The sequence below is a fragment of the Mytilus galloprovincialis genome, chromosome 2, assembly GCF_965363235.1.
Source record: "Mytilus galloprovincialis chromosome 2, xbMytGall1.hap1.1, whole genome shotgun sequence".
NCBI lineage: Eukaryota > Metazoa > Mollusca > Bivalvia > Mytilida > Mytilidae > Mytilus > Mytilus galloprovincialis.
Window position 1 is genome coordinate 5512746 of NC_134839.1, and position 72089 is coordinate 5584834.

Consider the following 72089-nt stretch of genomic DNA (forward strand, 5'->3'; position numbering starts at 1 on the left):
ATTGAAAATGACTTGAAGTTAAATACTTTGTATCTTTTTTTAAATCAAACTTATTGCTTTACTTAATTTACAAGTTACTAAGAACTCATAGTATACCAAGAAAAAAAATGGGGTTAACACAAAAAGACAAATTAAAAGTTGCCCTACGATAACATAACTACCAAAAAAGTAAAATCATAAGATAATTCAAAAAGGAAAGTCTCTGATCAAATGGCACAATCAAAAGCTCAAACACATTAAACGAATTGTTAACAGCTGTCATGTTCCTGACTCGGTACAGGCATTTTCTCATGTAGAAAATGATGGATTGAACCTGGTTTTATAGCCAGCTAAAACTCTCACTTGTATGACATTATATTGACAGCGATTCGTGACCAAAACAAACAAACACAATAGGTAAAACTGTCAAAATAGGGGTAGAGCAGTCAACATTCAAAGTGTCGCGCCTTTGACGTCACACAGGAAGATATAAAACAATTTTGTCGTTCAAAGTATGACGGGATAGATAAGTATAGAGTCACGTCAAATGAATATAAAATAAACCAGTAAAAATAATATTAATAAGATTATTGTATCGTTCAAAGTATGACGGGATACATATAAGTACAGAGTCACGTCTAATGGCAATTGTATATGATAAGCTTTTGTAATCGTGCCGAGTAATGGTGGGTTGCGAATATATTCAAAGCAGACAACCAGATAAGTTACTTTGATAATATCAAATTCTTAATCGACAGAAATATAGAAACGTCAATTATTGACGAGACCCTTAAATCGGGAGAACGTTTATTAATTGTGCACGCCTTTGCCCCTATTTAATATCTAAAAGACGTATAAACACATTCAAGGGATTCGGTTAGCAATTCAGTAATATATTTCGCCCGTCCTTTATTAATTATCATAAAATATGTTCATACAAGTGAAAGTTTTACATGTAGCTAGCTAGCATAAAGAAATGTCTATTCTAAGTAATGATTTTGACAGTTGTTTTCCATTCGTTTGATTTATTAGGTCGAATGTATGTGAGCTGTTGTAGGATGATTTTTTGTAAAATATTTCATGTCTGGAGAATTTCAGAAAAGGTATCAAAAGTCATAATTTTTGAGACAGGCTAATTATTTTAAGCCCTCTCCTTCTTTTCCAAAGTCCGTTATTTTTTTCTGTTAAATACCAGGATTTTGGCGTTTCTGTATACTATGAACATAAGTACATGTATATCATAAATAAAGTGTATTTGCTATTAACTATCAATTCCATAGTTTCTTTTCCACGACGATCGTTGATATATTTCATAGAGAGTTTCTATATATTATAGGAGTACAAATATAGTATAAAAACAGATTAATGCGGAAATATTTGCCCTGTCCCCGAGTAATAATTATAATGAAAATTATATTTAAAAGTTTGAAATCGGAAGTATTGTCTATGGCTTCAAAGTCGGTCTGATGTCTGAAACAATATCCGGACTCCTTTTTTTTTTTTTTCTTTTTTCTCCCAAAATAATCCCAACTGAATTATCATCAGAATGGATAACAAATGCAACTATACATGGTACCTTTAGGACATAAAGGCATGATACTTAGGTTAGTGCGGAAGAAAGAGAAGCATCACACAAAAAGAGGTCTTCTCGTTTAATAGTATAGATGAAAGAAACAAGTGATCTTTAAACGAAGCGAGAAGGGGAGCGAGAGCCGCGACAGGGTAAGAGTTTCAATCTTATTTAAAATATGCATCATCCGCTATAGTCCGACTGATTGGTGAAATAATTGTGGGTTTGATAATAAAAGCATCAAATTTGGCATGGTAGTAGGTATGGGTATTCTAAACAATATTAGCTATGGACCCACCATGAAATTTCAAAATGGCGGCTTTTTTCAAGATGGCTGCCATCAAATATCAAAATTAACACATTTGACTAATCCTATGTTACTATATGTTTCCTTTGGGTGCAAAATAGTTTAAAAGTAGGAAACATAATTGTAATCATGAACAAATAAGATGTATTTTGTCATTTGAGGTATTGGTAGTCTTGTAGTTGTATATTTTGAGATATAAACTTTTATCGCTATTTTATTAAATTTTCCTTTGATCTTGCTGACTAGAAACTAAGGACTAACATGCCTGTTGTCATGAAATTAACAACGTCGTCATAGGTCAGATAGCGATAAACAGATTATCATTGGTCATCTCAACTCGATTGCTTTTCTCACTTTCGCCGTACGGGCTCAAGCGAGAAAACCATTCTCGTTGTAATTATCAATGATTATCTATAAGTAGTGTTAGCAATGTCAAAACAGTGTAAAATTGAAGACCCTGATTTATTATAAACATCTTCTTTATCTGCTGACTTTGATTGTAAATAATGTATTTTGTGCTAAAACAGACTAAAGAAAATTTACAGCGTACTGCCAATAGCAAAAAATCTGACATAAAAGAAGGAACAGTATACAAAACACTCGAAACGATTTTAGAACATTGTCAGCTAATTGAATGGTTCCCGATTTTAATTAGATAAGAATATTTAACTGACGAAATTAAAATTGTTTGGCTGTAAACTTGCAGCTGCACAATGCAAAGTGGCACAATATACGTAGAAATAAATTTTCAAAACAGAATTAAAGATTGAAAGGCATCAAAAACAGAAGAGAAAAGGAGAGAGTGGTGACCAGGTTGGAAGTATAATTAAACATCACGACAACACGGCAACAATGACAATGACTAAAGATTGTTTTTTTTCTGTAATGATTCATCATGAGATCTACACAAAGCAGCTACGTTTTGAAATAGGCAAACATGTACGAAAATTTGCACTCGACTTGCAAAATTAAGATACAGTAATGTTGGCAAAACTAAGCACAAGAGACATGATTTCCCCAAGAAGCAATTTATAATGTCAAGTTCCTGACCAATTTATATAATAGAGCTAGACCACTAAAGGAAATTAGTGATAACAGTTCAGACAACCGTATCCACGGTAATGTACTTGCGGAGCTGGTTGTGAATATAGAAGAATCATGCATATACTCTGATGTCATTTCTGTTTTCAAATAAGCAGACTTAACAAAGGAAGTATTCCTATCTAGAAGAGTGCATTTGACAGATCTAAACAAAACGAGTTCTTGCAGCTATCCCAGACTTGCAGGCCCTAAACAAGGAAGAGACGTGCTTCCCATATTCTGCTATGATGTTGGTGCTGCAATTAAACAGGCATCTAAAAGAAACTACGATGATGAGGCAATAATATTCTTTTAATATTAGTAGTCTAAAGCTGCACAGATAGTGTGAAGCACAAACGACACTGACTATGTCACAGCTTCTCCAGTTTAATTCCTCTATTCGCAGACGGAAAAATGCATCGAAAGTATTCCATTCAACCGAACGAGAACCACCTATATCAATATATTTACGCCTTCTGCTGCATACTGAAACTAGGAAACATGGTTTTATTGATAAAATGTACTGTTTAAGTTTATCATTATCCTATGACAGAATTAGGCTTTATCTACAGCACTTGGCAACTCCATCTGTGAGGCATTCGATAATGAAAATGTGGTGGTTACCCCAACACTTCGGAGTAATGTGTTTACAACTGCAGCCATGGATAATATTGACCATAACCCGAGTTCGACAACCGCTGATAAATCATTGCATGACACTGCCATTTAACTTTTTCAGCAACATCGTGGAAGTAATACATTTGAAGACTATTTCAATGACATTTTACTGCCTTACATACATGATCAGTTATGTTTTGTAAGTCGACTTGAGGTAATTGGGGATGAATACTTCTCGTATTGTTTTGTCTTCTGTACTATTATTTGTCTGTTTGTCTCTTCATTTTTAGCCATGGCGTTGTCAGTTTATATTCCATCTACAAGCTTGACTGTCCCTCTGGTATCTTTCGTCCCTCTTTTGAAAGCTTCAACAAGATATAAAAGAGCCTGAGGTAAAGGTGTGTCCTTCCAGATGCAAGAGTACCAGGAAACTGGGAGGCAGTTCTAAGGGTCAATGTCAATAAAATGAAGCTGTTCACATACTTAGCTGACCAATTGGTTACTTCAGCAAGAGGGTATGATGAACAGAATCAGATGATAACTACGAAAGGAACTGATGTAATATGCAACTATACCAAATCATATAAGTGAATTTTCACCTTGCAAACACGATGGAGCAGATACACGGAAGATTTTGCATGTGTAAGATGCTGTAGAAGAAGCATTACAACGAGTCATATTGCGGACTGTTGATACGGCTGTCCTTGTTATTGCAATTTCTATTTTCCATGATATTGAGGTGAATCAGTTTTGGATTGCTTTTGAAGTTTCAGATGTTTAGCTGTTTATGACATTACCAAAAGTCTTCCACCTTTAAGGTCACGGGACTTTTAGTCTTTCACTCCTTTACAGGTTGTGATCAAGTATCATCATTTGCCTCCAAGGGAAAGAAACTTGCATGGGATACATGGCTATTTTTGGGGGAGATTACACCTGTGTTTGCAACATAATATAGAACAGCATCACCTAATGTTATTTTAAATTCTATGCTATAGATAGAGCAATATGTTATACTGATGTATGATAATCAAGTGAATTAGGTACGAAGGTGAAAGATGCACGAAATGATCTATTCACTAGGAAAGAAAAGGCAATAGATAGCATTTCTTCATCACTATCCGCTTTACTAGAACACACAAAACGAGCTGTTTAGAGGTCAAGCTTTTGCTTGGGGAAATGTATATAACCAAGCAGGTTCACCGAGTGAATTGGGATGACAGAAAGGCAAAATGCAGATGTTGGTGCCCTATTGGACATACTTGCAACAAGCTTCAGTCTGTTGTAATTAGCTGATAGAGTGGGGCTGTACAATTTATTATGGATTACGTGGATGTTGTAAATGTGTGAAGGCCACACTGTTATGTATCATTACTTTGTAAATGTGGTGGGGAATGTAACAGAGACAAGATGACCAATCAATAAGTGATATAATTTGACAACTAAAGAAGTGTAAACACTTTTGAGTAGAAATGTGTTTGAAGTAAAATTTGATAGAAAATAAAAGTTGAAATTTTAAGCAAAGTTTTTGTTTTGTCCATTTCACTTGTTTTGGCGGCCATTTTTAAAATGTCCGTCATTGTGAAAATTATTGAAAAGTTCAAAATTTTGATAGAACTTATCAGAAATGATTCTTTCTGTTGTATTTACATTAAAAAGATTTAGATTCAAATTCTTTTGCTTTTTTTTTTACAAATTAGTGAAATTTATAGCACTTGTCCGCCATCTTGAAAAATTCCGCCATTTTGAATTTTTCAGAGTGGGTCCATAGCCTGAATTGACCACAATATACTTGTTTACCCTTGTGCAAAATTACATGCTTTTATCATCAAACCCACAATTCTTTAGAAAATATGCACGAATCAGCAGGACTACTATGCAAATACGTGCTCTTTAAACATGTTCATGATTCATCATTTAAATTGCATTTAATAGCAAGATACCTAGACTATTTAAAAGTTTTAGCATAACTGAATAGAATACACATTTATTTAAATCTACTTTTAATGACATAATAGAATATTAACTGGCCGTCATAGACAATGTCATTCAACTTTTGGTGTTTTTCACTTGTTCGATTGATTGATAGAGTTCGATTTTGTCAGTTTTAATGGATATCTCTTTTTTAATTTGCCTTACATATAAAAAGGAAGATGTGGTATGATTGCCAATGAGACAACTATCCACAAAAGACCAAATGACACAGACTATAGGTCACCGTACGGCCTTCAACAATGAGCAAAGCCCATACCGCATAGTCAGCTATAAAAGGCCCCTATAAGACAATGTAAAACAATTCAAACGAGAAAACTAACGGCCTTATTTATGTAAAAAAAAAGATGAACGAAAAACAAATATGTAACACATAAACAAACGACAACTACTGAATTACAGGCTCCTGACTTGGGACAGGCACATACATAAATAATGTGGCGGGATTAAACATGTTAGCGGGATCCCAACCCTCCCCTTAACCTGGGACAGTGGTATAACAGTACAACATAAGAACGAACTATAAAAATCCGTTGAAAAAGGCTTAACTCATCAGATGGACAAACAATACAAGTGGACGTGGCCAGGTACTTATACATCCCGACACAAAAAGAAACAACGAACAGACCCGAGAGTACTCGCAGTTATCTGACAGGTAGTTCAAAGCCACTAACAACTAATAAAAAAATCATGCATCTAAGACTAAAATATCAATCCGTACACATCCAACATCCGATGGATTTAGTGTAAAGACGTCATAAACAGCCAAAGAAAAACATGACTTTGTGCAATGCCAAGTTACAGGTATCGACAGATTGTAGATCCATGTATATGTTTATGTATATAACATACTAGTAATATTTAGTTGGCTTTTAATTTACTGATAACAAGATCAATATTTATACTAATAAAAACAATATTCAATGATTTTATTACAGTAATGAATATGTAACCTTTTAGAATAAGTCTATTCAAAGGAGCGACAAGTTTACATAGATCATTTCTAAATTTCCGGGCACAGTTAACAACATTTCCGTAAAAATGAGGATGTGCTATCCCGTTTGAAGTAAGTTTTCTACAGGTACAACCAAACTTCAAAACCTAATCTTTATATCTAAGGAAAAATTTAGTTAAGGTTTTAAGCAATTTATGGTAACGATATCCATGGTTAAATAATTTACCAGTAATACATAGGTTGCATTCGTTAAAATCTAAAACGTCACAACAGACACGGGCATAGCGAACAAGTTATGAAATATAATCACAGTAAGATGGTGCCAATGGAACATCACCATCTAAAAATGGAAAATTAACACTAGGGAACGAAAAATCGTCTCTTTTGTCGTAAGTTTTAGTGTGGAGTTTCCCGTTGAAAACCGAAATATCTAAATCCAGGAAAGGACAGTTATTACCGAATAAATTTGATTTATTTAAGGTAAATTCCTTAGGGTAAATTTCAGCAGTATTTTGAGAAAATTCTTGATTATTTAACGAAATCAAGATGACGGTAAGTGTTGAATTTATCAATTAAATGCAATTTCGACGGGTCTTTACTGAGTTTAGTCATAAACTGTGAGTTCAGTATTTCATTACTCTTTTTTTGTTTTGTATAATTCACCGTCGAGCTAAATATATAACTGTGATCGGATGAAGTTACTGTTATGGTCCTAGATATTTTCTCTGAAATCTTATTCCATGTACGCCTAATGTAGACTTCGTGTGGATTCTAAACTTCGAAGTAAAATAAAGAGATCTAGAAGTCGAACAGTGGTGTAACAGTACAACATAAGAACAAAAACAACCAATATTGGTTCTAAGGGATTTACTCAGCTGATCTATACAAATAAAAAAAACATTTCACTAAAAACAACCCGGACGTGGCAGGGTATTTATATATCCCTTTGCGAACGTAAAGAATTTGTTTTTTCAGAACTTTTTTTAACTTTGGATCTTCAATGCTCTTCAACTTTGTACTTGTTTGGCTTATTAATATTTTGATATGAGCGTCACTGATGAGTCTTATGGAGACGAAACGCGCGTCTGGCGTACTAAATTATAATCCTGGTACCTTTGATAACTATTTACACCACTGGGTCAATGCCACTGCTGGAGGACGTTTCGTCCCCGAGGGTATCACCAGCCCAGTAGTCAACACTTCGGTGTTGACATGAATATCAATAATGTGGTCATTTTTATAAATTTCCTGTTTACAAAACTTTGAATTCTTCGAAAAACTAAAAGTTTTCTTATCCCAGGCATAGATAACCTTAGCCGTATTTGGCACATTTTTTTTTAACTTTGGATCCTCGATGCTCTTCAACTTTGTACTTGTTTGGCTTTATAAATATTTTGATATGGCTGTCACTGGTGAGTCTTATGTAGACGAAACGCGCGTCTGGTGTACTAAATAATAATCTTGGTACCTTTGATAACTATATTCAGTAAAGTCATATTTAGAACAATTTTGTATAAATTTACTATCGACATCTTAAAAATGATAATCAATAAAATGGCTAATAGTCATCATAAAGCATTTGTCTTCAATTATGTAAGCAACTAAATTAATACTTAAAATATTTCTGATTTGTTTTCTAGTTTGAACTATAGATTTCCCTCATGGAATCAACGCTTTCGACAATAAAATTGAAGAGGCGCACGTTTTTTTTTTTAAATGATAGATTACATTTCCCATGAATATGTTTTGAAATTATAATATTGAAGACCAGACAAATGTTTCCCTTCCGGAAAAGTCTATATAAAGGTTTGTTTAATTTTTTAAGTGTATCTTTTCGCAATGTTCAAGTTTTGTTTCAGTATACAATTGTCTTGCTTCTGCTTTAATCATGTTTATATTGCTTTCAGCGGCGAAATGAATATATATATTTTTAGTTCAAACAATTATAATATACATTTTCGTTATTCATCATGATCAAAATCAATGAATATAAAATCAATTTTTTTGACAGATATTCTTTTAAACTAATCTTAACATATTGAATTTTGCGTAGAAAACATTGGCATTCTTTTTATCTCAAAAAGGTCTGTCAATATTACTTTCATTCAGTACCTGCAATGCATAATATAGAAAAGCTGTAACTAAAGAATCGGACCGTTTTCCTTAACATTGTTCTATTGTATTTAAGTTATTACAAAGTCAGGGTTCATTTTTATATGAAACTTTTATAAACTAGTCATCAGTTTTGAGATTGACACACAATTTACCAGTTACCACCATGTGTGAAATAGTCCTTATATGTGAATGGAGGACTAGTATTGTATGCACACTGATAGTTGAACCAAGTTACCCTGAAAAAAGAAAACATGATCTAATAGAAAAAAATGTATTACACTGTGAAAAGTAATACGACGGTTATCTGCCCCTGAAATACATTTGTGCGTAAATTTATGACCATTTAGTGAATTTGATCCAGAATAACTTTACTTTCAGTGCCTTTCTCATTTATTGTTTTTTTATTGGAAGCACTCCGACGTACTTTCATTGGCTTTATCCTTTTTTTTTTTACTTTTAACACACCATCACAGCGCCAAAGAGATTGTTTCTAAAATTGGACTTGTCACCGTTTTTGTTATTGATAAGATACGATTGATAGGATTGAAGGATTGTTTCTGTTTTGGTTTTATGTTGTGTGGAGTATGCATTTGTGTTCATTATTCATGTGTTCCAGCGGTTTGCCTTTTTGTAATCTTCATACTTTAGCAAAAATATTAGTTCTTAAATATGTATTTCAAAACGTCATCATGGGGTGATGTACACCAGACTAGTATTTAGAAGTGAAGTTCTTTTAAAACCAAATGAAGGTTGTTACAAGAGAAGTAGCTTCTTTTTTTGGTAATCGAAAAAAAATATGCACAGAAAGAACTATCGGTAACAAAGTAAAACATTACCAATTTTTTTTCCAAGTTTAAACAAGGGTTACATTATTTGATCATATTTAAAACCTCTGATCGAACTTATATAATACAGTTTATACATGTTATATATATTAGAGAGCATAAGGAACTGAAGAAAGCCATGACTTATTTATTATTTATCACAGTCATGACAAACTAGAGTTATCCTTCTTTTTCTAACTGTAACAACGTAAATACAAACCCGCCATCAGGAGACCAAGATGTAGTGATGAACTTCCCTTTATCAACTCTAAAAATCTTTCCTCGTGGAACCATGTCAGTATAATCAAGTCGGCAATCCTTGAGGGAGTACTGTATACCTAAAGAGAGTTAAGTGGGGTGTAACATAACAAGCGATGCGGTACTTGACTTTCTCGACATAATTAAATTGTAACTGTATCCCTTTTTTAAATCATTTTATCATTATCTACAATAGGTTACACACTTTGAACTCATCATTCCGTAGTTACATTTAACCATAAAAGTGCTTCCAGCTACACAAAGTTCTAAAACTTCATTTTAATTTATTTTGCAGCGTGTGGTGTAATATTTTCATAACGTTTTGTTTATCCAATAAAACGAACATGTTTTGATAAAATTGAAAATGGAAATGGGGAATGTGTCAAAGAGACAACAACCCGACCATAGAAAAGACAACAGCAGAAGGTCACCAACAGGTTTTAATGTAGCGAGAATTTCCCGCACCTGGAGGAGTCCTTCAGGTGACCCCTTAACAAATATATACTATTTCAGTGATAATGAAAGCTATACGAAACTCCAAATTGTACACAAGAAACTAAAATACTGTAAGCCACCCGAGAGCATCCTGTCCTATACTCGGTAGTTTAGTTTAATAACACTTACATACAGTATGTGACTCATGTAGCAACTCTATATTTGTATTAAACTTCCTAGATTACTTGTCAGGTATGGTGTTCGGAATGTTTAATATGTATGTATTGAGCAATCCCTTGTATTCGAGTGTTACTGAGCTAATTTTGTTCCGAACGGCTTTCCATAGTTTTTATGTTTGAACGAGCATCCTCCAACATCTATTGTTTTCATCAGTGTAAATTCATGTGCTTTTTGTATGTGTCTAAGTTCAATAAAGTAAAGATATCTTTCCAATGTTAACAGTTTTTATTTGTTCACTGTTAAAAGTATGTAACATTATAACATCCTAAAACTATATAAATAAACAGTTGCGTTCCAGTGTACTGAATCATAAATCTTTAAATACATATTTGTGGTGTCCGACGTGGTAGGAGATAGCTTACTGTACAAAAGACGGCTAATTAAATATTATTAAACTTCATTATGTTATCCCTTATTCTCACCTAAAGGTTATTTTTGCTTTATTTGTTTTCCAAGGTTTGAACTTGCCGCCAGCTAAACTTTGGGCTATCTGCCATTGCTGAGTGCTCGCGCGTTTATATACTAAATTGTAATTTTCACGTGACATACTAATCCAATGGAAACTTGTCCTTTCCGGGAAGCCGGAACTATAAAAATTTCAGATAATGAAAAACATAATATACATATCATCTTAAGTTGTCCGAACATTGTCCTTATACATAAAATATCAAAACAAAGCTATAGCATCTAAAATATCGATACAGAAGCTTGAAATAAACAATCGGACACCACTGCGCGCGCATTGATTTAGCAGACGATCTGCGTTAGTACATAATTAGTAAATAACATATAACATAGTTCATTTCAACCATCTAAATATTTACAATATATTTGTGTACGGCAGGGTAAACTTATAAAATATCTTATCTCTGGTATTAAAAATACGATATTAGATCAATTGTCCAGGGGACCATGTTTCTGTCCCCACAAAATGGCAGACGACAAAGTCTACGTAAATAAACAATTGCAGTTGAAGTATTTTCCTATGTATATCAGGCATATTAGACGTTTAAATATGAATATTTGGTTACAAGAAATGATCCTTAATACGGGAATTACATGATATGTAACATGAAGAAGGTAAGCCATGAGAAATTAAAGACATTCCCTGCCGTAATACTTGTACAACAAAAAATGTAAACAAATGAAAATTCATTTCACTTCCAGTGTTTTACACATTAAAAATTTGATTAACTTGATTATTACCACCCTAGTACCAACACATGTACACACCTAACTTGTAAAACTATGTTTTAGCTAATGAAATGCCTCCCCCTGTAATTTATTGGCAAACAAAAAAATGTAACTTTGGCCTGTGAAATCCATAAAAATATAGTAAATTAATGCCATATCTTTGATTAAAAAAAAATGTTTTACTTGCTCGTGCGAGCCAAGTTACTATGCGTAAGAACACAACCGTTATGTTTAAAAGAATAATATTTCTGTTTCTGAATTTATTATATCATAACAAGTATTTCCAATGCCTTGCAATACAAACAATACAAGACTAACAAAGGCCAGAGGCACCTGACTTGGGACGGGCGCAAAAATGCGACGGGGTTAAACATGTTTATGAGATCTCAACCCTCCCTCTATACCTCTAGACAATGTAGAAAAGTAAACGCATACCAATAAGCACATTAAAATTCAGTTCAAGATAAGTCCGAGTCTAATTTCAGCAAATGTAACCAAAGAAAATAAACAAAATAATAGTTTGCTTGATAGTAGAAAGAAATTCAGTCTCGAACAAAAATTTATTGTGGTATTTTCAATGCCGAATATCAAAGAAATACTTAACAATAAGTTTAGTATTTTTGACTGATGTGTCTCAAAATAAATTATCTAAGAAATTAGTTATGTGGAAAACGCAATAAAATGTGTTCAGATATTTCAATCAATGTGCATTTACAAACAGGAGCTGTTGGTAATATTTTTTTGTAAAGTGTTCACTCAGACCACTGCTGTAAGTTGTGATTTTAGCGTATTAAGGACAATCTTAGTTTTCTTAAAAAAAATAGTGATATATAATAATGAAGGTATAATTTATGTTATGATCTCGTTCCTAAAATGTACAATAGACGGAAGAAAACAATTATGATAATAATTCATTCGTGCAGGTAAAGGAGGAAAGTCTCCTACCTTATGTGTCCCATGCATATGAGATTGGCCACAGTTGGTATGATAGACAGACTGGAGATCTATAATTATCAATCTAATGAGACAAATTAAGTTTATGATTGTTTTTGCATTACCCTGAGAGTAATCCACTCGGTCTTGTTTTAGAAGAATATGTAGATTAGTTAAATAAACACCTCCAGTAACTTTACGTGCTGACAACAATTTAAAAAAGTTCGGTTGAAACGGGTCTGGGTATCTTAACACTAAATAGTAACGTGGTTTAATCGTGAAATGTTCGCCTTTTTAATGAAAGTGTTTAAAAAGTAAAATCGCAAAAATACTGAACTCCGAGGAAAATTCAAAACGGAAAGTCCCTAGTCAAATGGAAAAATCAAATGCTGTAACGCATCAAACGAATGGATAATAACTGTCATATTCCTGACTTGGTACAGGCATGTTCTTAAGTATAATGGATAAAACCAGGTTTTAAAGATAGCTAAACCTCTTACGTGTATGACAGTCGTATACAGTTCCATTTAATTGACAACGATGTGTGAACAAAACAAACAGACAAAAGGTTTAAGACTATTTGATTTATAATTCACTTTACTAAAAATGATGTTTGATTTATTCAGTCTGATATAAAGAAAATATGACAGACATATATTTGTCTTCTTCAAAGATTGGTTTATTGTTTCAACATCTGCTCTTTCTGACCCACAATTTTTATTTGAGTGATCCCATGCCATTCATATACAGTGTATATACTTACCTGGTTCTCTACAACATTTCATTATTCGTTTCAAACCTAGTAGGAACCATCCACTAAAATAACCATGTTTAGGACACTGGAAAAAACTGCCCACCGGTGAAGCTTTCAAAACAAATGTAAAAAATAAATGCATAACGTTCTGAGCCACAAAGTTAAAAAGACATGTTGAAAAATTAGGAATCTATATATTTACCTAAATTTGAAATCCAAGATGCACTTGATTCATTATATGCTCGTACATTTGTAACATTTCAAAATCGTATTTGCTTTAAGAAAAATCGACGTTTATCAAATTGTAAACACAATATACATAACCAGGATATCTTATATATATATTAATTAGCACTATCATTACTTTGCAAATAGTTAAAGACTGGTGAACAAAGACATTTTCTTTCATTTAATCTTTATTTCAATAATTAAAGTTTCGGATTTTCTGTCTGCACCTTACTATACATTTAAGTTTTCAAGTTGAAATCCTCAATTCATAATGACGGTATTCGTCTAAATCAAATACTTACGAAAGGTTTTGCACTTAACATTTTTACCAGACCCAGGTCCAGGTTTACATGTGAATCGATCTTGATCTGGGAAAAGTTGATCTGGGACAAGGCCATCTGGACACATTTGTATCTTCTTATAAGGTCTTGTCAGGACTCGTATAGTTCCATTTGCACTTTCGACAAAAAGTATTGCCAAAAGTACAAATAATAAACCTTTATTGGCAAAAGAAAGTATCAGTTTTCAAAAACTACGTATTGCGAAAACTTACAAGTTCAGACAAGATTGGCTCATTCTACTGACGAGGCGTCAATAAGTTAGGACCGTGCTATTGCAAGTACATGCTAGAAGTATTCTACCTCTCCAATGTTTGAAGTCAGACATGCTAAATGTTTTTAGTAATAACCATTATAAATTATTTAACACATTGAGTGATTTAATTTCAACCGAAATGTTGAATCTTCGAGGTTTTTGAGTGAAACATACATCATCTTCGTTGATATACACGTATCTAGTATCAAACTGAAATAGTACCAACATATGTACAACATGAGATGTTCTTACGAAAACTGGTGTATACTATTAGTTATCTTGGTGTAATCAGGGGTGTACAGAATTTTACACCGTTGTTGAAAATTCATACACCCTGAGGCGCAGCCGAATGGGTGTATGAATTTTCAACAACGGTGTAAAATTCCGTACACTCCTGATTACACCAAGATAACGAATTTATTTCTTATGAACATTTCCTTAACTCATTTTGAAACCAGGATGTAAAATTGAAAAAATGGTAATGAAAAATTTACAGTGTAACTTTTTTTTCAATGTCTATGTTGCTGCGCATTGTAAAATACTTTTTACTTAATTTTGGGACAAAAATCAGAAAAATTTTGTGTTCTTTGAGTTTTCCGGAAAAAATTTTTTTTTAAATATTTTTTATTTAAAATTTTTTGAATTTTTTTTTTTTTTTTTTTTAATTTTTAACATTTTATTTTGATTATTATTATTATTTATTTTTTTATTTTTTAAAAATTTTTTTTCTTGGCAAAAAAAAATAAAAAATTCTGAAATTTTTGGCAAAATTTTATTAATCCCGGGGTGAACCAGGGTGGGGTGTTATTTACACCGGGGTAATTAACCAATCAGATTGCAGTATTTTTGCTGCATAAGAAATAAAACTAATTATGTTTTTACGTTTTGACCGTACCTGATGGTATTTGCCATAGACAAGGAAATAGGTATACCATTTTTTTTTATATAAATTTAATTTTTATCCCACTACATGTGCTATATTGTAAATTTTACGGACGCCATCACGAGTAGGTTGACCATAATGGAAATACCGTTTCACGGATGATATCGGATATGTTCTTTTTGTCGTTACTACAATTCCCTTTCCTTTTCAAGAATGTGAACAACTGAATTAGACTATTTACCGGATTTGTAATAACATAAGCAACACGACGGGTGCCACATGTGGGACAGGATCTGCTCACCTTGAGAAACACCTGAGATCACCCCAAGTTTTTGGTGGGGTTCGTGATGCTTAGTCTTTAGTTTTCTTTGTTGTGTTTTTTGTACTATTATTTTTAGCCATGGCGTGATCAGTTTATTTTCAATCTATAAGTTTGACTATCCCTCTGGATGTTTGTATGCATACATAGACAAAATATAATCATTAGTTAAGAATACATAATTACAATTGCGTGTGAGCATCATCAAAGACTACAAATAAACTTACTTCAAACGAGTACTAGTTAAAATAGTTTTCTATAAATTTTCTCTGACATTATTCTACTGAATGTCTATGCACAATGCTATATTGTAATATAAAGAATAAAGAGGACAAACATTTATGAGTGTGTAAAGGTGTTTAATGCGTATATATACTTGATATTCAACATATCTTTTTTAAATGCATAAAAGAGAAAATAAAATACAAAAACTATTAAACAAAATTGAAGTCTTAGCAACCCTACCAAAACTTGGTGTGATCTTAGGTGTGTTTTGAAAACGTAGTCATATCCTGCTCAAGAAGTGTGGCACACGTTAGTAATGAAAAAGTAGATTTCATAACAAAAGTGAAATAATATAAACAAAATAGGGACAAATCAAGAAATTCCGGAAAAAAGTAAGAACTAAAAAAAAAACGATACAAGATGCAGTAAGTCAACAAGCTTACACACTATCCTACTATTTATACTTAATTTATAAACAACTAGTTTTTGTCTATTTTTCAAAATATTTTATACAACAGTTGACAATCTTACCTTTCATTTTGAAGAGGATAACTTATCTAGGAATATTTGAATAATGTTTTTGTTTTAATGTATCACATGTATATGTTATGATGTAGTGTATGTCATCATCCTTCAACAAGTCGTAAAGAGGTACTTTGCAGTGAACAAATCATAAAAAGATAATGTAATATGGACATATCCATCACCTGATATGTTGTTGGCTCTAGATAAATATATTGTTCTTATTGTGCAGAAGACCGTATTATTTATAACGGTTTACTTTTACAAATTGTGACTTTATATATAGAATTGTCTCGTTGGCACTCATGTCATATGTTCTTATATCTAGATTACTAGATTAAAAATATGGTTTTGCGTCACAAATGTGGTATCTATAACTTTATACTGTTTAACATATTACGTGCTTTCATGTCCAGAAAATCAATCCCAAATGTAATACAATTTGCACTTAAACGCTCGTTATGGCACTACTTTCCATAAACCTTTTTTTCGCAGTACTTTGAGAAAGGATTGTGCTATGTATCCGTGTATTATGTATTCGTAATAAACTATCACAGGTACCGAGACCAAACCACGGAAGCAAGACGTGCTCCGCGTCCACAAAAAAAAACTAATCAACGATGCTCAAATAAGGAAAATAATCCAAGCATAGCAAGAAGTTAAAGAGCACAGAAGACTTGAAATTCCGACAGGTCCTTCTAAACACAAACAAAGCAATCGTTTACTGAGAAAAAGCACAAACTACTGAATTCTCAACTTTTGTTTACTGGTTGCACCAAAAATCGGTTGACATCTGTGTTGTTACATTTTAATGTTGTGTCGTTGTTCTCCTCAGATATTTAATGCATTTCCCTCAGTTTTAGTTTGTTACCCCGATTTTGTTTTTTGTCCATAGATTTATGAGTTTTGAACAGCGGTATACTACTGTTGCCTGTATTGATTTTTATATTTGCTAATGTTTTGTCTATTTGCCCTTTTGTGTTTCTTTGATTCATAATGACGTGGTTTTTATTTATTTTTATTTTATAAGCATTTAGACAAGTTGCAAGAAGGACAAGGGAAATCTTAATTTAGATTATGCAGAGAATATGCCTAAAATATTAGATTATAGACTATTTTCTGTTGATACTTTCAACGACAAAATTATTTTACACCACTTGTATAACGTCAAACGCACAATTCTACGTTGGAGTTAATGTTAACCTAACCATGTGTCTGTCAGTGTAAGGATTCGGTCCAAGTACTTTAAATCTTTCAATCCTTTATTGGTTGATTTTCAATAGACAGATACAATCGTATAATAAACAAAGCAATGGATTAGGTTGTTTTAAAGAGGCAATGTCAGAGAGCACCAGGCAGGACTTATCAAATAAAAAAAATAAATTTGGTCAAACATATATCTTACTCTTTCAGTATAACATACTGACTGGGAATATATAATTTTTTTAAAATTTTTTTGTGAATTTGACATTTTTTTTAATGAAATGCAATGCAATATAATCGCTCAAACTGCGAATTTTCATTGAAATGTATAGGGAAAAGGCCAGTTTCTATCTTTTTTTTTTTGTTTTCAAAAAAATGCTAAAATACCATGAATACGGAAAATTCAGAAAATTCAGAAAACCCAGTTTCTAACTGTTTTCAATTATTCATTACCAGAGAAAAACAACACTTATGACTAAGCTACCTATATGGAAGTCTAGTACTATTTTGGTGTGAAAACTAATGAACATAAAATTTTTGGTATCTTTTTTTATTTTTTTGCAAAAATAAGGTAAAAAAATGGTAAAATAAGGAAAATTGAGAAAAGCCTGTTTTTAACTGTTTTCAGTTATCCATCACCAGAGGAAAACAACACTTATGACTTAATTACTGATATGGAAGTCTAGTACTATGCTGGTTTAAAAAATTATGAAAATACAATTTTTGGTATCTTCTTTCCTTTTTTTCAAACAATTTAGTAAACAAAAGCAAAAAATAGAGAAAATTGTAAAATTGAGAAAATTATGCCTTGGCAAACCAAAATGGTATTACATGGATTAAGTTGCAAAATACCATAAACTTTTGCATCTTTATTGTATATATCATGTTTAAGTGATATTTTTTTATGAAAAAAAATAAAGAAAAAAAGTTGTCGTATACTCGCCACTTTGTTCATTTGGCTGCCATAGCAACCATAAAATGGACACTATACATTTCCTGTTGGCCTTTATTGTAAAATTTTCACCATGAAAGTACTTAGTTGAAAGATGCAAGAAAATTCTTATTGAATTGGCATGTAGATCATAAGTCAATGCCACAGATACCTACAATACATTTTTTGCTGTATTTTGACCTTTGACCTCAAAGTAAAAAGATGATTTTTGTTTACACTTTTGTGTCTGGAGCATGATCTGTTTGCCCTGTGACAATATCTTTTGATATTTGGCACATATGCACAGCACCTCAAGACAATGTGTTGTGTTCCATGGACCAGCATCCCCAAATTTATCCCAACCTTCCTTTTGGGGTATTGAACCTTCTTACTAAATTTCATAGAAATCCATTCATTTAAACTAACGTTATTGTTCGGAAACCAATGTGTCTTCAGACAACAACGATGACGACATCATACCTTTATACGGTCCCAAAAATTGTTTGCGGACTTATAAAAACTGATTAGATCCTCATTTCTTAACCTAATATATTCTTGACTCCCAACTGGCATGACCATCATGACCATAGATCTTGTCCATTTAAGTTAATTTTTTGGGGGGAAGGGGGGATTTCGAATCATTTTTCCAAGGTCAACTTTAGTTAGAGGACGGACACCACATGAATACATTAGTACATGCACGTATATACTTGATAGTGACAAAATCGACAAATAAGCATACTTTTGGTTTTTGCAAAATCAAATATGATATGCAGAGTGGTTTAGTTCTTTATCGAAGACTGTACCTATTACTAAATACTTTACATTGTATGGTCTCTTAATGGAGAGTTGTCTCATTACAATCATACTACATCTTTTGATTTTTATTTTGTTCCATAGCAGTTTCTTCAAAACCTTTGGAAATAGAAGCACTGTTTATCTTCATCACTTGATTTGTATAAAAGTCAGAATATGAAAGAGAATTATTCCCATAATCACAATGATTATGGTGTAAAGAGAACTGTGATAGGTACATGAAGCCGTAAAAATGGCAATCACATCTGATGATCAAATCTTCTTTGTTAATAAGACGGATAACTTGGCCTGATTAAATGTGACATTACCTTATCTATAGTGGTAAAATAACAATAAGTGTATCCTGTTTATTCAATCAATAAATTTTGATCAAAATTCAAATGCATGTACTGCACAAAACAAAAAATAACATTGATACTTATATTAAAGTTTAATTTGTTTTTGATGCACATATTTCTAAATAGCACAGAAAAAATTAACACAATTATTTTGAAAAATACAACTTTTGATTTTTTTTCCTTTTAACAGATTTGTTTTAATATATATAAATTGATCCCATTTCTGTTACTCTGTAATAATTTGGAATTTATTTTATCAACACATATACATCTTCTTTTAATTCATATAAACCCTTGCTTAACATAAAGGACATATATAAATATTTGCCTATAAACACATCAAACATGATAAATATATCTAAATAGTTTCAGAAAAATTTGAAATATTCTTTCAGGCACCCAGTAATATTTTAAAAGATAAAGATTCATAACCAATAAGTTGATAGTCTTAAAATTGTCCTCTATTAAAATTGTCATTTTCAACATTGAGGTCTCTCAATTACTGAAGTTACTGCCGAAATATTACCAAAAGTCAAACATATGCATAAAAAACTTAAAAGGTATTCAAATGTTCTGTTGGTCACTTTGATGGTCCCAAACTGGTTACATTTTCATGTGTGTTCTTTTAGCTCAGTCACCTGAAAAAAATTAAAGGAATAGTCAAGCTATACATTTATACATCAGTTTTTTGCTTGCAAATGTTTTAAATTAATTATTTTAAATAAGATGAACTTGAATATGTTATATACATGTATTCAAGTACACATATTTAAAGTTTAATATATTTTTTTAGAGGATTTTACATTCAGGACTTCATATACATTTGTAGTGGGAGATTAAAACCCTTCTTGCATATCTGGAGTACATGGTCTCATTAATTTTTGTGTGTGTGTTATCTGTGTTTTAATATTTTCTTAAATTAAGCTGACACTGGTCATCTTATAATGTTTAACAGTTCAATTGTTATGTATTCTTATTCTGATTTGCATTATGTATGTACTGATGTAATGTCTAGTTTTTTATATACTGGATTTGATATAATGAGCTATTTTAAAAAAAATCAGTTTTGTACTAAATGTTAAAAGTTTGAAATCCTTGTATCATGTATAACATATGTCTAGATTTAGTTTCTAAGGACAGCCGTCCCAAAAGATCCCATCTAAATATATAGTTGATTAAGAATCTAAGATTTGATATACAAGTTTTATTTTTTTAAATAAATATATATGCAATAACCATATGTCATAAGGTCATGTAAAATATAGGTACATTGTACATGTTGTATATGTAGCAAACGAAATTACAGAAAATTTAAATTTGACTCTCATAATTTAAAAAGCAACAATTTGCTGCTGCTTTTTAACAAATTAAGCTTACTGTTTACATGTATATCTGACATAAACATATATGACTATCATGATAACTGTAGGATTGTCATTACTTCTATAAATTCTGACTTTGACGGAAAGTTGTATCATTGACACTCATACCACATCCTTATACATGTATCTACATGTATATATACAAATGTATTTATTTGTAGTTGCTTACATGTACATGTACATTCATTTTGGTACATGTACACACATTATGTACATGTACATATTACTGATAAGGATTATAAATAAGGTGATGTCCAGACATGTATGGTCTGTTGTGTATATGGAGGATAGTTGTGCATGTGATTTTCTCATTGGCAATCATCATGATCATATCACATCTTCTTTTTTGTATCTTTTGAGTCTGATAGTTTTTATTTTTTTCTTATTTTATATTATTATCCTATTCAAATAATGTTTGAACATGATGAATAAAATTGTATAAAAATTCCATTCCACACAGATCATACTTTTGCAAATAATAATTTCACATTGTAACTAAAAATATGGGGGAAAGGGGGGATTTATTGAAATTATTGAACAGGCCTCATGATTGTCAGTTGGGAAAACATTGTAATTGGTAAATGACTTCTAGTTTTCAAAATAAAGCAGCACCAAACAACAATGTGTCTAGAAAATTCACCCAATAATTTGATTTTAATTCCATTTAAAAGACATTTTGAAAAATATGTTTAGTAAAATTCATTTAATCTTCTGATTAATACTTTGATCTGGGACTTTTTTTATACTAGAATATTAGTCCCCACTTTGATTGATGCCTTTTTGTATCAATTTATCCCAGAAGTAATTTCAAACTTCCATAATTTAAACTATTACCTGTTCCAACTGGTATAACTGGAAATTTTTTATACACTATAACTATCATCTGCTTCAAAGTGATCCGCCTTTCCAGTTTTTAAGATGCCCAAAATTATGGCATTTAGATTTTTCTTTGCCTTTGGTGTCCATGATATACCATGTATTGTTTTAAGGTGGGAGCAAACTGTTATTATTTCCAGCTGAATCATTAAAATTTACTCACGGATGGCTTTAAATTCCTCATATTCCACATTTCCATCAAATAATACAATAATTTCAGTCTTATAAATAATCCTCATTCCCGTAAAGAATACACCTTATCGCTATTTGTCCGCCATTACTGGATATCACACATGTTCCCGTAAAATTTCGACGTCACAATACAAAATATATGACGCCACAATGGAAAAGTGATTGTTGTATGCGTCAAAATGTTCAATTATGTATAAAAATATACAACAGAAGTTCATTTTACCATCAAAACATTACCAGCAGATATTCTTTTACAACCTTTATCGGTTTTTAAATTGAAGAGCATCACTTTTGGTATGTCTAAACACCAAAAAGTCGAAAATAACTGCTGTTTCCGAACAATTTACTGCATTAGAACATTTACATAGCAACAGATACCAGAGATGTTATTATCATTTCCTGTTGTATTCATGGTCATCTTTTAGAATATATATCACTGTTATAGTGTAGGCTGTTTTTGTTGAGAAATTAATACCCGTATTTCCCTATATAAGCAGTCAAATTTACTGTAAAATCAAATTCATTTTTTATACATAATAACCCAATATGACTTTTGAAAATGTCATTTCCCAACAAAACAAGGTGCATACAATACAAAAACATATTTATCCAAAAAAGGTTGTTGAACAAAATTTCTAAGTTCTACCTGGTTTTCTCAGCTGGCATTGGTGCAAGCCTTTTTGTGTTTGTTTTAATAATGATTAAGATAACGATAATAGATGTTCAACTTTTTGCTTTTTACTGGATAGAAAGTCTTTTATCTATTATAGTTGAAAGTTTTAAAAGCAGTTGATTTAGAACAATGACCAAATCAATTATAAACTATGTGTGTACAGAGACTCGCCACAGACAACACGTCCTAGATAAAGTCGTGGTTATGAATGTTTTCTAGTTTTTAAGAGAAGTTGTATTTTAAACAAATGTAATTTTATCCGTACCCAATATACCCCTATCACTAATTTTGATAACGACTAGACATTGATTTTTAAACTTGTGCAAATTCATTTGATGAAAAAGTACAATTACTAAAATAACTACAAAATTCATACGGAAAGTCCCTTATCAGATGGCAAAATCAAATGATAAAAAACATCAAACGAAAGGACAACAACTGTCATATTCCTGAATTTATTCCTTCGTCATTGTCTGTTATTAGGTAGGTAACGATAATAGAAGTTCAACTTTAATCTTTAGTTAAAAACGAACCTTGTTTGTGTAAAATGAGACTGATCACAGAGTTTATACTAACATGAGTATCACAAAAAGTGCCACATGTAAAGCAGGATTTGCCTTCCCTTCCGTACCCCCTTTTTCCTTCTTTTTTCAGCCATTGTGTTGTTAACTCATATTTGACCTGTGAGTTTGAATATCCCTTTGGTATCTTTTCCTTCTCTTTTAACTATTTTAGTTAGGTTTCTGTCCCCATTATATTCTTACAGTTTAGATGTTACATATTCAAACATTGTTTCTTTGTATTTGGATAGAGGAAATAATTTTCAGAAATGAAGACATTATTAGATCTTCATACTAAGTAAGTCAACATTATCTTTGTTGAATATTCCTCATCTGAATTTGATATGTCATAATAGCAATGACCAGCAAGCCAGTTGCCCTGAACTGGTAAGTATTCTTATGAATCAGATGATTAAAAAAAGAAGATTAATTTTCAATTGGTATTATGCTGTGTGCAGAATATATTTGTATGTATATGCAAGTTTTGTTTTTATTGTTCATGTCTAATATATTTTATAAACTCAGCAAACGCGTTATAGTGTAGATTTGCATTTTAATTGTTAGTTTTTGTATTCTTCATACTGGAAAAATATGTGATCTCTGAATATGTTTTTTTGTCAGAGCATGCATCATCATGGGTGACGTACATTAGACTAGTATTTTGGGGTGAAGCTTTTTTTAAAACCGACAAGTCCTCATACATTTTTATGCCAGAGGTACCCTAATCAATTGGTAAACGCGCGTTGTATAAGTTTGAAGTACGTCGAAATTCAACGTTTTACACTCGGTGAACGCTATAATTCTAGGAAAGTGTTATGCAGCATACAAATTTTCATCCTCCTCAAGCATCTGTCAAGCCTATATTTGTACGCTACACACACATGCGCGTTTAAATCGCTACAAATAGGTTTGAGACACGTTCAGGGCACGTTATATAAGCTTCAAGTTCGTTTGACTTTAACGTAAACGTATGGGAGTGTATTTGTAACAAACACCCCATTCCTAAACGTCCCAGACACGCCGAAAGCACGGATTATCGTCCAAAATACGACCGGGACGCTACTCAAATACGTTCAAGTGACTCTTTTTCTTCGTAACGGGCATTCCATCCACGTTTGACAAACGCCAGACATAGGCCACCACACGTTACTTGAACGCCCGATAAACGCTTAGGTACGCTACTTGTACGCCCATTACACGCTTAAAAGCTCGTCGTGCACACGATACAGATATGATTGACAGGTTGAATGCATCCAAAATTACTAGCATATTGGCAGCGTACATGAATTTTTACCACGCCCGGCGTACGTCGGAGCTATACGCTGATGTGTGACGTCGTTATCAGATCAAATAAGTTAAAAAAAAACCAAACAAGTACAAAGTTGAAGAACATTGAATACCTGAAATTCCAAAAAGTTGTTTTAAAACAGTAAAATTACATTCTTCTTTTTAACTATGGTTACATTATTTGCTCATATTTCATATTTCATATTGCACTATCCTTCTTACGCTACGATCATTCAGTGTATACGTGTAATTTATATTAAAGATTACAAGGAACTGATCAAAGTCATGTATTATTAAGTATCTTAACACAGTCTTGTAAAACTAGAGTTATCACTCTTTTCCCTATCTTTAGCAGATATATATGATATTTTGAAGAACTATAGTTACTAGTTTAAAACAAACCCTCCATTAGTAGACCAAGATGTGGTGATGAATTTCCCTTTATCAACTGAAAGAATCTGTCCTTTTGGAACCATATTATTATAATCAAGTTTGCAATTTAGGGAGTACTGTAAACCTAAGGAGAGATAAGTTGAATATCAATTTAATGTAAAGAACTGGCATGTTTAGACATAAAAATCGATGCGGTACTTAACTTTCACTACAGGATACCAGAGGAACATTCAAACTCATAAATCATAAATGAAAAAGACAAATAGAATATAATAATACAGAAGACACAACATAAAATACTAAAGACTGAGCAACACGAATCCCAACAAATCTAGGGGTGATCTCCGGTGCTCCGGATTAGTAAGCAGATCCTGCTCCACATGTGGTTTCCGTCGTATTGCTCATGTTATTACAAACCCGATAAATAGTCATATTCATGAAAAGGGAAGGAGATTGTAGTTACGACGTAAGAAATATATCCGGTATCATCTGTGAAACGGTTATTCCACAACGGTTAATCAACTCGTGATGACGTCCGTAAAATTTACGAAAAGATGACTTCAACTTCTACATTTGGAACTCTTGGGTAAATGACTTCCTTGTGAGCAGCAATCCTCTATCTAAATGATCAATAGAGTTTTAGCCCGTTCCAGTCTAAACAGAATACAGTAACTATTCATACTGTTGTCATCCAGACTGAATTGACAAATATGTTTGTATAATTTGTAGTTTCATGATTATATCTGTGTGTTACCTTGTATTTGTTAGTGTATACAATAGTATATTGTGAAAATATTAACATTAACATTACCCCATGACAGTTTTATTAGGTTAAAACAATTGATTGTCGCTTTTATAAATTAATCTCCTATATGATGTAATAACAGGTGAATGACGCCGAAAAGCAAGTTTTTTTTACGACTGAATTATCAGTACTTACAACTGCACTAAAGTGCTCCCTTACACACAGGCAATATAGATATGAATATACGACAATTTAACAAGTGTTCAGATGTTTCAATCTATCTATAGATGTTCATTTAGACCACTGTTCTCAGTTCTAATCCTTGTTTATTAGAAATAATTTTAGTTATCTTCTAACACAACTCAAAAATATTTGAGGAAGAATTTCTAATATGTTTTGGAAACTCGTTCCAAAGACAGTCCGTAGAAGGAAAAAACTGTTATGATAATGAATTGTTCGTGCAGGTATGGAGGGGGCCGAATTCCTGCATTACGTATCACATACATTTTCATAGTAGTACATTATCCTCGCGTAGAACATTTAAGTCTCGTCAACAATGGTAGCATGATTTCAGAAAGGATGTAGTGAGTGCAGAACAGTTACCAAAGATACCAAAGATATAATGTCGTACGCCAGACGCGCATTTCGTCTACATAAGACTCAATAGTGACGCTCATATCAACATATTTTTAAAGCCAAACAAGTACAAAGTTGAAGAGCATTGAGGATCCAAAATCCATATTTTGTAAAGTAAAGTAAAGTCAGCTAAACGTTTTGATTACGTTGTGTTGTAAAGGGAATATTAAGCTTCTCAATGATAAAAATTGGTGTTTGTCAAACTGCTATATAACCAGTGTAATTTTTCGGACAAAACGGTTGGTTCAAAATTTTTGATTTTTTTATATTTTTGTTAAAGGGTCAAAGTAAGTACTTTGACAAAATTTAATCAAGATTAAACGAGCTAAATTAATTTTAGTGCAAGTGTTGGGTACCAACTTAAAAAGAAAATATCCTTTTATACTCCTCCATCGAACGTTTTATATCAAATGCAATACAAACAAATAGTTCCTTTTCCCTTTTAAAAGATATCAGTTACTATCATCTTCGCTAGCTAAGGGCTACGATCCACTCCCGCTTTTTCTCCACAGAGAGCGGGAGTGGATCGTAACCCTTGGCTAGCGAAGATGGTTACTATAGGCTTTTTTTAAAACCTTAAAAAATTATACATGAGAAATCTTCATTTTGATTTCAATAAGCAATGCGTTGGTTCTGATATGGTTCTGTATGATTAAAACTCTACATTTTGAACATAAATTTTCAGTGGATAACATATTAAACCATAATAATTTAATTTTGGATGTAACGCGTCTTCTGATTGGCTGACGTTATTTTGTTATTAGCCCATAGACATAATTTAGTCATGTGACCGTGACGTCATCAACGTTTTTTTCATGGTTTTCTACGGTTTAACATGGAATTTAGATTTAAATTATAAGAAATGACTGTAATATGTTTTCTGTCTATTCGAAATAACATAAAAAAAAATGTGGTGCACACTGTTAAATAACCCGCTACGCGCGTTATTCAGTGTGCACCAAATTTTTTATGTTATTTCTTCATAGACAGAAAAATATTACAGTCATTCCTTAAATAATAAAACTAACAATGGTAATGGGGAAAGTGTCAAAGAGATAACAACCCGACCAAAGAGCAGAAATCAGCACACGGCCACCAATGAGTCTTCAACACAGCAAAAAAAAACCTTTGTTTGGTGGAGTCAGTGTTGCTAAGTGTTTAGTTTTCTATGTTGAATTTTGGATACTGTACATGCAGTTTGTCTTTTGATCGTTATGCACTTTTTGTTATGGCATTGTCAGTTTGTTTTTTAAGAATCTTTCGCCTCTCTTTTGCATTTACCTAGGCCTCAAGCTGGAAAAGTTGGTCTTAGACTATTTCTGCTGCTCTATTTGAGTCACGTTGTATTGTTTTATATCTTTTTTTTACATTCAATTTGTCTTTTCAACTTAAATATCAAAAATATCTGATGATGATTGTGCCTATAAACGCATCACGCACACACAAATTAGTATCACTTAATGTTTTATCAAATTCTTTATGACGTTTGTAAACGTAAGGGTCATCGACAATTGCTTACAAAAACATGAACAATATAACCGATTATCAGGTTTTCTAAACAAAGATGTTTATTTGACCAAACCGGGTTATGCAATGTGAAATCTATGACCAAACCGGGTGGTAAACATTGACGAAACCGACCAGTTCCATTTTGACATGACCCATTTCTTTCGTTCCATACTCAGAAAAACAAGTATTGAGAAGTTCATAAAAACAAGTTTTGCAATCTCCGTGTCAGTATCTATCTTCCCGTACCTTTCATTCCGTACAATGTGAACAATTTAACAAGAAATTCAACAATTTCGAGGCAAGGTTCACTCAATTCGTCATTTTGACATGCATTTTTACTTATTTCTTCGTTAATATAGAACGGTTGTAGAAAATATTACATATCACAATAGAAAATAGTTGTATATGTATATATATTCTTCGATATCATAAAAAAAAAATTAAAAAATTATGGAGAAATCTAGCTTTCTTCTGTCTATTTATGTTCCGTCATTGTGCCGGATGTTAGATACCATCGAGTCCGAACAAATTTTGCCGGAGTGGTTTAGACACAGTTGGTAAGTTAAACTCTGAATACAGATACAATTTTAAGAATTGCCGATAGAAAAATGCATGCCTTTCAAGTATATATAAGATTAGTTTATAATATATAAATATTAATATATGATTTGCAAGAATTCGATTCCTATTAAACAAACATTGTTCAATACCGAAAATGCGTACCTTTATAGGGCGTTTTTCAATAAAAACGTACTTTCTTGTCCCGGCCACTTTAAAAAAAAATGTGTTTGATCTTTGCAAATATTTTTTTGTGCAGTCAGTACATTGAATTAGATATAACATTTTCAAGCAAAGAAACAGTTTATTTTTTAGAGGGATTGATAAGATATTGATTCCTGAATGGTCCAAAACAACCAAAATGGCATGTCCCTAGACCGCCTGTTCAATATTCATACTCTCAAATATCGTAAAAAAATGTAGAAATAAATATTAATTTTACTTAATATAAGTTCTTTAATAATTCAAAAGTATGTTTAGAGCCAACATATTTTAATAAACAGCTTTTAACATAGGATTTTTTATTTTAGAAGGTGTGTCCCTAACACAATGTCCACTACGAAACGAAGTCATTAAAACTTGCTTATAAACAGTTTTATAAAATCAATGTAATTTTTTGTTTGCAAGAGATATAAACATTAGGGTCTTACAAAAGAAGTGATGCTTTTATAACGGCAATTAAACTGTTGGTAAGAAAAATTGAGCACATGAAATGGACCAGAGTGATACCGTATTTTTGTAAATGTCCACTACGAAACGGGTCAAATCTCCTTCAGTAACTGGTTTTAAAATTATGAAAAAAATATCAGTGTACAGCTTAATAACGCTTTGATGAATACAGTCAGTCTTGTTACTATTGCAATATTGGGGTTGTGAGAAAAAAATAAAACATGTGAATACGTCCCCTACGAAACGGTCTCCTACGAAACAAGTTTGGGAGAAAAACGTTTCGTAGTGGACACTACCACTACCATGCAGTCTTTTTTTACTCTTTTTTCAATTATATTCGTGCAAAGCAAATAACAAAGGTTAGTTTCATGTAATTTTTATTATGTTTTTATTAACATAGAATAGGGTTGATGTCAACTACGAAACTTTTTGTCCACTACGAAACGGTTTTGTCAACTACGAAACGCATCAAAATGTCCACTACGTAACATGAGTTGTACCTTCATATGTGAAGTACTGTCTAATCTTTATCGATAGAAAATGGTTCTCCAATTCAGAAAAAAATGAGATTTTTCTAGTATATAAAGTAAACAAACTGGAATGTCTATAGGAAACATTTAAAATTGCAAAAATAATTATGTGTGTTTAGAAGCAGTTTCGTAGGGGACAAAAGTCCCCTACGAAACAGTACACAAATTATGAAAATAATATAATTTAAAAGAGTATTTAAGATTGCACTTTTTGTTTACAAACAGGTCTATAATAGAGGTATTCAAAATAAATCTTGAAAATAAATTTTAGACTAGTTGATTTTCCATTTTTTTTAGGTCTGAAAGGAACGCTTTTTTTTAAAAACGCCCATTATCTAAAGAAATAAAATTGTTAAAAACTAAACAATCGAACAGGGTCCCCTTCTCTAGGTTTGTTTTTTTTTCGTACACATTATTTCAGGATGAGCTCTCACTCCAAAAGGTGGTGATCATTTCTTTGTGAGCAAAAGATGTTATTTTTGTCATTATAAAAACAAGACATGACTGCTTTGCAAGTACTATAAGTGACGTCCAACTTAGTGTAATCACACGTGTTGTATTGAAATAATTATAACTTAGATTGATTGATCACAAATGCATTCAGGGCACATCCTTAATATTTGGTAATATTCAGCAACATTTATATTATACCCCAGACCCCGTCACACTAGGCCAAGATCGCACCACGATCTCTAAAAAATAATGCTTTTGATGATCGTAGTGCAATCGTGAAAATCGCAGTATCAGTATATAGTTAAGCAGAACATTAGGGACAACATAAAAAAAATCAATGAAGGATAAAAACAACTTAATTAAATTAGTTCGGGGGTGGGTGGTAAAAAATGCTGCAAGTTATGTTTAATTGACATCGATTTTATATATATCCTTATTGGTCAATCAATTTTTCCCAAATTAAGTTGAGAGGGGGAGGGGTGGAGGGGGGAGTGAAAAAACTATATGAATTAAGTTTTTTTTATCCTACATTGAACTTTTGATGTCTAGTGAAATCACAGGCACTTGTCTCAGAAAAAAAATCCTATATATCTTTAGTATAAGACAAGTAACGGATACAAAACGGACACAGAACGGACGACTATTGTAAAAAAACGGACGCTTACCGGACACTTCATTCGTTGAACGTCCATTCAAAGTTTTGAACATGCTCAAATTTTTCCATCGTACAAAACGGACGTCGACTGATAAAGCGGACAGTCCGAAACTGAACGAAATGAAACAGATATCGACCGACGACTAACGGATAACAACATGCGGCTTACGGACATGAACGAATTAAAAAAAAAAGTTATCGGTTCGGCGTCCATTTGCGCTATCTGGTAAGGTGTGACCGGAGTTTTAAGCACCAGTCACAACTTATTGGAAAGCGCAAACGGACGCCAAACGGATAACTTTTTTCAATCCGTTCATGCCCGTTAGACATCCCTTAGTTTTCGTTTCATGTCCGTACAGCATCCGTTTTATCCATCAATGTCCCTTCTGTCCGGTGGAAAATTTTGAGCATGTTCAAAACTTTGAATTAAGGGACGTTCAACGGATGAAGTCTCCGTTGTAGATACGGTAGGCGTCCATTTTTTACGGTATGTGTCCGTTCCGTTTCCGTTTTTAATCCGTATCTTCATCAACGGACTCCCAACGGATATCAATTTTGTCAACGAAAACCCTTTTATTTTATCCGTTAGTCGTCCGTTCGTGCTATCCTGTATGGTGTGATCACAGCTGAAGTGAGAAGTAAACACTTCTAGGCTTAGATTTAGAATAATGTGTTCTTAAAAAGGGACAAATATTAACTGCGGGACAATACCTTGTGTATACTATAAATATATATATAAAAGAAGCTATGGTATGATTGCCAATGAGACAACTCTCCACAAGCGAACAAAATGACACAGAAATTAACAACTATAGGTCACCGTACGGCTTCAACCATGAGCAAACCCAATACTGCATTTTCAGCTATAAAAGGCCCTAAAATGACAATGTAAAACAATTGTAGCGAGAAAACTTACTGCTTTATTTATTAAAAAAATGAATAAAAACAAATATATAACACATAAACAAACGATAACCACTGAAATACATGGTCCTAACTTAGGCCAGGCACATAAATACATAATGTGGCGGGTTTAAACATGTTATAGCGGGATCCCAACCCTCCCTTAACCTGGGACAATGGAATAACAGTACAACATAAGAACGAATCATAAAAGTCAGTTGAAAAGGCTTAACTCATCAGAAGTACACAAATACAAGTGGACGTGTATATCAATTTCATTTCAAAAGCACACACGGCGTGTCAATCTAGTACAAAGGAGGGTTTGTATTCATGCAACATTTTCATGTACTTGTCTTGAATATGCATGTAGTTAGACAACGGGCGTTAATGACTCATTCAAACATCAATTATACTACAATCTTTGCAGTTTTACTCCTGTTCATGTTGATTATAAACATAGAAAAAAACAAAATAACTGACCCACGGACATTTACTTTGGTGAAATTGCTACCCGTTGATATATAATTTGACAATGAAAAAGAGACCCATTCCTGTGACCCCTCTATGTATTCTTTGTAAAGAAGGAACCCCATACCACGATATGAGGCTGTCAGAATAAAGGTCTAGTGTTGAACATGTTGAAGATTCACAGTTAAGCACTGATTATGTAAATATAGCGCAGGCGGGATGGAAATTGTCTCGTGCTAACGATTTTTAAAACCAAGTTCTGTAGATAAAGTGTAGTGTTGATGTTAACACCAGCACTGCAAATGTAAAATATAGCGATATAGATATCGAAAAGCTACCTATTGAGATGTCAAGATAAGCGATGTAGGAATAAATTTTAGCTTTTGGAGATGTCAATTACACCATTATTGACTTTATAGCTTCTATGCAAAACTGCATCTCAAACGCTACATTATTAATCTCCAGCGGTAGAACTTTAATACTTTAAAAAAACACACAGTCGTTTACTATTTAGACTTTATTACAACCAAAGGTCTTTTTAGAAGCTGCTGTCATAACTACAGACAAGATTTAATTGACAGTTGGAATGTTTTGACGGTTGTATATGTAATTGATACTAAGCTATAGTTGAAAGTTTCATTCACCAGAAGATCTCAACATTGTTCCAGAATATCTCAACCGATACCAGAAAATCTCAACATGAAATACTTTATAGCATATTTCGCTTAATGCAATTATATAAGTAAAGAAAAAGAACAAACTGTAATTTTATGTTTATAAGGTTTTAGAAAAATACTAATTCACTGATATATACGTTAGTTTATCAATGATATCGCTGTCATTTTGTCAATAGCTGACTGCACTGGCCACATTTACCTGCTGGAGAAAAGTCATTCCGATGTCCTTTTAAATCATATTGGTCCATGTTATACACGAGAGAAACCCTAATTCAATTATCTATGGCATGACATTCTCCTATTTTACTAAAAAAACGCATTGTTTTTCAGTAAATTGGCGAAAAGTCGACCTACCCTATGTTTATTTTGTATAATTTGAACCAGAAAATCTCAACAGGAAGTGCCAGAATACTTTTTTCCGTTTCAACCATTTGGTTGAGATTAGATGGTTTACCAGGCGTGTTGAATGTGTATGATTGTGTAACAAAAACAACCGTGTCAATTTCAGCATGCATGTTTAATGAATGTCGAGTCTGAAGCGTAGGACAACTCGTACGCTCCTGTTTCAAATTGGACAATGTTTTGTTATTTGTTTTTACTGTTGAAATTAGTTGTTATGTTAAAATAGATAATCAACCACTTTGATCGATGTATTATTGTTGACCATTCGAGATTCTTTTTTTTTTGGCGAACCCGTCTTCAGCTGAATGTGTGATTACTGAATCATATAACTACACGAGCCTCAAGGGATTTCAAATCGAAAATAAATGCAAAACATGTGTTTTTGTGTCTTTCAAAACACAAATAATATACAGAATTAATTGCAGGATAAAGACAATAACTGTTTAGTGTCTTTAAATATCAGCTGTATTTGTACTCGGCTCGAAACAGGTGTAATAGCTCGCTAAAAGCTCGCAAACACCTTGCTTCCTAGCCTCGTACAAATACAGCTGACATTTAAAGACACTAAACAGTTATTGTATATATATATTAAAACAAGGATATGTGATACGATTGACAATATCGTTTTGTTATTTAACCATTTAACTGGTTTTGTGTGGATTAGTTGGGTTTTTGTTTTTGCGTAAACTTCAAAAATGCTTTTCATACAAATTATATATATATCATCCAACGAAATCAACCAATACACAACAAATAAAGGAATTTTACGATAAGATCAACATACTCCTTTTCAAACGTTGTGAAATTTATTTCCTTCGCCAGATAAATTTCATTAAGTATTGTAAAATTGTCATCTTTCATTTCCTAAAAATCAAATTAAAGGAGGGGAGCATCATTGCAATACAGATATCTTGATACATTTTTTCTTATTTTAGAAATACACTATGAACATTTTACATCTCAAGTTGACTTTCTTCGTATTGACCTTCATATCTATAGTAAGTATACACCTTGTTATTTGCACTTTATTCAAATGTATGTGTTGTTCTTGGGCGCATTAATTCCAGATTTCTTTTACAATTAAAAGTTTAAATAATAACAACAAAGATTAAGACCAATAAAAAATAAAAATAAAACAATTGTTGACTCTTTTCTCTTTATACTGTTAATTTTTCCAAAATTTAAAATAAAGACTTTAGATCATAAATTAAAGGTAACCTTTTTAATATTTTTCCCTTTTGAAGTGCTCCCTTTTCAGTTGGTAATATCTGTACTTGATGGTAGTCTGTTTTAGATACTGGTTGTTAAAATTGCACGACAAGACATGTATAGAAACAGAAATTGATTTCAAGGTTGTTTCTTTATATGCTAAATCTAAATATGTGTTCATATTTTGTTAATTTTTGGCCCAAATTCTACGATACATGTAGTTCTATTCGGGTTCAAAATTAAACTGTGATTGATCTCAATCAAAAATTAGATGTACAGTGTCGTTAAATATGGTAAATTTTAGCGTGCATTTGGTCCATTTTCAAATTGGTCCACATTGAGGTCCTATATGGCCGCAGTTAAACTTTAATTGTTTGTTTTCGTTTTTGTTCTTTGATATATATGCTGAGTCAAACCATGTATTTAGACATTGAATAGGACCATAATTTGTGAATTTCCAATCTAAAATTTTAAAATTCTTAGACAACATTCTATTTTATTCTGTGTCAGAAACCAGTGCTATGCCCAATATTTAATCACGATCCTAGTTAAGAGCTGTGTTACACAATATATTGAAATTGTAAGTAGATCTATGATTAAAATAACATATAGAATCATTTGCAAGTTGTACATAATTTTGCCAATTGCAGTTGAAATCTATATTAACGAAATAATTATCAGTTCAGTTTTGGAAATATATAAGTATTATTGTATTGCTTATGGGAAGATCCAATTCGTCTTTTTTGTCTGTTTTTAAAATTGAATAGTGAATAAAAAAGAGCACACGAATCACTTAAAAATATTTGACACACAACTCTAATTCCCAACTCCCGATAATATTAACGCTGTACATGCAATGTGCTGCTGAAACGGGTTTTTGTGTTCTGTAGCAAAGTTTAGGAGGAAAATAAAATAATGTAACTTTAATTTGATAGTATATTATTATATAGTGTAAAAAGAAATTATTAATCTCAAAGTGAAACTCTCACTTATAAGTGGAAGGCGATTGTTGAAACTATAAAAAAAAACACTTATAGGAGTTTATCAAAATCCTCTTCGTTTCCCTGATCAAGGATCTCTATCAGACATTTAGGGGGCGGGGATCGGTATCAAAAGAACATGTATTATAATTATTATAATGTTCTCCCCAGGCCGTTTTAGCACAGCGCTGTTCAGCGCTATCGTAATTTACCGCGGTGGTATTGGGCAGACCGCTGCGCTATCCAATCAAAACTCAGCGCTATTGTTTTTGAATTTTCAAACTTCCGGTATTATTTTGTACACATTCGGATCACGTGATCGACTGGTTGAATTATCTGAGAGATCGTTAATTCACCCAACGTAGTCAATTATCGGTGGGGCCAGTTCAATAAATCAACAAAATGGCGCCATTTGCAAAACTTTTACTGCCAAATAAACCTTTCCTTCCTCGAGTTTTTCGCTTTAAAAAGATGAAGAAACTTCATGAAAGGAATGAACAGTGCTATGTCTCTTGTGCTAAAAAATTCATTTCTAAATTATATATTAAGGGAAGTCGTACCCCTTCTCTGACAACGTTGTCTCGTCTATTCATTGGACCATCTACGATTATTTCATTATTTATTTACGTTTACAACCGAACTGTTGAACCTGTATTGCTTTCAGGAAGAATCCCTGATATCATGGGATTAGTTACAAGCCCGTATTTTACGATTACTTGTCCATCCATCGATCTTTTCCAAATGGATATAGAGAATAAAACGAAACGAAAATTTGTGTAAATCTATAGAAAATATCGATATTTGTCAACCAATCATCAATATATATGAATTAAATAATGTTTTAAAAATGTAAACAGAGGATGGCTTGGATAAGGAATTGCATTTAATGCTACATAAGCCACAAATGTTAACAGGAAGTTATGTTAGCCAGTAAGGGAGATAATTTGGGATGGAAAGTCCTAAAAGAAGTATTGTCAAATCTTGACAAACTTATCTGGTGGCAAGTCTTCAAATGTTTATAAAATTATCAAACAAAACCTCTAAAGTTGCTAGTTGTTTCAATTATCAAACATAATTTATTTGATTGGTAACTCAACTTTAAGGATTTCTTTCATATTCATCTTGAAATATGTTTAATATAGCCTTTTTTAAGTAAGTCTTTGATAACATTTGAATATTATTGAAAGGGCAATTTCATTTCTTCCTTTTAAAAACTATACTCATTTTATTGAAAAGTTGTAATTTAAATATAGAAATGTTTATAAAAGTTAATAACAAGATACCAATCTTGTCATTGAAAACTTTCTGGTAATTCAGTAAATTAATGAAGTTATAAAGGATGTATAACTAGTTTATAGTTAAACAACTAAAAGTGCATACTTACTCTCACAAAAAAGAATTGAAAGGGTGGTAATGAAATCAAATTACAAATAATGTATATAAATTATCTAGGCATTTTAATTTTTAAAACATAACATTTAAAATGAAACTTTTTTCCATTTTTGTGAAAGCATATGTATAACAAATGCAGGTCTTTATATATTTAATATAATATAAACAACATGGTAGTTATATACAAATGTAACATTATGTAAAAATGGTGAATGTATCCAACATCGCGCGCTTACCACAGCGCTATAAAAAAATCCTGGGGAGAACACTGAATTAATTAATAATAATAATTATATGTAAAAACTCTTATTAAGGTGCAATACCACCATTGATTTCCCATATTAGTCTTTGTTAAATTTGCACTTTTCATAAAATTGTGCAGAAATTATCATTGTTTCAAATTAAACTAGAGGCTCTCAAGAGCCTGTATCGCTCACCTGACTCTATTTGGGTTTTTGAAATCATATAAAAAAATATCAAATTTGGCTACAAAGTAACAACACTTGGCCAGCAACTCATAAAGGAAAGGAACATTCATGCTATGATTGGTTTCATTCAATTCAGTGGTTCTCTAGAAGAAGACTTTTGTATGCATTTCCCATAGGGTCCTATGTTAAACTAAGTCCCCCGCTGGCGGCCATCTTTGATGATGAATCGGCTACAAAGTAACAACACTTGGTCAGCACTTCATAATGAACATTCATGCTATGTTTGGCTGTATTCCATTCAGTGGTTTTCTAAAAGAAGTCATATGTATTCATTTCCCATAGGGTCTTATGTTAAACTAAGTCCCCCGCTGGCGGCCATCTTGGATGATGGATCGGTACAAAGTAACAACACTTGGTCAATTCTCATAAGGAACATTCATGCTATGTTTGGCTGTATTCCATTCAGTGGTTCTCTAAAAGAAGTCATTTGTATGCATTTCCCATAGGGTCCTATGTTAAACTAAGTCCCCTGTTGGCCGCCATCTTGGATGATGGATCGGCTACAAAGTAACAATACTCGGTCAGCACTTCATTAGGAACATTCATGCTATGTTTGGTTTCTTTCCATTCAGTTGTTCTGTAAAAGAAGTCATGTGTATGCATTTCCCATAGGGTCCTATGTTAAACTAAGTCCCCCGCTGGCGGCCATTTTGGATGATGGATCGGCTACAAAGTAACAATACTCGGTCAGCACCTCATAAGGAACATTCATGCTATGTTTGGTTTCATTCCATTCAGTGGTTCTCTAAAAGAAGTCATTTGTATGCATTTCCCATAGGGTCCTATGTTAAACTAAGTCCCCCCCTGGCAGCCATCTTGGATGATGGATCGGCTACAAAGTAACAACACTTGGTCAGCACCTCAAAAGAAACATTCATGTCATGCTTGGTTTCATTCCATTCAGTAGTTCTCTAAAAGAAGTCATTTGTATGCATTTCCCATAGGGTCCTATGTAATCCAACTGTCTAATTCAAGGGATTTTTTTTGGACCCAATTTCGTATACAACCAGATGTGAAGTACCATAATTTGGTGGTATTACACCTTAAATAATATTCTCTTCTGTTGCAGCAACTCTTGTCGTCTCACCCGCCCTTAGCTGAAGGTAATGTGTGGAAGGCTCTTAGAAGAGTTTTAAGACCAACGTGTGGAGGTTGTGCAGGGATTTGTGAAATAAAAGTCCCAGGCCGTTGCCAGTGTGTAGTCGACCGAGTCTGTATTAGAAACCCGAACAGAGTGGGATACGTAGGGAGCCGTGGATAAAATAAACTGTAGATAGTGCCTATTCGGACACCGAGTGCGCTCACTATTCAATTGATTGAAAATGACTTGAAGTTAAATATTTTGTATCTTTTTTTAAATCAAACTTATTGCTTTACTTAATTTACAAGTTACTAAGAACTCATAGTATACCAAGAAAAAAATGGGGTTAACACAAAAAGACAAATTAAAAGTTGCCCTACGATAACATAACTACCAAAAAAGTAAAATCATAAGATAATTCAAAAAGGAAAGTCTCTGATCAAATGGCACAATCAAAAGCTCAAACACATTAAACGAATTGTTAACAGCTGTCATGTTCCTGACTCGGTACAGGCATTTTCTCATGTAGAAAATGATGGATTGAACCTGGTTTTATAGCCAGCTAAAACTCTCACTTGTATGACATTATATTGACAGCGATTCGTGACCAAAACAAACAAACACAATAGGTAAAACTGTCAAAATAGGGGTACAGCAGTCAACATTGTGTTATCACTATCAAAGTGTCGCGCCTTTGACGTCACACAGGAAGATATAAAACAATTTTGTCGTTCAAAGTATGACGGGATAGATAAGTATAGAGTCACGTCAAATGAATATAAAATAAACCAGTAAAAATAATATTAATAAGATTATTGTATCGTTCAAAGTATGACGGGATACATATAAGTACAGAGTCACGTCTAATGGCAATTGTATACGATAAGCTTTTGTAATCGTGCCGAGTAATGGTGGGTTGCGAATATATTCAAAGCAGACAACCAGATAAGTTACTTTGATAATATCAAATTCTTAATCGACAGAAATATAGAAACGTCAATTATTGACGAGACCCTTAAATCGGGAGAACGTTTATTAATTGTGCACGCCTTTGCCCCTATTTAATATCTAAAAGACGTATAAACACATTCAAGGGATTCGGTTAGCAATTCAGTAATATATTTCGCCCGTCCTTTATTAATTATCATAAAATATGTTCATACAAGTGAAAGTTTTACATGTAGCTAGCTAGCATAAAGAAATGTCTATTCTAAGTAATGATTTTGACAGTTGTTTTCCATTCGTTTGATTTATTAGGTCGAATGTATGTGAGCTGTTGTAGGATGATTTTTTGTAAAATATTTCATGTCTGGAGAATTTCAGAAAAGGTATCAAAAGTCATAATTTTTGAAACAGGCTAATTATTTTAAGCCCTCTCCTTCTTTTCCAAAGTCCGTTATTTTTTTCTGTTAAATACCAGGATTTTGGCGTTTCTGTATACTATGAACATAAGTACATGTATATCATAAATAAAGTGTATTTGCTATTAACTATCAATTCCATAGTTTCTTTTCCACGACGATCGTTGATATATTTCATAGAGAGTTTCTATATATTATAGGAGTACAAATATAGTATAAAAACAGATTAATGCGGAAATATTTGCCCTGTCCCCGAGTAATAATTATAATGAAAATTATATTTAAAAGTTTGAAATCGGAAGTATTGTCTATGGCTTCAAAGTCGGTCTGATGTCTGAAACAATATCCGGACTCCTTTTTTTTTTTTTCGTTTTTCTCCCAAAATAATCCCAACTGAATTATCATCAGAATGGATAACAAATGCAACTATACATGGTACCTTTAGGACATAAAGGCATGATACTTAGGTTAGTGCGGAAGAAAGAGAAGCATCACACAAAAAGAGGTCTTCTCGTTTAATAGTATAGATGAAAGAAACAAGTGATCTTTAAACGAAGCGAGAAGGGGAGCGAGAGCCGCGACAGGGTAAGCGTTTCAATCTTATTTAAAATATGCATCATCCGCTATAGTCCGACTGATTGGTGAAATAATTGTGGGTTTGATAATAAAAGCATCAAATTTGGCATGGTAGTAGGTATGGGTATTCTAAACAATATTAGCTATGGACCCACCATGAAATTTCAAAATGGCGGCTTTTTTCAAGATGGCTGCCATCAAATATCAAAATTAACACATTTGACTAATCCTATGTTACTATATGTTTCCTTTGGGTGCAAAATAGTTTAAAAGTAGGAAACATAATTGTAATCATGAACAAATAAGATGTATTTTGTCATTTGAGGTATTGGTAGTCTTGTAGTTGTATATTTTGAGATATAAACTTATATCGCTATTTTATTAAATTTTCTTTGATCTTGCTGACTAGAAACTAAGGACTAACATGCCTGTTGTCATGAAATTAACAACGTCGTCATAGGTCAGATAGCGATAAACAGATTATCATTGGTCATCTCAACTCGATTGCTTTTCTCACTTTCGCCGTACCGGCTCAAGCGAGAAAACCATTCTCGTTGTAATTATCAATGATTATCTATAAGTAGTGTTAGCAATGTCAAAACAGTGTAAAATTGAAGACCCTGATTTATTATAAACATCTTCTTTATCTGCTGACTTTGATTGTAAATAATGTATTTTGTGCTAAAACAGACTAAAGAAAATTTACAGCGTACTGCCAATAGCAAAAAATCTGACATAAAAGAAGGAACAGTATACAAAACACTCGAAACGATTTTAGAACATTGTCAGCTAATTGAATGGTTCCCGATTTTAATTAGGTAAGAATATTTAACTGACGAAATTAAAATTGTTTGGCTTTAAACTTGCAGCTGCACAATGCAAAGTGGCACAATATATGTAGAAATAAATTTTCAAAACAGAATTAAAGATTGAAAGGCATCAAAAACAGAAGAGAAAAGGAGAGAGTGGTGACCAGGTTGGAAGTATAATTAAACATCACGACAACACGGCAACAATGACAATGACTAAAGATTGTTTTTTTTCTGTAATGATTCATCATGAGATCTACACAAAGCAGCTACGTTTTGAAATAGGCAAACATGTACGAAAATGTGTACTCGACTTGCAAAATTAAGATACAGTAATGTTGGCAAAACTAAGCACAAGAGACATGATTTCCCCAAGAAGCAATTTATAATGTCAAGTTCCTGACCAATTTATATAATAGAGCTAGACCACTAAAGGTAATTAGTGATAACAGTTCAGACAACCGTATCCACGGTAATGTACTTGCGGAGCTGGTTGTGAATATAGAAGAATCATGCATACACTCTGATGTCATTTCTGTTTTCAAATAAGCAGACTTAACAAAGGAAGTATTCCTATCTAGAAGAGTGCATTTGACAGATCTAAACAAAACGAGTTCTTGCAGCTATCCCAGACTTGCAGGCCCTAAACAAGGAAGAGACGTGCTTCCCATATTCTGCGATGATGTTGGTGCTGCAATTAAACAGGCACCTAAAAGAAACTACGATGATGAGGCAATAATATTCTTTTAATATTAGTAGTCTAAAGCTGCACAGATAGTGTGAAGCACAAACGACACTGACTATGTCACAGCTTCTCCAGTTTAATTCCTCTATTCGCAGACGGAAAGATTAATCCAAAGTATTCCATTCAACCGAACGAGAACCACCTATATCAATATATTTACGCCTTCTGCTGCATACTGAAACTAGGAAACATGGTTTTATTGATAAAATGTACTGTTTTAGTTTATCATTATCCTATGACAGAATTAGGTTTTATCTACAGCACTTGGCAACTCCATCTGTGAGGCATTCGATAATGAAAATGTGGTGGTTACCCCAACACTTCGGAGTGATGTGTTTACAACTGCAGCCATGGATAATATTGACCATAACCCGAGTTCGACAACCGCTGATAAATCATTGCATGACACTGCCATTTAACTTTTTCAGCAACATCGTGGAAGTAATACATTTGAAGACTATTTCAATGACATTTTACTGCCTTACATACATGATCAGTTATGTTTTGTAAGTCGACTTGAGGTAATTGGGGATGAATACTTCTCGTATTGTTTTGTCTTCTGTACTATTATTTGTCTGCTTGTCTCTTCATTTTTAGCCATGGCGTTGTCAGTTTATATTCCATCTACAAGCTTGACTGTCCCTCTGGTATCTTTCGTCCCTCTTTTGAAAGCTTCAACAAGATATAAAAGAGCCTGAGGTAAAGGTGTGTCCTTCCAGATGCAAGAGTACCAGGAAACTGGGAGGCAGTTCTAAGGGTCAATGTCAATAAAATGAAGCTGCTCACATACTTAGCTGACCAATTGGTTACTTCAGCAAGAAGGTATGATGAACAGAATCAGATGATAACTACGAAAGGAACTGATGTAATATGCAACTATACCAAATCATATAAGTGAATTTTCACCTTGCAAACACGATGGAGCAGATACACGGAAGATTTTGCATGTGTAAGATGCTGTAGAAGAAGCATTACAACGAGTCATATTGCGGACTGTTGATACGGCTGTCCTTGTTATTGCAATTTCTATTTTCCATGATATTGAGGTGAATCAGTTTTGGATTGCTTTTGAAGTTTCAGATATTTAGCTGTTTATAACATTACCAAAAGTCTTCCACCTTTAAGGTCACGGGACTTTTAGTCTTTCACTCCTTTACAGGTTGTGATCAAGTATCATCATTTGCCTCCAAGGGAAAGAAACTTGCATGGGATACATGGCTATTTTTGGGGGAGATTACACCTGTGTTTGCAACATAATATAGAACAGCATCACCTAATGTTATTTTAAATTCTATGCTATAGATAGAGCAATATGTTATACTGATGTATGATAATCAAGTGAATTAGGTACGAAGGTGAAAGATGCACGAAATGATCTATTCACTAGGAAAGAAAAGGCAATAGATAGCATTTCTTCATCACTATCCGCTTTACTAGAACACACAAAACGAGCTGTTTAGAGGTCAAGCTTTTGCTTGGGGAAATGTATATAACCAAGCAGGTTCACCGAGTGAATTGGGATGACAGAAAGGCAAAATGCAGATGTTGGTGCCCTATTGGACATACTTGCAACAAGCTTCAGTCTGTTGTAATTAGCTGATAGAGTGGGGCTGTAAAATTTATTATGGATTACGTGGATGTTGTAAATGTGTGAAGGCCACACTGTTATGTATCATTACTTTGTAAATGTGGTGGGGAATGTAACAGAGACAAGATGACCAATCAATAAGTGATATAATTTGACAACTAAAGAAGTGTAAACACTTTTGAGTAGAAATGTGTTTGAAGTAAAATTTGATAGAAAATAAAAGTTGAAATTTTAAGCAAAGTTTTTGTTTTGTCCATTTCACTTGTTTTGGCGGCCATTTTTAAAATGTCCGTCATTGTGAAAATTATTGAAAAGTTCGAAATTTTGATAGAACTTATCAGAAATGATTCCTTCTGTTGTATTTACATTAAAAAGATTTAGATTCAAATTCTTTTGCTTTTTTTTTTTACAAATTAGTGAAATTTATAGCACGTGTCCGCCATCTTGAAAAATTCCGCCATTTTGAATTTTTCAGAGTGGGTCCATAGCCTGAATTGACCACAATATACATGTTTACCCTTGTGCAAAATTACATGCTTTTATCATCAAACCCACAATTCTTTAGAAAATATGCACGAATCAGCAGGACTACTATGCAAATACGTGCTCTTTAAACATGTTCATGATTCATCATTTAAATTGCATTTAATAGCAAGATACCTAGACTATTTAAAAGTTTTAGCATAACTGAATAGAATACACATTTATTTAAATCTACTTTTAATGACATAATAGAATATTAACTGGCCGTCATAGACAATGTCATTCAACTTTTGGTGTTTTTCACTTGTTCGATTGATTGATAGAGTTCGATTTTGTCAGTTTTAATGGAATTCTCTTTTTTAATTTGCCTTACATATAAAAAAGAAGATGTGGTATGATTGCCAATGAGACAACTATCCACAAAAGACCAAATGACACAGACTATAGGTCACCGTACGGCCTTCAACAATGAGCAAAGCCCATACCGCATAGTCAGCTATAAAAGGCCCCTATAAGACAATGTAAAACAATTCAAACGAGAAAACTAACGGCCTTATTTATGTAAAAAAAAAGATGAACGAAAAACAAATATGTAACACATAAACAAACGACAACTACTGAATTACAGGCTCCTGACTTGGGACAGGCACATACATAAATAATGTGGCGGGATTAAACATGTTAGCGGGATCCCAACCCTCCCCCTAACCTGGGACAGTGGTATAACAGTACAACATAAGAACGAACTATAAAAATCCGTTGAAAAAGGCTTAACTCATCAGATGGACAAACAATACAAGTGGACGTGGCCAGGTACTTATACATCCCGACACAAAAAGAAACAACGAACAGACCTGAGAGTACTCGCAGTTATCTGACAGGTAGTTCAAAGCCACTAACAACTAATAAAAAAATCATGCATCTAAGACTAAAATATCAATCCGTACACATCCAACATCCGATGGATTTAGTGTAAAGACGTCATAAACAGCCAAAGAAAAACATGACCTTGTGCAATGCCAAGTTACAGGTATCGACAGATTGTAGATCCATGTATATGTATATGTATATAACATACTAGTAATATTTAGTTGGCTTTTAATTTACTGATAACAAGATCAATATTTTTACTAATAAAAACAATATTCAATGATTTTATTACAGTAATGAATATGTAACCTTTTAGAATAAGTCTATTCAAAGGAGCGACAAGTTTACATAGATCATTTCTAAATTTCCGGGCACAGTTAACAACATTTCCGTAAAAATGAGGATGTGCTATCCCGTTTGAAGTAAGTTTTTCTACAGGTACAACCAAACTTCAAAACCTAATCTTTATATCTATGGAAAAATTTAGTTAAGGTTTTAAGCAATTTATGGTAACGATATCCATGGTTAAATAATTTACCAGTAATACATAGGTTGCAATCGTTAAAATCTAAAACGTCACAACAGACACGGGCATAGCGAACAAGTTATGAAATATAATCACAGTAAGATGGTGCCAATGGAACATCACCTTCTAAAAATGGAAAATTAACAATAGGGAACGAAAAATCGTCTCTTTTGTCGTAAATTTTAGTGTGGAGTTTCCCGTTGAAAACCGAAATATCTAAATCCAGGAAAGGACAGTTATTACCGAATAAATTTGATTTATTTAAGGTAAATTCCTTAGGGTAAATTTCAGCAGTATTTTGAGAAAATTCTTGATTATTTAACGAAATCAAGATGACGGTAAGTGTTGAATTTATCAATTAAATGCAATTTCGACGGGTCTTTACTGAGTTTAGTCATAAACTGTGAGTTCAGTATTTTATTACTCTTTTTTTGTTTTGTATAATTCACCGTCGAGCTAAATATATAACTGTGATCGGATGAAGTTACTGTTATGGTCCTAGATATTTTCTCTGAAATCTTATTCCATGTACGCCTAATGTAGACTTCGTGTGGATTCTAAACTTCGAAGTAAAATAAAGAGATCTAGAAGTCGAACAGTGGTGTTTTCTAGTTTGAACTATAGATTTCCCTCATGGAATCAACGCTTTCGACAATAAAATTGAAGAGGCGCACGTTTTTTTTTAAATGATAGATTACATTTCTCCTGAATATGTTTTGAAATTATAATATTGAAGACCAGACAAATGTTTCCCTTCCGGAAAAGTCTATATAAAGGTTTGTTTAATTTTTTAAGTGTATCTTTTCGCAATGTTCAAGTTTTGTTTCAGTATACAATTGTCTTGCTTCTGCTTTAATCATGTTTATATTGCTTTCAGCGGCGAAATGAATATATATGTTTTTAGTTCAAACAATTATAATATACATTTTCGTTATTCATCATGATCAAAATCAATGAATATAAAATCAATTTTTTTGACAGATATTCTTTTAAACTAATCTTAACATATTGAATTTTGCGTAGAAAACATTGGCATTCTTTTTATCTCAAAAAGGTCTGTCAATATTACTTTCATTCAGTACCTGCAATGCATAATATAGAAAAGCTGTAACTAAAGAATCAGAGCGTTTTCCTTAACATTGTTCTATTGTATTTAAGTTATTACAAAGTCAGGGTTCATTTTTATATGAAACTTTTATAAACTAGTCATCAGTTTTGAGATTGACACACAATTTACCAGTTACCACCATGTGTGAAATAGTCCTTATATGTGAATGGAAGACTAGTATTGTATGCACACTGATAGGTGAACCAAGTTACCCTGAAAAAAGAAAACATGATCTAATAGAAAAAAATGTATTACACTGTGAAAAGTAATACGACGGTTATCTGCCCCTGAAATACATTTGTGCGTAAATTTATGACCATTTAGTGAATTTGATCCAGAATAACTTTACTTTCAGTGCCTTTCTCATTTATTGTTTTTTTATTGGAAGCACTCCGACGTACTTTCATTAGCTTTATCCTTTTTTTTTTACTTTACACCATCACAGCGCCAAAGAGATTGTTTCTAAAATTGGACGTGTCACCGTTTTTGTTATTGATAAGATACGATTGATAGGATTGAAGGATTGTTTCTGTTTTGGTTTTATGTTGTGTGGAGTATGCATTTGTGTTCATTATTCATGTGTTCCAGCGGTTTGCCTTTTTGTAATCTTCATACTTTAGCAAAAATATTAGTTCTTAAATATGTATTTCAAAACGTCATCATGGGGTGATGTACACCAGACTAGTATTTAGAAGTGAAGATCTTTTAAAACCAAATGAAGGTTGTTACAAGAGAAGTAGCTTCTTTTTTTGGTAATCGAAAAAAAATATGCACAGAAAGAACTATCGGTAACAAAGTAAAACATTACCAATTTTTTTTCCAAGTTTAAACAAGGGTTACATTATTTGATCATATTTAAAACCTCTGATCGAACTTATATAATACAGTTTATACATGTTATATATATTAGAGAGCATAAGGAACTGAAGAAAGCCATGACTTATTTATTATTTATCACAGTCATGACAAACTAGAGTTATCCTTCTTTTTCTAACTGTAACAACGTAAATACAAACCCGCCATCAGGAGACCAAGATGTAGTGATGAACTTCCCTTTATCAACTCTAAAAATCTTTCCTCGTGGAACCATGTCATTATAATCAAGTCGGCAATCCTTGAGGGAGTACTGTATACCTAAAGAGAGTTAAGTGGGGTGTAACATAACAAGCGATGCGGTACTTGACTTTCTCGACATAATAAAATTGTAACTGTATCCCTTTTTTAAATCATTTTATCATTATCTACAATAGGTTACACACTTTGAACTCATCATTCCGTAGTTACATTTAACCATAAAAGTGCTTCCAGCTACACAAAGTTCTAAAACTTCATTTTAATTTATTTTGCAGCGTGTGGTGTAATATTTTCATAACGTTTTGTTTATCCAATAAAACGAACATGTTTTGATAAAATTGAAAATGGAAATGGGGAATGTGTCAAAGAGACAACAACCCGACCATAGAAAAGACAACAGCAGAAGGTCACCAACAGGTTTTAATGTAGCGAGAAATTCCCGCACCCGGAGGAGTCCTTCAGGTGACCCCTTAACAAATATATACTATTTCAGTGATAATGAAAGCTATACTAAACTCCAAATTGTACACAAGAAACTAAAATACTGTAAGCCACCCGAGAGAATCCTGTCCTATACTCGGTAGTTTAGTTTAATAACACTTACATACAGTATGTGACTCATGTAGCAACTCTACATTTGTATTAAACTTCCTAAATTACTTGTCAGGTATGGTGTTCGGAATGTTTAATATGTATGTATTGAGCAATCCCTTGTATTCGAGTGTTACTGAGCTAATTTTGTTCCGAACGGCTTTCCATAGTTTTTATGTTTGAACGAGCATCCTCCAACTATTGTTTTCATCAGTGTAAATTCATGTGCTTTTTGTATGTGTCCAAGTTCAATAAAGTAAAGATATCTTTCCAATGTTAACAGTTTTTATTTGTTCACTGTTAAAAGTATGTAACATTATAACATCCTAAAACTATATAAATAAACAGTTGCGTTCCAATGTACTGAATCATAAATCTTTAAATACATATTTGTGGTGTCCGACGTGGTAGGAGATAGCTTACTGTACAAAAGACGGCTAATTAAATATTATTAAACTTCATTATGTTATCCTTATTCTCACCTAAAGGTTATTTTTGCTTTATTTGTTTTCCAAGGTTTGAACTTGCCGCCAGCTAAACTTTGGGCTATCTGATATTGCTGAGTGCTCGCGCGTTTATATACTAAATTGTAATTGTCACGTGACATACTAATCCAATGGAAACTTGTCCTTTCCGGGAAGCCGGAACTATAAAAATTTCAGATAATGAAAAACATAATATACATATCATCTTAAGTTGTCCGAACATTGTCCTTATACATAAAATATCAAAACAAAGCTATAGCATCTAAAATATCGATACAGAAGCTTGAAATAAACAATCGGACACCACTGCGCGCGCATTGATTTAGCAGACGATCTGCGTTAGTACATAATTAGTAAATAACATATAACATAGTTCATTTCAACCATCTAAATATTTACAATATATTTGTGTACGGCAGGGTAAACTTATAAAATATCTTATCTCTGGTATTAAAAATACGATATTAGATCAATTGTCCAGGGGACCATGTTTCTGTCCCCACAAAATGGCAGACGACAAAGTCTACGTAAATAAACAATTGCAGTTGAAGTATTTTCCTATGTATATCAGGCATATTAGACGTTTAAATATGAATATTTGGTTACAAGAAATGATCATTAATACGGGAATTACATGATATATAACATGAAGAAGGTAAGCCATGAGTAATTAAAGACATTCCCTGCCGTAATACTTGTACAACAAAAAATGTAAACAAATGAAAATTCATTTCACTTCCAGTGTTTTACACATTAAAAATTTGATTAACTTGATTATTACCACCCTAGTACCAACATATGTACACACCTAACTTGTAAAACTATGTTTGAGCTAATGAAATGCCTCCCCTGCAATTTATTGGCAAACAAAAAAATGTAACTTTGGCCTGTGAAATCCATAAAAATATAGTAAATTAATGCCATATCTTTGATTAAAAAAAAAATGTTTTACTTGCTCGTGCGAGCCAAGTTACTATGCGTAAGAACACAACCGTTATGTTTAAAAGAATAATATTTCTGTTTCTGAATTTATTATAGCATAACAAGTATTTCCAATGCCTTACAATACAAACAATACAAGACTAACAAAGGCCAGAGGCACCTGACTTGGGACGGGCGCAAAAATGCGACGGGGTTAAACATGTTTATGAGATCTCAACCCTCCCCCTATACCTCTAGACAATGTAGAAAAGTAAACGCATAACAATAAGCACATTAAAATTCAGTTCAAGATAAGTCCGAGTCTAATTTCAGCAAATGTAACCAAAGAAAATAAACAAAATAATAGTTTGCTTGATAGTAGAAAGAACTTCAGTCTCGAACAAAAATTTATTGTGGTATTTTCAATGCCGAATATCAAAGAAATACTTAACAATAAGTTTAGTATTTTTGACTGATGTGTCTCAAAATAAATTATCTAAGAAATTAGTTATGTGGAAAACGCAATAAAATGTGTTCAGATATTTCAATCAATGTGCATTTACAAACAGGAGCTGTTGGTAATATTTTTTTGTAAAGTGTTCACTCAGACCACTGCTGTAAGTTGTGATTTTAGCGTATTAAGGACAATCTTAGTTTTCTTAAAAAAAATAGTGATATATAATAATGAAGGTATAATTTATGTTATAATCTCGTTCCTAAAATGTACAATAGACGGAAGAAAACGTTTATGATAATAATTCATTCGTGCAGGTAAAGGAGGAAAGTCTCCTACCTTATGTGTCCCATGCATATGAGATTGGCCACAGTTGGTATGAAAGACAGACTGGAGATCTATAATTATCAATCTAATGAGACAAATTAAGTTTATGATTGTTTTTGCATTACCCTGAGAGTAATTCACTCGGTCTTGTTTTAGAAGAATATGTAGATTAGTTAAATAAACACCTCCAGTAACTTTACGTGCTGACTCCAATTTAAAAAACTTCGGTTGAAACGGGTCTGGGTATCTTAACACTAAATAGTAACGTGGTTTAATCGTGAAATGTTCGCCTTTTCAATTAAAGTGTTCAAAAAGTAAAATCGCAAAAATACTGAACTCCGAGGAAAATTCAAAACGGAAAGTCCCTAGTCAATTGGAAAAATCAAATGCTGTAACGCATCAAACGAATGGATAATAACTGTCATATTCCTGACTTGGTACAGGCATGTTCTTAAGTATAATGGATAAAACCAGGTTTTAAAGATAGCTAAACCTCTTACTTGTATGACAGTCGTATACAGTTCCATTTAATTGACAACGATGTCTGAACAAAACAAACAGACAAAAGGTTTAAGACTATTTGATTTATAATTCACTTTACTAAAAATGATGTTTGATTTATTCAGTCTGATATAAAGAAAATATGACAGACATATATTTGTCTTCTTCAAAGATTGGTTTATTGTTTCAACATCTGCTCTTTCTGACCCACAATTTTTATTTGAGTGATCCCATGCCATTAATATACAGTGTATATACTTACCTGGTTCTCTACAACATTTCATCATTCGTTTCAAACCTAGTAGGAACCATCCACTAAAATAACCATGTTTAGGACACTGGAAAAAACTGCCCACCATTGAAGCTTTCAAAACAAATGTAAAAAATAAATGCATAACGTTCTGAGCCACAAAGTTAAAAAGACATGTTGAAAAATTAGGAATCTATATATTGACCTAAATTTGAAATCCAAGATGCACTTGATTCATTATATGCTCGTACATTTGTAACATTTCAAAATCGTATTTGCTTTAAGAAAAATCGACGTTTATCAAATTGTAAACACAATATACATAACCAGGATATCTTATATATACACATGGAAAAAAGTATTGCAACACCTTGATTTTTTAAAACTTGAAAAATCAGCCTCTTATTTTGGATGGAATATGATAAAATATTTGTAAAATAATATTGAAACATAGTTTATGATAAGATTGGCATTTAAACGAACAAAAAATGTTTGAAAAAAAAAATGAATTATCTAACCACAATTTTAATAACAAAATGAAGTGTTTTTTGTACAAAAAAATGCATTTTACAACTTTTACTGTAGTCGAACATTACAATGTCTGACATTTCAAAAAATCTTAAGATGATTGTTCAAATCATGGTTGATCGTTATACGCCAAAGGATTAGTACTTGGTGTGCAGCCTCCATTCAAACGGATAATCGCCTCTCGACGTCTTCTGATTCCTGCCATAAATCGACTTGTTTGTTGCTAAGGCAGCAGTAACCATTTCTGATGAAGGGCATTGTTTATTTCATGACGTGTTTGAACTGGGGTGTCCTTCCGCGCACTTTACGCCCAATAGTGTCCCATATATGCTCAATATTGTTCAAATCCGGGCTACGATCGGGCCAAGAAAGATGAACCGAATTCCATAGGAACAATTGATCTTCCTCCACGATGCTAATTTCCAATTTTGGTGAGCTCCGCACTACATTGGATACGGACAACTGTGTGTCTGTTCGTAAGCAATGGTCCCCGAAATGGTCTGATCGCACGATAACCAGTAGGGATGAGTCGATCTCGAACAGTTCTTGTTAAAAGGCTCATGTATGCCCACCACTCTCTTTTTAGGATTGTATTGTATGCAATGGGTTTCCTTCTGACCAACCTTTAGTATGCTTGATTTTCCCTAGCAGATGGTATAGGGGGTCTTCTTGATCTCAGAAGGCCTTTAACATCGTTTGTTGCCTGATTTTTACTCTCAAAACGACTTATAGTGGAATGGTGATGACCAACAATACGTGCGGTTGTCACAGCGACATTCTTGCTTCTCTCATGCTGATTATCTGCGCCATATTGCTGCAGTTAAGACTTGTGGAGGACCCATTACAAGGTGTCAATCACATAACTTTATAAAGTTGGCTATTTAAAGTGTTGAAAACAATGAAGATAAAAACATCTGTTTTGCTGTTTACGGGTACAGTAGCTGCATGTGCAGATAAGAACTTATTGAGTCAACATTTATTGATTAAACTCAGGTGATATTTAAATAATGTTAAAATAGTTCTATTTTACCAAATTATATCACAAAAAAATAAAGAGTGTTTTTTTATTTTCAATTTCAATTTGGTGTTGCAATACTTTTTTCCATGTGTATATTAATTAACACTATCATTACTTTGCAAATAGTTAAAGACTGGTGAACAAAGACATTTTCTTTCATTTAATCTTTATTTCAATAATTAAAGTTTCGGATTTTCTGTCTGCACCTTACTATACATTTAAGTTTTAAAGTTGAAATCCTCAATTCATAATGACGGTATTCGTCTAAATCAAATACTTACGAAAGGTTTTGCACTTAACATTTTTACCAGACCCAGGTCCAGGTTTACATGTGAATCGATCTTGATCTGGGAAAACTTGATCTGGGACAAGGCCATCTGGACACATTTGTATCTTCTTATAAGGTCTTGTCAGGACTCGTATAGTTCCATTTGCACTTTTGACAAAAAGTATTGCCAAAAGTACAAATAATAAACCTTTATTGGCAAAAGAAAGTATCAGTTTTCAAAAACTATGTATTGTGAAAACTTACAAGTTCAGACAAGATTGGCTCATTCTGCTGACGAGACGTCAATAAATTAGACCGCGCGTTGCAAGTACATGTTAGAAGTATTCTACCTCTCCAATGTTTGAAGTCAGACATGCTAATTGTTTTTAGAAATAACCATAATAAACTATTTAACACATTGAGTGATTTAATTTCAACCGAAATGTTGAATCTTCGAGGTTTTTGAGTGAAACATACATCATCTTCGTTGATATACACGTATCTAGTATCAAACTGAAATAGTACCAACATATGTACAACATGAGATGTTCTTGCGAAAACTGGTGTATACAACTAATTATGTTTTTACGTTTTGACCGTACCTGATGGTATTTGCCATAGACAAGGAAATAGGTATACTATTTTTTTTATATAAATTTAATTTTTATCCCACTACATGTGCTATATTGTAAATTTTACGGACGCCATCACGAGTAGGTTGACCATAATGGAAATACCGTTTCACGGATGATATCGGATATGTTCTTTATGTCGTTACTACAATTCCCTTTCCTTTTCAAGAATGTGAACAACTGAATTAGACTATTTACCGGATTTGTAATAACATAAGCAACACGACGGGTGCCACATGTGGGACAGGATATGCTCACCTTGCGAAACACCTGAGATCACCCCAAGTTTTTGGTGGGGTTCGTGATGCTTAGTCTTTAGTTTTCTTTGTTGTGTTTTTTGTACTATTATTTTTAGCCATGGCGTGATCAGTTTATTTTCAATCTATAAGTTTGACTATCCCTCTGGATGTTTGTATGCATGCATAGACAAAATATAATCATTAGTCAAGAATACATAATTACAATTGCGTGTGAGCATCATCAAAGACTACAAATAAACTTACTTCAAACGAGTACTAGTTAAAATAGTTTTCTATAAATTTTCTCTGACATTATTCTACTGAATGTCTATGCACAATGCTATATTGTAATATAAAGAATAAAGAGGACAAACATTTATGAGTGTGTAAAGGTGTTTAATGCGTATATATACTTGATATTCAACATATCTTTTTTTAAATGCATAAAAGAGAAAATAAAATACAAAAACTATTAAACAAAATTGAAGTCTTAGCAACCCTACCAAAACTTGGTGTGATCTTAGGTGTGTTTTGAAAACGTAGTCATATCCTGCTCAAGAAGTGTGGCACACGTTAGTAATGAAATAGTAGATTTCATAACAAAAGTGAAATAATATAAACAAAATAATTACACAGAAATTGTCTGTACTAAAATCGACCAAAGGCTGTATCGTCAAATGTCAAGCTTTATGACTGCAGTTATAACATGTATAAGTTGGCCGCAGGATTTGACACATTTAATTGCTTAGGTAAGTCCATCGAGCTTACATATGTTTTTTTTCGAAACTACACTTAATTTTGAATCAATTAGTTTGGCTAGTTAGAATTTAGCAAGCACGTAAGTTCCAAACCTGCGATTTACTTTCAATTTGAGAATTACCTAGGACGATTGTCTTTCCCCCCCAAAAAATCAGAAACATTAATTTATAATTCTTGTAGATGTAATTTTATCGTTGGAACTCTAAAATTTTCAATTGCAGTTGATATCATATTTTCACAATGAATCTTACCTTTCATTTTGAAGAGGATAACTTATCTAGGAATATTTGAATAATGTTTTTGTTTTAATGTATCACATGTATATGTTATGATGTAGTGTATGTCATCATCCTTCAACAAGTCGTAAAGAGGTACTTTGCAGTGAACAAATCATAAAAAGATAATGTAATATGGACATATCCATCACCTGATATGTTGTTGGCTCTAGATAAATATATTGTTCTTATTGTGCAGAAGACCGTATTATTTATAACGGTTTACTTTTACAAATTGTGACTTTATATATAGAATTGTCTCGTTGGCACTCATGTCATATGTTCTTATATCTAGATTACTAGATTAAAAATATGGTTTTGCGTCACAAATGTGGTATCTATAACTTTATACTGTTTAACATATTACGTGCTTTCATGTCCAGAAAATCAATCCCAAATGTAATACAATTTGCACTTAAACGCTCGTTATGTCACTACTTTCCATAAACCTTTTTTCGCAGTACTTTGAGAAAGGATTATGCTATGTATCCGTGTATTATGTATTCGTAATAAACTATCACAGGTACCGAGACCAAACCACGGAAGCAAGACGTGCTCCGCGTCCACAAAAAAAACTAATCAACGATGCCCAAATAAGGAAAATAATCCAAGCATAGCAAGAAGTTAAAGAGCACAGAAGACTTGAAATTCCGACAGGTCCTTCTAAACACAAACAAAGCAATCGTTTACTGAGAAAAAGCACAAACTTCTGAATTCTCAACTTTTGTTTACTGGTTGCACCAAAAATCGGTTGACATCTGTGTTGTTACATTTTAATGTTGTGTCGTTGTTCTCCTCAGATATTTAATGCATTTCCCTCAGTTTTAGTTTGTTACCCCGATTTTGTTTTTTGTCCATAGATTTATGAGTTTTGAACAGCGGTATACTACTGTTGCCTTTATTGATTTTTATATTTGCTAATGTTTTGTCTATTTGCCCTTTTGTGTTTCTTTGATTCATAATGACGTGGCTTTTATTTATTTTTATTTTATAAGCATTTAGACAAGTTGCAAGAAGGACAAGGGAAATCTTAATTTAGATTATGCAGAGAATATGCCTAAAATATTAAATTATAGACTATTTTCTGTTGATACTTTCAACGACAAAATTATTTTACACCACTTGTATAACGTCAAACGCACAATTCTACGTTGGAGTTAATGTTAACCTAACCATGTGTCTGTCAGTGTAAGGATTCGGTCCAAGTACTTTAAATCTTTCAATCCTTTATGGGTTGATTTTCAATAGACAGATACAATCGTATAATAAACAAAGCAATGGATTAGGTTGTTTTTGAAAGATCGACTTCACCATCTCATAAAACAGAGCTTTTTCTATAAAAATGGGAATCGTAGATACAAATTTCTTGTTTTGGGATACAATAATTCATATTTTGTAAAGAATCACACTGAATCTTCCAGAAAATATACTGAAGATGATATTATTAAAATGCTGGACTTTTTGATCGACAATATATTTGTTGAGTTTGGAGGATTTATATTTCAACAGACAGTCGGTATTCCAATGGGTACTAATTGTGCACCCCTGCTGGCTGATTTGTTTTTGTATTCGTATGAAGCAGAATTTATTCAGAACCTTCTAATAGACAAAAAGAAAAAGCACCTTGCGAAATTCTTTAATTTTACTTTCCGATATATTGATGATGTTTTATCATTGAACAACCCATACTTCAGCCAATACTTACATCTCATATATCCTAGTGAACTTGAAATTAAGGATACTACTGATACTAGAAGGACTGCTTCATACCTTGATCTTTTCCTCAATATTGACGTAGATGGACGACTTCACACGAAAATCTATGATAAACGGGACGATTTCAACTTCCCAATTATCAATTTCCCATTTCTTAGCAGTAACATACCCTCTGCCCCTTCGTATGGTGTTTACATATCACAATTGATACGTTATTCACGTGCTTGTTCACACTATACGGACTTCATATACAGGAGTGTGCTCCTTACGCAGAAACTGCTCCAACAAAGTTATGAGGAGGACAGATTAAAATTGACACTCCGTAAATTTTATGGACACCATCACGAATTGGTGGATCCATATGATGTCTCTTTAACCAAACTAGCTAAGGACATTTTTACCACATGGTAGATTGTGGTTTGTCATTATGTCGTCTAATCTTTTAATTACCAAACGTGACTTATTCCCGATTGTGACTGTTTTGCTGAATGTGAATTCGTATTACTATAAGACGTGTTTCTGTACTTGTTTATCCCAAATTCATGTATTTAGTTTACATGTTTAATGTTATATTTGTAATTCTCATTTTTTCAAAATGTGTTGACGTCTTTTTATTATATTTAGGTGTTACGGATGGAAAAATTAATCACCGCCTTTATTTATTATATTTAATTTCGTACGATTAATTACGTTTGAAGTTGGATTCATAACAAACTGGATATATATATATTACAGTTAATTGCTATTAATAAGTATTGCAATATGCATTTTGTTTTAATAAATTATCAGTATTTAGTTCTAATAGAATCTCAAAGCAATCCTAATTCTATCTCACTTTTGAATTATAGTTTTTCATGTGTGACGTCATGCTGTTTCTAAATTTCATAAATTCAAATGTGGCATAACGTTTGCCTTTTCACCATCGTATGTGACGTCATTTATTTTTTAATTGCGTTGACGCCTGGATTGATTCGGGTGTGTCTATGCTGTATTGAACTTGGCATCATGTATTCGGGTTGAGTTTTCTGTAATAAGTTAATACTTCAGTTTCATTATGAATATATCTTTCACATTCATTTGTTAAAATTTACTGTTTGCAATAGCATGAATCGTTCTATATAAAAGTGTTCTTATCCCGGGCATAAAAACAATGCCGTATTTGGCAAAACCTTTTCAACTTTTGATCTTCAGTTCTGTACAACTTTGTACTTTTTTCACTTTCGATCTTTTATATCTGGGCGTTATGTATTCGGGTTTAGTTTTCTGTAATTAGTTAATACTACAGTTTCGTTATCATGATTTCATATTCATTTGATAAAATTTACTGTTTGCAATAGCATGAATTGTTCTATATAATAAGAATGTTCTTATCCCGGGCATACAAACAATGCCGTATTTGGCAAAACCTTTTCAACTTTTGATCTTCAGTGCTGTACAACTTTGTACTTTTTTCACTTTCGATCTTTTATATCTATGCGTCACTATTGAGTCTTGTGTGGACAAGACGCGTTTTTGGCGTATTGAATTTTAAACCTGATGCTTTTTGTTATCTATTAATCATGCTTTTCTTTGTCTAATATGGTCTCCTTTTTATTTGTATTGTAGTCCTGTAATATTATGTTGTCATTTCAATGTTATATTTAACTTTGCCATTAAAGTGCGAGGTTTGGCATGCCATAAAACCAGGTTCAACCCACCACTTTTATTCCCCTTTAAAAGTGTCCTGTACCAAGTCAGGAAGATGGCCATTGTTATAATATTGTTCGTTTCTGTGTGTGTTGCATTTTAACGTTGAGTCGTTTGTGTTTTCTCTTATTTTTTAGATAAGACGTGGTACGGTACTTATCTATCCCAAATTCTTGTATTTGGTTTTGATGTTATATTTGTTATTCTCGTGGTGTTTTGTGTCGTTGTTCTCCTCTTATATTTAATGCGTTTCCCTCGGTTTTAGTTTGTTACCCCGATTTTGTTTTTTGTCCATGGATTTATGAGTTTTGAACAGCGGTATACTACTGTTGCCTTTATTTAAAGAGGCAATGTCAGAGAGCACCAGGCAGGACTTATCAAATAAAAAAAATAAATTTGGTCAAACATATATCTTACTCTTTCAGTATAACATACTGACTGGGAATATATAATTTTTTTTTAAATTTTTGTGAATTTGACATTTTTTTTAATGAAATGCAATATAATCGCTCAAACTGCGAATTTTCATTGAAATGTATAGGGAAAAGGCCAGTTTCTAACCGTTTTCAATGATCCATCATCGGAGAAAAACAACACTTATGACTAAACTACCTATATGAAAGACTAGTACTAAGTTGGTGTGAAAAATAATGAAAATAAAATTTTTGGTATCTTTTTTTTTTTGTTTTTTACCAAAAAATAAGGTAAAAAAATGCTAAAATACGGAAAATTCAGAAAATTCAGAAAACCCAGTTTCTAACTGTTTTCAATTATTCATCACCAGAGAAAAACAACACTTATGACTAAGCTACCTATATGGAAGTCTAGTACTATTTCGGTGTTTTTGCAAAAATAAGGTAAAAAAATGGTAAAATAAGGAAAATTGAGAAAAGCCAGTTTTTAACTGTTTTCAATTATCCATCACCAGAGGAAAACAACACTTATGACTTAATTACTGATATGGAAGTCTAGTACTATGCTGGTTTAAAAAATTATGAAAATACAATTTTTGGTATCTTCTTTCCTTTTTTTCAAACAATTTAGTAAACAAAAGCAAAAAATAGAGAAAATTGTAAAATTGAGAAAATTATGCTTTGGCAAACCAAAATGGTATTACATGGATTAAGTTGCAAAATACCATAAACTTTTGCATCTTTATTGTATATATCATGTTTAAGTGATATTTTTTTATGAAAAAAAATAAAGAAAAAAAGTTGTCGTATTGTCGCCACTTTGTTCATTTGGCTGCCATAGCAACCATAAAATGGACACTATACATTTCCTGTTGGCCTTTATTGTACAAATTTTCACCATGAAAGTACTTAGTTGGAAGATGCAAGAAAATTCTCATTGAATTGGCATGTAGATCATAAGTCAATGCCACAGATACCTACAATACATTTTTTGCTGTATTTTGACCTTTGACCTCAAAGTAAAAAGATGATTTTTGTTTACACTTTTGTGTCTGGAGCATGATCTGTTTGCCCTGTGACAATATCTTTTGATATTTGGCATATATGCACAGCACCTCAAGACAATGTGTTGTGTTCAATGGACCAGCATCCCCAAATTTATCCCAACCTTCCTTTTGGGGGTATTGAACCTTCTTACTAAACTTCATAGAAATCCATTCATTTAAACTAAAGTTATTGTTCGGAAACCAATGTGTCTTCAGACAACAACGATGACGACATCATACCATTATACGGTCCCAAAAATTGTTTGCGGACTTATAAAAACTGATTGGATCCTCATTTCTTAACCTAATATATTCTGGACTCCCAACTGGCATGACCATCATGACCATAGATCTTGTCCATTTAAGTTAATTTTTTGGGGGGAAGGGGGGATTTCAAATCATTTTTCCAAGGTCAACTTTAGTTAGAGGACGGACACCACATGAATACATTAGTACATGCACGTATATACTTGATAGTGACAAAATCGACAAATAAGCATACTCTTGGTTTTTGCAAAATCAAATATGATATGCAGAGTGGTTTAGTTCTTTATCGAAGACTACCTATTACTAAATACTTTACATTGTATGGTCTCTTAATGGAGGGTTGTCGCATTACAATCATACTACATCTTCTGATTTTTATTTTGTTCCATAGCAGTTTCTTCAAAACCTTTGGAAATAGAAGCACTGTTTATCTTCATCACTTTGTATAAAAGTCAGAATATGACAGAGAATTATTCCCATAATCACAATGATTATGGTGTAAAGAGAACTGTGATAGGTACATGAAGCCGTGAAAATGGCAATCACATCTGATGATCAAATCTCCTTTGTTAATAAGACGGATAACTTGGCCTGATTAAATGTGACATCACCTTATCTATAGTGGTAAAATAACAATAACTGTATCCTGTTTATTCAATCAATAAATTTTGATCAAAATTCAAATGCATCTACTGCACAAAACAAAAAATAACATTGATACTTATATTAAAGTTTAATTTGTTTTTGATGCACATATTTCTAAATAGCACAGAAATATTGACACAATTATTTTGAAAAATACAACTTTTGACTTTTTTTTCCTTTTAACAGATTTGTTTTAATATATATAAATTGATCCCATTTCTGTTACTCTGTAATAATTTGGAATTTATTTTATCAACACATATACATCTTCTTTTAATTCATATAAACCCTTGCTTAACATAAAGGACATATATAAATATTTGCATATAAACACATCAAACATGATAAATATATCTAAATAGTTTCAGAAAAATTTGAAATATTCTTTCAGGCACCCAGTAATATTTTAAAAGATAAAGATTCATAACCAATAAGTTGATAGTCTTAAAATTGTCCTCTATTAAAATTGTCATTTTCAACATTGAGGTCTCTCAATTACTGAAGTTACTGCCGAAATATTACCAAAAGTCAAACATATGCATAAAAAACTTAAAAGGTATTCAAATGTTCTGTTAGTCACTTTGATGGTCCCAAACTGGTTACATTTTCATGTGTGTTCTTTTAGCTCAGTCACCTGAAAAAAAATTAAAGGAATAGTCAAGCTATACATTTATACATCAGTTTTTGCTTGCAAATGTTTTAAATTAATTATTTTAAATAAGATGAACTTGAATATGTTATATACATGTATTCAAGTACACATATTTAAAGTTTAATATATTTTTTTAGAGGATTTTACATTCAGGACTTCATATACATTTGTAGTGGGAGATTAAAACCCTTCTTGCATATCTGGAGTACATGGTCTCATTAATTTTTGTGTGTGTGTTATCTGTGTTTTAATATTTTCTTAAATTAAGCTGACACTGCTCATCTTATAATGTTTAACAGTTCAATTGTTATGTATTCTTATTCTGATTTGCATGTATGTACTGATGTAATGTCTAGTTTTTTATATACTGGATTTGATATAATGAGCTATTTTAAAAAAAAATCAGTTTTGTACTAAATGTTAAAAGTTTGAAATCCTTGTATCATGTATAACATATGTCTAGATTTAGTTTCTAAGGACAGCCGTCCCAAAAGATCCCATCTAAATATATAGTTGATTAAGAATCTAAGATTTGATATACAAGTTTTATTTTCTTAAATGAATATATATGCAATAACCATATGTCATAAGGTCATGTAAAATATAGGTACATTGTACATGTTGTATATGTAGCAAACAAAATTACAGAAAATTTAAATTTGACTCTCATAATTTAAAAAGCAACAATTTGCTGCTGCTTTTTAACAAATTAAGCTTACTGTTTACATGTATATCTGACATAAACATATATGACTATCATGATAACTGTAGGATTGTCATTACTTCTATAAATTCTGACTTTGATGGAAAGTTGTATCATTGACACTCATACCACATCCTTATACATGTATCTACATGTATATATACAAATGTATTTATTTGTAGTTGCTTACATGTACATGTACATTCATTTTGGTACATGTACATACATTATGTACATGTACATATTACTGATAAGGATTATAAATAAGTTGATGTCCAGACATGTATGGTCTGTTGTGTATATGGAGGATAGTTGTGCATGTGATTTTCTCATTGGCAATCATCATGATCATATCACATCTTCTTTTTTGTATCTTTTGAGTCTGATAGTTTTTTTTTTTTTTCTTATTTTATATCATTATCCTATTCAAATAATGTTTGAACATGATGAATAAAATTGTATAAAATTCCATTCCACACAGATCATACTTTTGCAAATAATAATTTCACATTGTAACTAAAAATATGGGGGAAAGGGGGGATTTATTGAAATTATTGAACAGGCCTCATGATTGTCAGTTGGGAAAACATTGTAATTGGTAAATGACTTCTAGTTTTCAAAATAAAGCAGCACCAAACAACAATGTGTCTAGAAAATTCACCCAATAATTTGATTTTAATTCCATTTAAAAGACATTTTGAAAAATATGTTTAGTAAAATTCATTTAATCTTCTGAATACTTTGATCTGGGACTTTTTATATACTAGAATATTAGTCCCAGCTTTGATTGATGCCTTTTTGTATCAATTTATCCCAGAAGTAATTTCAAACTTCCATAATTTAAACTATTACCTGTTCCAACTGGTATAACTGGAAATTTTTTATACACAATAACTATCATCTGCTTCAAAGTGATCCGCCTTTCCAGTTTTTAAGATGCCCAAAATTATGGCATTTAGATTTTTCTTTGCCTTTGGTGTCCATGATATACCATGTATTGTTTTAAGGTGGGAGCAAACTGTTATTATTTCCAGCTGATTCATTAAAAACTACTCACGGATGGCTTTAAATTCCTCATATTCCACATTTCCATCAAATAATACAATAATTTCAGTCTTATAAATAATCCTCATTCCCGTAAAGAATACACCTTATCGCTATTTGTCCGCTATTACTGGATATCACACATGTTCCCGTAAAATTTCGACGTCACAATACAAAATATATGACGCCACAATGGAAAAGTAATTGTTGTATGCGTCAAAAGTTCAAGCGGCCGTGTCAGCCGGGATTAGCGATAAGGTGTATTTGTAACTGCCTTTAAACAATGTGTCTAGGAATTGATCACCCGTACATGTATGCAACAATCTCCTGATGAGGGAAATAAGTTTCCCAACACCACAAAGTTGTATACTTCAGTTAAACCGTATCAAAATGATCAATTATGTATAAAAATATACAACAGAAGTTCATTTTACCATCAAAACATTACCAGCAGATATTGTTTTACAACCTTTATCGGTTTTTAAATTGAAGAGCATCACTTTTGGTATGTCTAAACACCAAAAAGTCGAAAATAACTGCTGTTTCCGAACAATTTACTGCATTAGAACATTTACATAGCAACAGATACCAGAGATGTTATTATCATTTCCTGTTGTATTCATGGTCATCTTTTAGAATATATATCATTGTTATAGTGTAGGCTGTTTTTGTTGAGAAATTAATACCCGTATTTCCCTATATAAGCAGTCAAATTTACTGTAAAATCAAATTCATTTTTTATACATAATAACCCAATATGACTTTTGAAAATGTCATTTCCCAACAAAACAAGGTGCATACAATACAAAAACATATTTATCCAAAAAAGGTTGTTGGACAAAATTTCTAAATTCTGCCTGGTTTTCTCAGCTGGCATTGGTGCAAGCCTTTTTGTGTTTGTTTTAATAGTGATTAAGATAACGATAATAGATGTTCAACTTTTTGCTTTTTACTGGATAGAAAGTCTTTTATCTATTATAGTTGAAAGTTTTAAAAGCAGTTGATTTAGAACAATGACCAAATCAATTATAAACTATGTGTGTACAGAGACTCGCCACAGACAACACGTCCTAGATAAAGTCGTGGTTATGAATGTTTTCTAGTTTTTAAGAGAAGTTGTATTTTAAACAAATGTAATTTTATCCGTACCCAATATACTTCTATCACTAATTTTGATAACGACTAGACATTGATTTTTAAACTTGTGCAAATTCATTGGAAGAAAAAGTAAAATTACTAAAATAACTACAAAATTCATACGGAAAGTCCCTTATCAGATGGCAAAATCAAATGATAAAAAACATCAAACGAAAGGACAACAACTGTCATATTCCTGAATTTATTCCTTCATCATTGTCTGTTATTAGGTAGGTAACGATAATAGAAGTTCAACTTTAATCTTTAGTTAAAAACGAACCTTGTTTGTGTAAAATGAGACTGATCACAGAGTTTATACTAACATGAGTATCACAAAAGGTGCCACATGTAAAGCAGGATTTGCCTTCCCTTCCGTACCCCCTTTTTCCTTCTTTTTTCAGCCATTGTGTTGTTAACTCATATTTGACCTGTGAGTTTGAATATCCCTTTGGTATCTTTTCCTTCTCTTTTAACTATTTCAGTTAGGTTTCTGTCCCCATTATATTCTTACAGTTTAGATGTTACATATTCAAACATTGTTTCTTTGTATTTGGATAGAGGAAATAATTTTCAGAAATGAAGACATTATTAGATCTTCATACTAAGTAAGTCAACATTATCTTTGTTGAATATTCCTCATCTGAATTTGATATGTCATAATAGCAATGACCAGCAAGCCAGTTGCCCTGAACTGGTAAGTATTCTTATGAATCAGATGATTAAAAAAAGAAGATTAATTTTCAATTGGTATTATGCTGTGTGCAGAATATATTTGTATGTATATGCAAGTTTTGTTTTTATTGTTCATGTCTAATATATTTTATAAACTCAACAAACGCGTTATAGTGTAGATTTGCATTTTAATTGTTAGTTTTTGTATTCTTCATACTGGAAAAATATGTGATCTCTGAATATGTTTTTTTGTCAGAGCATGCATCATCATGGGTGACGTACATTAGACTAGTATTTTGGGGTGAAGCTTTTTTTAAAACCGACAAGTCCTCATACATTTTTATGCCAGAGGTACCCTAATCAATTGGTAAACGCGCGTTGTATAAGTTTGAAGTACGTCGAAATTCAACGTTTTACACTCGGTGAACGCTATAATTCTAGGAAAGTGTTATGCAGCATACAAATTTTCATCCTCCTCAAGCATCTGTCAAGCCTATATTTGTACGCTACACACACATGCGCGTTTAAATCGCTACAAATAGGTTTGAGACACGTTCAGGGCACGTTATATAAGCTTCAAGTTCGTTTGACTTTAACGTAAACGTATGGGAGTGTATTTGTAACAAACACCCCATTCCTAAACGTCCCAGACACGCCGAAAGCACGGATTATCGTCCAAAATACGACCGGGACGCTACTCAAATACGTTCAAGTGACTCTTTTTCTTCGTAACGGGCATTCCATCCACGTTTGACAAACGCCAGACATAGGCCACCACACGTTACTTGAACGCCCGATAAACGCTTAGGTACGCTACTTGTACGCCCATTACACGCTTAAAAGCTCGTCGTGCACACGATACAGATATGATTGACAGGTTGAATGCATCCAAAATTACTAGCGTATTGGCAGCGTACATGAATTTTTACCACGCCCGGCGTACGTCGGAGCTATACGCTGATGTGTGACGTCGTTATCAGATCAAATTAGTTAAAAAACCAAACAAGTACAAAGTTGAAGAACATTGAATACCTGAAATTCCAAAAAGTTGTTTTAAAACAGTAAAATTACATTCTTCTTTTTAACTATGGTTACATTATTTGCTCATATTTCATATTGCACTATCCTTCTTACGCTACGATCATTCAGTGTATACGTGTAATTTATATTAAAGATTACAAGGAACTGATCAAAGTCATGTATTATTAAGTATCTAAACACAGTCTTGTAAAACTAGAGTTATCACTCTTTTCCCTATCTTTAGCAGATATATATGATATTTTGAAGAACTATAGTTACTAGTTTAAAACAAACCCTCCATTAGTAGACCAAGATGTGGTGATGAATTTCCCTTTATCAACTGACAGAATCTGTCCTTTTGGAACCATATTATTATAATCAAGTTTGCAATTTAGGGAGTACTGTAAACCTAAGGAGAGATAAGTTGAATATCAATTTAATGTAAAGAACTGGCATGTTTAGACATAAAAATCGATGCGGTACTTAACTTTCACTACAGGATTTAATTGTAATTTTATCTGTTTTTATTTTATCCATATTCACATTTAGTTCGTTTCTGTACACTTTTTGAACACAGCATTCTTTGGAACCGTTATGCCATTAAAAGAGGGACGAAAGATAGCAGAGGGACAGTTAAACTCACAAATCAAAAATAACAAAAAAACTTGCAACGCCATGGCTAAAAATGAAAAAAAAGACAAACAAACAATCGTACATATGACACAACATAGAAAACTAAAGAATACGCAACACGAACCCCACGAAAAACTCATATGCACCAGAAGGATAAGCAAATCCTGCTCCACATGTGGCACCCGTTAAAGTGCTTCCAACAAACTTCTAAAAAATCTATTTTGATTTATTCTGTAGCGTGTATTATGAAATGTTTCAAATACTTTGTTCATCTAATACAAACAATGTGTTTGGTAGTTTGATTGACAGTAGGAATTGACATCAATGTCAAAATAATTGTTATTGTTATACGATAACCAATGAGACTTTTATAAAACAACAAGGCCAAAATAAAATGGATGTGTACAATGATAAGCAACCGTATGGCCGTCAACAATGGAAAACTACCAAACCGTATAGTTGGCTTAAAAAAAAGACATGAATATTAAACAATTCAATTGAAAAAAACTAACGAATTGATTTATAACAAAATAATTCACGGAAAGGAAATATGACATACACAAAACTAACGATAACAACTGAACTACAAATTCTTGACTTTGACCATGAAAATATGCCTAGGTTACATACGTTTGAAGGTGACAACCCTTAACATGCTTAATGTAGGAAAGTAATGACTGCATTATATCCTGTTGGTAAGTGATTGCACAACATCTTTTCAAATATTATCATTAATACGTCGACCATGTGACTATATTATTGTATGTATTCAGTCAATGATTTCAGTCCAATTGATATCATCTCTGTATCAATAGTTTGATTTTTTTGATTTGAGGAGTGAACTACAACTTCTTTGATATGCAATGCCTATACAATTTTGCACAAAGTTAACGCGTTGAATATAAATTGCAATCACGAAATAAACCAATTATGTTAAAATATGTTTGTCCCTTAGGATATTTCACTTCCCTTTGTTCTTTCCGCGTAATACATGTATATAAAAGAGGGACAAACGATACCAGAGGAACATTCAAACTCATAAATAAACTGACAAAGCCATGGCTAAAAATGAAAAAGACAAATAGAATATAATAATACAGAAGACACAACATAAAATACTAAAGACTGAGCAACACGAATCCCAACAAATCTAGGGGTGATCTCCGGTGCTCCGGATTAGTAAGCAGATCCTGCTCCACATGTGGTTTCCGTCGTATTGCTCATGTTATTACAAACCCGATAAATAGTCATATTCATGAAAAGGGAAGGAGATTGTAGTTACGACGTAAGAAATATATCCGGTATCATCTGTGAAACGGTTATTCCACAACGGGTAATCAACTCGTGATGACGTCCGTAAAATTTACGAAAAGATGACTTCAACTTCAACATTTGGAACTCTTGGGTAAATGACTTCCTTGTGAGCAGCAATCCTCTATCTAAATGATCAATAGAGTTTTAGCCCGTTCCAGTCTAAACAGAATACAGTAACTATTCATACTGTTATCATCCAGACTGAATTGACAAATATGTTTGTATAATTTGTAGTTTCATGATTATATCTGTGTGTTACCTTGTATTTGTTAGTGTATACAATAGTATATTGTGAAAATATTAACATTAACATTAACCCATGACAGTTTTATTAGGTTAAAACAATTGATTGTCGCTTTTATAAATTAATCTCCTATATGATGTAATAACAGGTGAATGACGCCGAAAAGCAAGTTTTTTTTACGACTGAATTATCAGTACTTACAACTGCACTAAAGTGCTCCCTTACACACAGGCAATATAGATATGAATATACGACAATTTAACAAGTGTTCAGATGTTTCAATCTATCTATAGATGTTCATTTAGACCACTGTTCTCAGTTCTAATCCTTGTTTATTAGAAATAATTTTAGTTATCTTCTAACACAACTCAAAAATATTTGAGGAAGAATTTCTAATATGTTTTGGAAACTCGTTCCAAAGACAGTCCGTAGAAGGAAAAAACTGTTATGATAATGAATTGTTCGTGCAGGTTTGGAGGGGGCCGAATTCCTGCATTACGTATCACATACATTTTCATAGTAGTACATTATCCTCGCGTAGAACATTTAAGTCTCGTCAACAATGGTAGCATGATTTCAGAAAGGATGTAGTGAGTGCAGAACAGTTACCAAAGATACCAAAGATATAATTTCGTACGCCAGACGCGCATTTCGTCTACATAAGACTCAATAGTGACGCTCATATCAACATTTTTTTAAAGCCAAACAAGTACAAAGTTGAAGAGCATTAAGGATCCAAAATCCATATTTAGGACAGAGAAAATAGTATTTTGCCCAATAGTAATGAACGATAACACTGCAACAACATGTACGTTTCTCTATAATCTTGTTTAACAGAAAATAAAAAAAAATCGAATTTAATTGCAATTAAAATAATCGTAGAAATGAAATAAATGGATTTGATGTTTAAATGATTTTAATATCAAATTAAGAATGAAATGGGGAATGTTTTAGAGACAGAACAACCTTTAAGTTATAAAAAAGTAGAAAAAAGTCGAAGGCCACCAATGGGTCTTTAAGACAGCGAGACAAAAACAGAAACTCATCTCGTTATACCTGTAGCAAAAGTAGAATACACAAACACACGGTAACACACGCAGTTCAACTCATTGTCAAAGGAAATACGAGTCTTATGTTACTGACACAGAAATTCATACTTATAGGTCACTGTTCGGCCTTCAACATGTCTTTTTGAGCCGCTAAAAATTAAATAAAAACATCTTTAATGTCAGGGCTGCTATACATGAAAATGTAGAAAACCGTCTATTCTGAATAAATCTTAAATAGTCCAATCAACTTGAAACTTAGTAAACATGTTCCTTATGATATGATTTTTCTAATTTTAATGCCAAATTAGAGATTTTATCCCATTTTCACGATCCACTGAACATAGAAAACTATAGTACTATCCGTGTACTTGAGAAACATTTTTTTTTATTAAATCCAATAAAACAATAAATAATGTTGCTTGCAATACAGATTTCATTTGGCATACGAATAAAATGGTTGAAAAATGTCAATTTAATATCAGTCATTATCTTTGCTGTTTTGATATAATAGCACTTTGAAAATCTCTAAATCACATGGCGTAAGATTGGGGCATTATCCACAATGTTCTATTTTCCCGCCTTTTAACAGTTCTGATGATATATATCTGTCTTTTCAAACTCTAAACCCGGAATATACACGATTAGAGATTTTATTGTTTTATGTTTTAACAGTTAACCAGTCCCTAGATTTCATAACGTTTAATTTTGAATTAATTCATAACTACATAATTATATCTATTTCATGTAAATTAAATACAGTTATGGTATTTTGAAGTTCAGTTCATTAAACAATTAACCTCTTTTTAGAATATATTCAACTGAAATTGAATTTTTATAAAGAAATGTTCTGTTTATAGAATCATCGGTGCAAGAAAAATTAGAACGACACGATGTAAAAACCAATCCAACTGTCTGTTTTAACTTTTCATAAATCATGAAAATAAACAGATTGTACAACAAGTACATGTCAGTTAATGACCAATGGACTTGTTTTAACAAGACGAATGAACAAAAGTATAACGTTTTATGCTTGTATTGACAAAACAAAATGCCCATTACTTAATACATAATCACAACTGCTTGTCGGTAACATCAAAGATTTGTCACAAAAATACAAAATAAAATTTTGTTCAAACGAAATCTGTTTAAAATTGGATTCTATATATTTTCTAAGACATTAATCAAGTCTAACAATATGCTAAATTAAATTATACACATAAATATGACACACATTTTTCTGTGTGTAAAGGTGTTAAATACATAATATATGCTTGATATTTAACCTATTTACTTATTTTACTGCTATAGTAGTAAAAATGAAGCTGACGCAGACGTCACCAAAATCAAAGTGAAATAGAGAATCCATAGAAAAAATTAAAAAAAAACAACACCGAAAAGACAACCCAAAGTGCGCAAAACTATTTGAATCAAACAAAAGTGTCAAACCCCTAACAAAACCCAGATGAGCTATGGGGTTAACGAGAAGAGGTCAAATCCTGCTCCTCGTGAGGCACCCATTGGTTATGCAATAGATGATATATTAACACAAGTGAGTGTGTTGACAGAGCATATATAATTAATGACAAATAATGAAAGATAAAACGTATGGTCAGAATAGTTTGCTTCGACAACCATCGGAAAGTTCAGTAAAACAACAAAATAATCAGTCAGCAAATAGCATTGGTCAAACTGATTAAATCTGTAAAGCGTCTGATGATAAATTATTGTGTGCTAACTGTCCAATTGCAAATATTTTATTCACATTCATAACACAACAAATACTCTCCCAATGCATGAAACATGAATTGACGTATACTTTCGAACGAGCGCGTATCTTTTCATTTTATTTGGAACATTTATTTTCCGTAGACAATGTTAGGGAACTAACTTTGTCTTCTTTCGAGGCGCTCCAAGGTACACTCGACACATACATTTTGATTTGTTTAATCTTTTGATTCTTCCATTGAATAAGGGACTCTTCGTTTTGATTTTTTTTCGCAATTTGTGTTGTTGTTTTTTTATTATTTTCCCAAAATGTAAATAGTTAATATCATTCTGTTATTATATATACAGCCCGTAACAGAGAAGTGATCGAATTGATGTTTCTTTACCGTCAAAATTAAATACGTTATCGACAAACTTAATTGAGTAGTGACCGAACTATTGGTACTTTAACGTTAAAAAGATTGACAGTGCTGACAAACTTTCATGTGTCGATAATCAAGTTTAATACCGATAATATTGAAAATAATTCTAATAATATGAAACAAAATATGTCAATGCACCATTTCGATTGGGCGAAAAGTAGTCATTTCTTCAAAGTAAGAACAGAAAAAAAAGATTTATGGAAGGACGTCTTGATAGTATTATTTCCTTTACAATTTTACCCAAAACTAAAGGAAATATACTGGTAAACAATTAAAAAGGTGTTTTTTCGGACTACAATGTGTACCGTATGTGTGATGGACTTGAATTCAATCAATAACTTTGAAATGTTTTCTCATATGTATACACAAAAGGGAGGACTGGTATTTGTACTTCTGTTAGAATATGTCTTCGTCCGTTTCACATGCCAATCTTTTTTCTAGTACAGTTTAAACGGGAAAATTTTGTTGAGATTCTTTTTTAATAGGACAAAATAACGAGCAAAACTACTTCTTGCAATGGCACACACAGAGAATATTTTTTTTAGTAAAAATCAGTACAAAAAAGTTTCTCCAAAATATACCATGGCCAGGACCTGACAGTTTTTAGCAGTGTACAAATGAAAATCGTCCGGAAAACTGCGCTTGCTGTCATTTTGAGGGATCATGCAACATTTCACCTATTACCCATAAACAACATAGGTTCTTAATTACTAAAAAAAGTTCTAAAAGATAATTTCAAATCAGAGTAAAGATATCAACTTCCTTATATCCAGTCGAATTTGTTACACAAAGCTGGTTCTAAAAACGTTTGTATCAGGGAAAACATTTTTCTTTGACTTTTAAAACATGTAGGGGAAACGGATTTCCTAACCATTCACATATAATATTCCGTATTTCTGATTTTTTGTTCGATAACGTAAATTATACGACTTTTTAGAAATTTCGGAGAGCCCGTATTTGATCCTTTACCGTTAAAATGAAAATGCCAATGACAGAGGTTGATTATAAAAAATGTTTTATGTTTTATAAAAACTTCGACTTAAACAATGAAAACTTACACGTTGGACATGAAATATTTTGTCGATGAAGAAAATTAAATTATGTCACTTCTGAAATAAGTTTGTCGATAACATAACTTATTCTGACGGTAAAAAAACGCGAATTCGATCACTACTCTGTTACGGGCTGTAACTAGATTCTTCAACTTTATTTTCCGCTAGAAGATGTAATCAGTGTCATTCTAATTTAACAACTATGATGATGAATAACAAGAAAGGTATCCTGT

General features: G+C 32.4%; 2 protein-coding genes and 3 long non-coding RNA genes across 5 annotated transcripts in view; 2 read left to right on the forward strand and 3 right to left on the reverse strand.

Annotated features, from left to right (window-relative positions):
- LOC143062731 (uncharacterized) overlaps positions 1-1244 on the forward strand; it is a 5775-nt gene extending 4531 nt beyond the window's left edge. The window contains exon 3 of the long non-coding RNA XR_012974826.1: positions 1-1244. This exon is cut by the window's left edge and continues 246 nt beyond it. This is a non-coding gene — a long non-coding RNA (uncharacterized LOC143062731).
- A 6719-nt stretch (positions 1245-7963) lies between these two features.
- Positions 7964-16104, reverse strand: LOC143062729 (uncharacterized). The gene is made up of 5 exons (XM_076234497.1): positions 16032-16104; positions 13782-13976; positions 13261-13362; positions 9658-9775; positions 7964-8849 (listed from the first exon to the last, which is right to left on the reverse strand). The coding sequence occupies exons 1-5, from the start codon at positions 16036-16038 to the stop codon at positions 8762-8764; spliced, it is 510 nt and encodes a 169-aa protein (XP_076090612.1). The 5' UTR covers positions 16039-16104; the 3' UTR covers positions 7964-8761.
- A 3279-nt stretch (positions 16105-19383) lies between these two features.
- On the reverse strand, positions 19384-21994 carry LOC143062087 (uncharacterized). Its single transcript, XR_012974536.1, has 2 exons — positions 21527-21994; positions 19384-19948 (listed from the first exon to the last, which is right to left on the reverse strand). It is a non-coding gene; the product is annotated as an uncharacterized LOC143062087 (long non-coding RNA).
- Positions 21995-33801: 11807 nt separating this feature from the next.
- LOC143062732 (uncharacterized) lies at positions 33802-39518 on the forward strand. The gene is made up of 2 exons (XR_012974827.1): positions 33802-33876; positions 38017-39518. It is a non-coding gene; the product is annotated as an uncharacterized LOC143062732 (long non-coding RNA).
- A 6643-nt stretch (positions 39519-46161) lies between these two features.
- On the reverse strand, positions 46162-52717 carry LOC143062733 (uncharacterized). Its single transcript, XM_076234498.1, has 4 exons — positions 52525-52717; positions 50710-50811; positions 47111-47228; positions 46162-46307 (listed from the first exon to the last, which is right to left on the reverse strand). The coding sequence occupies exons 1-4, from the start codon at positions 52628-52630 to the stop codon at positions 46220-46222; spliced, it is 414 nt and encodes a 137-aa protein (XP_076090613.1). The 5' UTR covers positions 52631-52717; the 3' UTR covers positions 46162-46219.
- Positions 52718-72089: the final 19372 nt, after the last annotated feature.

Coding starts and splice junctions, on each gene's coding strand:
- LOC143062733 (XM_076234498.1), bottom strand. CDS start 52,630: ATGTGTCCAGATGGCCTTGTCCCAGATCAAGTTTTCCCAGATCAAGAT. Junction 50,812..52,524: donor TGTTAAGTGCAAAACCTTTC/GTAAGTATTTGA, acceptor TTGTTTTGAAAG/CTTCAATGGTGGGCAGTTTT. Junction 47,229..50,709: donor GAAATGTTGTAGAGAACCAG/GTAAGTATATAC, acceptor AACTCTCTTTAG/GTATACAGTACTCCCTCAAG.
- LOC143062729 (XM_076234497.1), bottom strand. Junction 9,776..13,260: donor GAAATGTTGTAGAGAACCAG/GTAAGTATATAC, acceptor AACTCTCTTTAG/GTATACAGTACTCCCTCAAG. Junction 8,850..9,657: donor TCTTGGTCTCCTGATGGCGG/GTTTGTATTTAC, acceptor TTCTTTTTTCAG/GGTAACTTGGTTCAACTATC.